Source organism: Artibeus jamaicensis, unplaced genomic scaffold (assembly GCF_021234435.1).
Source record: "Artibeus jamaicensis isolate MK-2021 breed Jamaican fruit bat unplaced genomic scaffold, CSHL_Jam_final scaffold_474, whole genome shotgun sequence".
In the NCBI taxonomy this organism is placed as follows: Eukaryota; Metazoa; Chordata; class Mammalia; order Chiroptera; family Phyllostomidae; genus Artibeus; species Artibeus jamaicensis.
The window spans coordinates 20,461,502-20,533,590 of record NW_026522046.1 but is presented as its reverse complement, the minus strand read 5'-3'; positions in this window follow the sequence as shown (position 1 = coordinate 20,533,590).

Sequence of the window (72,089 nt, the reverse complement as noted above, 5' to 3'; positions counted from 1 at the left end):
TTGTCATAATGTAGGCTGTGTCCTTTTGTAGAGCTTACCATTTTCATATGTGAAATTTTGATGGAGATTGTTAGCAGCTGACACATCAGTGATGATTTTATATTTTGTATAAATGCCATAGGTAATTTGTTTATTTCCATGTTCTATGAACACCATGATGAGCAAGTCAAATTCCCCTGAACTGATAAAAGAAGGGTTGGTTTTTCTATTATTTGTATATGTGCATATATATATATATATATATGTGTGTGTGTGTGTGTGTGTGTATATATATACATATATAATTTTAAAATTCATTTTGTTTGCTTTAGACACATTTTTAATTAGGCAAGGTAAGCTTTTCATTGGTCTGTATTCATTATTGCTGACTAGTAAAGAACTTTAAGTTTCAATGCATGAATTTTAGTTAATTCTATTTGAACAGATTTCTGTCATTAATTTTAAAGTTATTCCAGAGAGCTCATTTCCCATTAGATATACCTATTTACATAGCACAGTTGACGTTTATGTTTTTGAATCAAATTATTTTTTTCTAAATATATTGAATATTGGACTTCCGCCAAGATGGGGGCATAGGTGGAGACACCGTGCTTTCTCACACAACCAAATTTAGAGACAACAAAATATTAGCAACAGAAAACACAGCCAGAACACAGAAAATTGAACTTTTCGGAAGTCTGATAACAAAAAATTCTTCAGCCTGATCGGTAAGAGGGGCGAAACCAGCAGCTGGCGGAGTGGCGTTGCACAGGAAAACTCGGTCAGATGAACTCAGGCACACGGATCCCAGATGTGGGGTTGCAAAGGGCTGACCCAGTGAGCGACCCAGTGAATGACCCAGTGAGCGACCCAGTGAATGACCCAGTGAGCAACTGGTGTACCCAGCGTGGGTGCAGGGCGCCGGGTTGACTGTGGTCCCGCATTCATGCACAGATAGACCAGCGAGGGAGTGGGTGGTAAGATGGGACCCAGCAGGCCCCAGCAGTGGGAAGCAGCGGAGGGGGCCGCCAGTTCCCCCCTCTGACCCCGCCCCCACATACAGCGTCACAACCCAGTAACTTGGGTAGCCCTGCCCTGGTAAACACCTAAGGCTCTGCTCCTCATAATTAACGGGCGTGAACAGACCAAAAATGGCTCAAGAAAATCTCAAAGCCCCAGAGCCCATAAATCTAAGTGATGAAGAAATAGCAAAACTTTCAGATGCACAGTTCAAAACACTGGTGATCAGGATGCTCACAGACCTGGTTGACTATAGTCACAAATTAGAAGAACATATGAAGGCTAAACTAATTGAAATGAAGGGAATTGCACAGGAAAACCAATAGTGATGAAGAGGAAACTGGGACTCAAATCAAGGGAGTGAACCAGAAGGAAGAAAATAATGGCCAAACAGGAAAATATGAAGACACAAGAATTCAAAAAAATGAGAAGAGACTTAGGAACATCCAGGGCATCTTTAAACATTCCAACATCCAAATTATAGGGGTACCAGAAGGGGGAAAGGAACAGCCACCAGTGGAAAACTTATTTGAACAAATAATAAAGGAGAATTTCCCCAATCTAGCAAAGGAAATAGACTTCCAGGAAATCCAGGAAGCTCAGAGAATCCCAAAGAAGTTGGACCCAAGAAGAAACACACCAAGGCACATCATCATTACATTAGCCAAGATTAAAATGAAGGAGAGAATTCTAGAAGCATCAAGAGCTAAGGGGACAGTTACCTACAAAGGAGTTCCCATCAGACTGTCAGTGGATTTCTCAAAAGAGACCCTACAGGCAAGAAGGGGCTGGAAAGAGGTATTCCAAGTCATGAAATCCAAATACCTACAACCAAGATTACTCTATCCAGCAAATCTTTCATTTAGAATGGAAAAACAGATAAAATGCTTCTCAGATAAGATCAAATTCAAGAAGTTCATCATCACCAAGCCCTTATTATAAGAAATGTTAAAGGGACTTATCTAAGAAAAAGAAGATAAAAAACATGAACAGTGAAAGGACAGCAAACTCACAGTTATTAACAACCACACCTAAAACAAAAGCAAACTAAGAGGACAGCTAAATCAGTACAGAAACATAGAAATGAAGATTACATGGAGGGTTAGCAAGAGGGGAGTGGGAGGAGGAGAAGGGGGGAGAAGGTACAGAAAATAAGTAGCATAGACAATAGGTAGATAATAGATAGAGGGCAAGAATAGTAGGGGAAATATAGAATCTAAAGAACTTGAGACACATGGTCATGAACTAAAGGGGGGGAATCGTGGGGGTGCAGGGGTGCAGGGTGGAGGGGAATGAAGGGGGAGGAATAGAACAACTGTAATGGCGTAATCAATAAAATTTAAAAAGAAGTTGGAAACTTAAAAATAATAATAAGTAAATAAATATATTGAATATTCATTCCTAAGGTTACATTTGACTAGAGTCATTTTCGTATTAATCCATGAATTCTGTTTCCCTATTTTTTATGTACACCTAACCTGATTCTTGTAATCTTGTCTAATTAATTTATCTAAAATGTTTGACATTAAAAAACCTGTGGTATAGCCGGATAACATATCAGTAGTCAGTATGGAAGATAATCACTATTTAAGAATAATTTATTGATACCCATTGTTTTCTCTTTTTGCTTAATTTTGATTCATTTCCCAGATCCATGGTTAACTTAATGTAAATAAATAACAAAATTTATAAAATTGACCTATTTATAACATTGAGTGAAGAATTAGGAAGGCAGCAGAAAGGGAGAAAGGCTTGAGCTGTCTGCATTAAAGCTCCGCCTTCTTGTGAAAGTGTTGCGTATTCCCTGCATGATCTTGAGTTAATGTCTGCAGTAGCCTGACCCTCAATTTTGTTGACATAATGAAATGTGGGACTAGATAGTGACCTGGATTCCTTCCAGATCTATTATTTTGTATTATAGGAAAATTGCCATTATAGGAAAAAATAATAGAGCTTAAATTTAGTGCACTTGTTATTGCATTGCATTTCTGCTGACATGTTTCAGAAAGCGTTACATAAGTGACATGATGCCAAACTGCCGCCTTCTCAGTGGTTCTTTGAAAAATATTTGCAGATATCCTACAGTAGTAATTAATGTGAAGTAGTCTATTAACAGTATTTTTAAGTGTTGCTGTTTTCCAGCTCCCTAGTCCCTTTCATTAGCCAACAAAACAAAGCACTAAAAAAAAGGGTGTGAGAGAATAATTGCAAATGTAAAAAAGTGCCATTGATAAAGTACTATTTTGTGTTCTCAATTTATTTAGAATCATACTAAATAAATATGCAACAATGTAGAATACATGCATGTAAACTTTGCATGAATTGTTTTCCAGTTCTGATTGGCAGAGAATAACTCCTACAGAACTGAATCTGAAGTTTGGGACTCATCTTGTCTCTCTCTCTCTGTCTGTCTCTCTCACAAATACATACACACTCATGTGTGTGAACAGACATTAGAAACATTTAAGTACTTATGATATATTCACATCAAAATTCTGTGGCTTAATACAAATCTAATATAAATACTCTTGTTTTAAAAACCTGTTCTTGCAAATTGGAATCACTTGAGAAAAAAAGTGTATTGGTGGGCATAACTATGAAGCATATGTAATTGAAAGGCTTACTTATTTGTACTCTTAGCTTCATAATTTGAAGGAAACATTGGAAAGAAAAAGTGTTCTTGAGTAATGCAACATTACCTATAAAATTAAAATAAATGACTCTTGCATGTCTTAAAGAAAAAACAAATGATGCACTTATAATCATTACTAGTAAACTTTGTTAACATTTTTATATTTTCCTGAATTTGGAGCTTCTGATGAAGAAGAGCTTTCTTAATTTGATAAACTGGAAGAATTTAATGGAGGTTGGTTGCCTTTGCTTCTGCTCTTGGCAAAGGAAAAAATGAAAGCAATGTAGCAATGTGCAGATGAACTGGGGGCTTTTAGGGAGTTGCTTTAGCTCGACTTTCTCCAGCTTCAGTTCCCAATTCGCATTGTGTAAATTATTTAATTTGCAAACTGTCCCACATAAATACATGGAATGTCTGCAAAGAGAAATGAAATGTAATTTCACTCTGGTAGAGTAAAATAAAATGTAATAAACTATAAATACCATTTGTTTCACTGCCTTTATTTTATCATAAAATAAAATATGTTTCAGTATAATTTGGCCTTTTGTTTGCACAGTAGTATTTAATACCATGGTCCTTTTTTCATTTATTATGCATTTGATGCAAAAGTATTTACAATATTTCAACTTTGAAGATTCATTGAGTATACACATTTAGAAACAAGCTTTTTTGACAGAATGAGACATTTAAATTAGTTGACAAAAGTTGACATTTTTGTTCATTATGAAGATATAGGTTCTAAAAATAATTTCATTCATATTCCAAAGGAGGACATTGATACGGTGCTAGTGCAAACAGAAGAGGGTGAGACATTCATCTAATTCAACAGAGAAGTGAAGATATAGGTACATTCTTAGGGGCAGTGATATTTTTTGGTTGTACTTAAAATAAGCATGATGATAAATTTCAGAGACATTGTGACCCATATCACTTACTTGAGACCAATATGCTCTGGAGAGAGAATATGCTGAGGACCTCTCTGTAAAATAGAAAAAATGGTTTTTATTTTGCATATCCTTTTAATTAAACTGGGAACAAATATATATATGTATATATATATGCATATATATATATATAAAATCACCATGAGCATTCTGAACAAAAATAACTTTGACATATAAGTAATTAAAGGAATAGAAAATACTGTTTGCTCAGAATCCCTAACAAATGATAAACAAATGATGATGAAGAACAAAATAAGTAAGCCTACATGTATTCTTTGCTTTGTGAAAGCAAAAATATATACAATTTTATTTTTACTCACCCTTGCCCTGATTACATCTTTCCTTCAAGAGAAATGCATTATATACCTTAAACTCTTATGTCATAACCATTTTTAGAACATAATTATTAACCAAAGCATTTTTAAAATTCTGACAAAATTTATAATTTGTTCTTTTTAACTTAGACATTAATAATATTGAAATATTGTCTCCAAGAAAAAAAAAACTAGTGATTCATGGAGTGCTTAATTATTTTACTAAGTACATTACATTTGAGGTTTTTTCCAGCATTTGAAAAACAGCTACCAGTATATTGTTTGAGGTTAATTAAAGGACCACTTTTTTAAACCGGTTTTAGATGGAAACCAAGTATATATCATAAAATTTAAATGGCTTAGTCATTAGTCAATTTAAAGTACTCTTAAAACGGAATCTTATTTCTGGAGACATTAACCTTCAACCTATCAAGAGCCCCTCACCCCCTATATTGTAAAATAGGCCCTGTCTTACTGGATCAGAGCTAACATGAAACACTGTGTGTGCTTATAAACTGCTAACAATGGGATGGCAATGAACTCTTAGGTTTCCTCACCTGTGCTATCATTGCCCCGACCTGGAAATAATATGTGCTTCAGAGAATTATCACTGATATTAAGAGAAATGTATGTGAAACTGCCCATTTCATTACCTGGCATATAGTGGGCACTCAGTTTTAAGTTAAATGCATATATGACAGACAAGTCTTGCTATAGAGGAAAAAGTTGCTTTTTTGTTGCAGAGGGAGCATTAAGAAGATATTTGGGGGCAAACATAATAAAGATTCAAAAAATGGCATGGAAAGGGAAAAAATTCATACATTAAAGTGATGTTCCCCTAAAGCAGGAAAGAGAAAAGAAAAGATGGATTTTTATCTATTATTTTACATTGTGATTACATATACATCACTATTTATACACACATGTTTATATGTTATGTTCCCACTATGTTGTATATATATATAGTTCAGCAAAGAACTTCTGGACATTAATAGTTTTAAAATCATCAATAACAAGTAAAATTTGGATAAAATGAAGTTCACTGATTTTAATTTTACAGTTAAATGAGTTCTCAAAAATGTGCACTGTCTCTAAGTACTACCACAACCATGAAACAGAACATTACTGTCACTCCGTATGTTCCTTCAGGCCTCCTCCCAATCTCCCAACCTGGGCTCTCTTCCCGAGTAGCAATATGATTTCTGTCACTAGAATTTTGCCTCTTTTTGAAATATTCATAGTAATGGAGCCAGACAGTATGTGGGGTTTTTTTTTAAGATTTAATTTATTTTATTTTTAGATAGAGGGGAAGGGAGGGAGAAAGAAAGAGAGGCAGAGAAACGTTAATGTGTGGTTGCCTTTCATGCACCGCCTACCTGGCCCACAATGCAGGCATGTGCCCTGACTAGAAATCGAGCCAGTGACCTTTTTTTTTTTTTTTTAAATTTTATTTAGTTATTTTTCAAGTACAGTTTTTTGTCTATTTTTCCCATCCCAGCCTCCCCTGCCCCTTGCTCCCCACCTCCCTCCCATTTCCTCCCCCCCCTTAGTTCTCGTCCCTGTGTCCTTCCTATTTGTTCCTCCAAATCCCTCCCCCCTTTTTCCCCTTAACTTCCCTTCCTTCTCCCCTCTGGTCACTATCCCCTTGTTCTCTATTTCAGTGTCTTTGTTTTTTGGGTTTTTTTTTTTTTCTGCTTACTTGTTTGTTTTGTTGTTTAGCTTCCTGTTAAAGGTGAGATCATATGGTATTTGTCTTTCAGCACCTGGCCTATTTCACTCAGCATAATGCTTTCCAGTTCCATCCATGTTGTTGCAAAGGGTAGTAGCTCCTTCTTTCTCTCTGCAGCATAGAATTCCATTGTGTATATGTACCACAATTTTTGGATCCATTCATTTACTGATGGGCACCTAGGTTGCTTCCAACTCTTGGCTATTGTAAATTGTGCTGCTATGAACATTGTGGTGCATAGGTTCTTTGATATTGATGTTTTAGGATTCTTAGGATATAATCCTGGCAGTGGAATTGCTGGGTCAAAAGGCAGGTCGATTTTTATTTTTCTGAGAAAAATCCATACTGTTTTCCATAATGGTTGTACCAGTCTGCACTCCCACCAACAGTGAACTAAGGACCCCGTTTCCCCACAACCCCTCCAACATTTGTTGTTTGTTGCTTTGTTTATGATAGCCATCCTGACTGGTGTAAAGTGGTATCTCATTGTGGTTTTAATTTGCATCTCTCTGATAGCTAATGATATTGAGCATCTCTTCATGTGTCTCTGAATGTTCTTTATGTCCTCCTTGGAGAAGTGTTTGTTCAAGTCCTTTTCCCATTTTCTAATTGGGTTGGGTGTCTTCTTAGAGTGGAGTCGTGTAAGTTCTTTGTATATTTTAGAGATTAAACCTTTGTCTGAGGTATCATCTGGCAAATATGTTTTCCCATACAGTTGGTTGTCTTGCTAATTTAATACTGTTTTCTTTAGCCATGCAGAAGCTTTTTATTTTGATGAGATCCCATTTGTTTATTCTTTCCTTTACATTCCTTGCTCTAGGGGACATATCAGTAAAGAAGTTGCTGCGTGAAATATCTGAGATTTTCTTGCCAATGTTCTCCTCTAGGACTTTAATGGTGTTATGACTTACATTTAAGTCTTTTATCCACCTTGAATTTATTTTGGTGTATGGTGTAAGTCTGTGCTCAAGTTTCATTTTTTTGCATGTAGCTGTCCAGTTCTCCCAACACCATTTGTTGAAGAGGCTATCTTTACTCCATTTTATGTTACTGCCCCCTTTGTCGAATATTAATTGACTGTAGAGAGTTGGGTTGATTTCTGGGCTCTCTGTTCTGTTCCATTGGTCTATGTGCCTGTTTTTATGCCAGTACCAGGCTGTTTTGATTACAGTGGCCTTGTAATACAGTTTGATATCAGGTATTGTGATCCCCCCTACTTTGTTCTTCTTTCTCAAAAGAGCAGCTGCTATTCGAGCTCGTTTATGGTTCCATATAAATTTTCGAAGTGTTTGTTCTATGTCTGTGAAATATGCCATTGGTACTTTAATAGGTATTGCATTGAATCTGTATATTGCTTTGGGTAGTATGGACATTTTGATAATGTTAATTCTTCCAATCCATGAACAAGGTATATGTTTCCATTTGTTTGTGTCTTCCTTGATTTCGTTCTTCAGGGCTGTGTAGTTTTCTGCATACAGGTTTTTTACCTCCTTGGTTAGGTTTATTCCCAGATATTTTATTTTTCTTTTTGCTATATCAAATGGGATTTTTCTCTTTATTTCTGCTTCTGCTGATTCACTGTTGGTATACAAAAATGCCTTTGATTTTTGGATATTGACTTTATAACCAGCTGTTTTGCCAAACTCATCAATTAGTTTGAGGAGTTTTTGGGTAGAGTCTATAGGATTTTCCATGTACACTATCATGTCATCTGCAAACAGTGACAGTTTTGTTTCCTCCTTTCCTATTTGGATGCCTTTTATTTCCTTTTCTTGCCTGATCGCTGTGGCTAAAACTTCCAATACTATATTGAATAGAAGTGGTGAAAGTGGACACCCTTGTCTTGTTCCTGATCTTAGTGGAAAAGCTTTTAGTTTTTTCCCGTTGAGTATGATATTGGCTGTAGGTCTCTCATATATGGCCTTTATTATTTTGAGAAATGCTCCTTGTATTCCCACTTTGCTGAGTGTTTTTATCATAAATGGGTGTTGTACCTTATCGAAAGCTTTTTCTGCATCTATTGATATGATCATGTGATTTTTGTCTTTGCTTTTGTTTATATGATGTATTACATTTACTGATTTGCGAATATTGAACCATCCTTGCATTCCTGGGATGAATCCTACTTGATCATGGTGTATGATCTTTTTGATATGTTGTTGGATGCGATTTGCCAATATTTTGTTGAGGATTTTAGCATCTATGTTCATCAGCGATATTGGCCTGAAGTTTTCTTTCTTTGTTGTGTCTCTATCTGGTTTTGGAATTAAGATGATGCTGGCTTCATAAAAAGAATTTGGGAGTTTTCCATCCTTCTGAATTTTTTGAAATAGTCTGTGGAGAATAGGGGTTAGCTCTTCCTTAAATGCTTTGTAGAATTCTCCTGTGAAACCATCTGGTCCGGGGCTTTTGTGTGATGGGAGTTTTTTGATTACTGCTTCAATTTCTTTTGCTGTTATTGGTGAATTTAGATTTTCTGCTTCTTTTTCACTGAGTTTTGGAAGATTGTATTTTTCTAGAAATGTGTCCATTTCCCCTAGGTTTTCAAATTTCTTGGCATACAGTTCTTCATAGTAATTTCTTACAATCTCTTCTATTTCTGTGGTATCAGTTGTAATCTCTCCTTTTTCATTTCTGATTGTGTTTATTTGTGTCCTCTCTCTTCTTTTCTTGATGAGCCTACTTAAAGGCTTGTCTATTTTGTTTATCTTCTCAAAGAACCAACTCCTGGATTCATTGATCCTTACAATTGTGCTTTTAGTTTCTATGTCATTTAATTCTGCTCTAATCTTGGTTATTTCCTTCCTTCTGCTTGCTCTGGGCTGTCTTTGTTGTTGTTCCTCAAGTTCTTGCAGGCGTATGGTTAGGTTGTTTGTTTGAAATGTTTCTATATTCTTTAGGTAGGCCTGTATTGCTATAAACTTCCCTCTCAGGACTGCCTTCGCTGTGTCCCATAAGTTTTGGGTTGTTGTGCGATCATTTTCATTTGTTTCCAGAAATGTTTTGATTTCTTCCCTAATTTCATTCTTGACCCATTCATTGTTTAATAGCATACCATTCAGTCTCCATGTTTTTGGGTGCTTTGGGTTTTTTCTTTGGGGTTGGTTTCTAATTTCAGTGCCTTGTGGTCAGAGAAGATGCTTGGTATGATTTCAATTTTCTTGAATTTGTTGAGGCTCCTTTTGTGTCCTATCATGTGGTCTATCTTTGAGAATGTTCCATGTACATTTGAAAAGAATGTGTATTTAGCTTCTTTGGGATGAAGGGCTCTATATATATCAGTTAAGTCCATTTCATCTAGGGTGTTGTTTAATGCCACAATATCTTTTTTGATAATTTGTTTGGAAGATCTGTCCATTTTTGATAGTGGGGTGTTCAAATCCCCTACTATGATTGTGTTGCTGTCAATATCTTTCTTGAAGTCCTCTAAGATTTTCTTGATATATTTGGGTGCCCCTATGTTTGGTGCATATATGTTTACAATGTTAATGTCTTCTTGGTGGATTCTTCCCTTGAGTATAATGAAATGACCTTCTGGGTCTCTCTTTACAGCCTTTTTTTGGAAGTCTATTTTGTCTGATATGAGAATTGCTACCCCAGCTTTTTTTTCTTGACCGTTTGCTTGGAAAACTTGTTTCCAGCCTTTCACTTTTAGTCTGTGATGGTCTTTTGTCCTGAGGTGAGTCTCTTGTAGGCAGCATATGTGTGGGTCATGCTTTCTTATCCATTGAGCTATTCTGTGTCTTTTGATTGGAGAATTTAATCCATTTACGTTTAAGGTTATTATTGATAGGTACTTATTCATTGCCATTTTTGTACCTGTGTTCCTCTCTGTCTCCCTCTTATCCTTCCTTCCCTTAAAGCAGTCCTTTTAGTATTTCTTGTAGAGCTGGTTTGGTGGAGGCATATTCTTTTAGACTTCCTTTGTCTTGGAAGCTCTTTATTTGGCCTTCTATCTTGATTGAGAGCCTTGCTGGGTAAAGTAGCCTTGGTTGTAGGCCTCTGGTTCTCATTACTTGAAATATTTCTTGCCATTCTCTTCTTGCTTGAAGTGTTTCCATTGAGAAGTCGGTAGCTAACCTCATTGGGGCTCCCTTGTATGTTATTTCTTTTTTTCTCCCTTGCTGCCTTTAAGATTCTCTCTTTGTCTTGGAATTTTGCCATTTTGATGATGATGTGTCTTGAGGTGGGCCTCCTTGGGTTCCTCTTGATTGGGACTCTCTGTGATTCCTGGATTTGTGAGACTTTTTCTCTAATCAAATTAGGAAAATTTTCTCTCATTACTCGTTCAAATACGTTTTCTATCCCTTGTTCTTCTTCTTCTCCTTCTGGTATTCCTATTATTCGTATATATAGCTTAATATATAACTTATTGTAACAATATGGCATCTTCCATCCCATAAACACACTTAGATCTCCACTTATTATGATCTTCATTAATTTTTCTCAGCAGTATCTTCCAGTGTTCAGGGTACAGGTCTTAAACATGCTTTGTTAAATGTATCTTTAGATATTTCATATTTGGTCCTGAACAGGTAGTTCAGTTGGTTAGAGCATAATCTCATGCACCAAAAATTTTCAGGTCAATTCCAGGTCAGGGGGCATATTCCAGTTAGTTGCTCTTTTATCTCCAGTCAAGCTATGGATGGGGAGGCAACTGATTGATGTTTCTCTCTCTCTCTCCCCGCTCACATCCTCTCTCATCAAAATCAATAAACATATCCTTAGATGAGGATTAAAAAAGGAATGAATGCAGGGAAAGGTGATTGGCATATTAAAAAAGAACACTGAACATTACATGAAAATTGAAGTGAAGAGTATTTTGCAATGTGCAGATTATATGTATCACAAAGCCAAACTGCTTTTAAACATATTCATAGGCATTTTATTTTGCTATTATTGGTTGTTTCTTTATGGAGAAAACATGATATATTTAAGAGATGATTAATCTATATTTAAATACAAGCAAATATATAAATGTAAATGGGTGTAAATATACATAAATAGAAGTATATGTACATGCATATAATATGCCTTTATATGTGTGTATCTGGATATATGGCATGGTAATATTAAAACTTCCTGGACACTAAATGTAAATATCTTAATTAGGTAATTAAGATATTATATCTCTTCAACATAATCAGGTACTTCGGACTAGGTGTCTGAAGGTATAAATCTCCCAGCTCACCTAAATGTGTAGTGTGGGGACTATTTAATTAATAGCTTTCATCTGTCTTTCATGTGAAGGAAATTCATGAAAATCTTGCTTTATTTTTCAATGAAAGAAAGAACACAGCATGAGTGTCATCTAAAAAAAATAAAAGCTCAATATTGATAGTACTTTCAATTCTAATGAAAGACAGTGGTAGCTGGAATATTGCCTTTATTTTTGTCAAGACAAAGAGCAAAGACATTCCAAATAGAAAAGATTATTAATCTAGTACATTTGTTCTAAATGAAGAGATTATACATTTTTTTGTTTTACAGATTCCAGTTCATAAAAGTTTAGTTACTTTAATGCAAACTTTTCTCAGTGTTCTAAGCTTTCTGTCTATACAAAAGTAGCTTTGAATATAACTAACAAACTAGCATTTATTCAGCATTTATCTTGTACTAAGAATATTGGTTAAATGACTAGCTTCTTATGAAATAGACAATAGGAAGATTAGTGAGAGAAAAACTTTAAAGTCAGATTGCTTGATTCCCTTCTTTTGTCCATTTTCTTTATGTAATAAGCTCATTAGGCTGTTCACTCAAGCCTAGAGGAAAAAAGTAGCCCAGAGTCTGAGGTAATCATGTTAACTTGGTAATGATTGTGTAAATAGTGTTTATTAGGGTTTTTTCTGGTATTTCAACTAAATTTTATTACAATACATTTTTCTCTTTTATTTTTACAAATACAAAAATTACAGAAATTAACTAATGTTCAAAGAAATCATCGAAACACTAAAATTATATTGTTAAATAACCACTCATCTTCTCATTTTCTCATCTTTGTATTACTACACTTCAAACACAAATCTAATCAAATAAAAGATCCTGGTGTATTGTGTATAAATTAGTCTATAAGGTCATCTAAAAATTAAAAACAGAATCATGTGACTTGTATTTAACTATGAGATATTTATAGCCATGAGATAAAAACATGAATACAAACACATTCACACACACACAAATGTAGATCTTGTTTCAAGGTGTAAAAATTATGATTACTTTAAAAGTGTACCTTAATATTTTATAATTTATTTCAAATATGTATGCACTTTCTCATTAAATCTATACAAAATCTTATAAGACATAAAGAGATGCCATCTGTTATCCAAGACCATAAAATAAGTGAAGGAATGGAAACAAGGGCCCAAGTTTCTTGCTACACCCTGGATATTCTCAGAAGAATGTGTAATATCTGACTAGTTTTTCAAGCTTTTTTTTCTAAATTGCCACTGCGATATTTTTATGGTAATGTGCTTACTAGTGTTGTAGTGTTAAACCTATGACATGTTCTACTATTAATTGGAAAATGTCTATCATTAGCATGCAATTACAGAAACTGCAAAGTTTAATGTTAAACAAAGAACACAATACTAACACCAAGATTATTCATAAATCAAAAATGTTATATTATAAATAATACTGAATTTTGGAATCTATTACATAAACCTGTAAGTTCCTAGACCATCATCCTATGAAAAGATCAGTGTGGAGAAAACCATGCAGTATGTCTTTGAAAGATACAACAATTAATTTATTAGATTGAGGAGAGATCCTCAAAGACCATGCATAAAGACATAATCATTATTAAAGCTACATCTCAGAAAGGTGGAGTTCTCTATGCAAAGGGCTTTAGTTTTGCTCTGTGGAGAACTTGCTCAGAGCAAAAGAAAGGCCTCAGAATATCTTTAACGGTGATGCTATTGTTATGTTCTTTATCCAGCATTATTCGTGATTAAAATATTTTAAAATACAGTTTTGAAGAGCCTACACATTTAATCTGGGGTGGCATGGCCTTGCCTGAGAATTTAGAGGTCTGCACTGTGACATCTCTATTGACTCTTGCCAGGAACCTTGCAAAGCATCTTTATATACCACTGAGATACTACTCGGACCTGCTCCAGATCTTCCTCAAAAGTGACAACCATTTAAGTCACCTGGCAAATTAGATCAAATTAGGAGTATCAGCAAACAGTACTATACATGCTGTTTCCAAAACTGAAAAGAAGTTGATCAAACATTGTACTTCGTTTAATTGTTGGAAGTTCAAGATGAACTATACTGATTGTCCTTTTTTTTTTTCAAGGAAGTTTCCCAGCATGCTCAAGAACTTCCTATTTCCAACTATCTCACAGATCATGAAAGACCTTTGAAGAGTTTATCTTCTGACCATTGGTATGCAATGTATTTGAGATATATGCAGATCATCCAGCCTTATTTAACATGGTGTCACTAAATTAAGTGCATCAGTAGATGTTCTGTGAAGTGCAAGTATGAGAATAATTGGTTTGCACTATGTAATGACAGAATGCAGGAGATTTAACTCTGACCCAGGGCCAGACAAATAATGACTACTACAGTCTGATGTTATTTCTTTATGGGACTGAAAAGAAGGGACTTGTCAAGTTAATAGCTGGATAACAAGTGCCAAAGGCTGTGATAATATGTCCTAGAAAATATACTACAGCAAGTAAGAGTGCAAATTAGGGTTACAAATCCTTTTTAAGTTTTAGTTAGTTTATCATGTTCTGCCATTATCTGTTTTCTGCAGCTGCCGCTGTGATACAGTAAATGTGAATATGATGGACACCATCAGTGCTGCATTCTTTGAGTCTGTGTGAGTGGCTCTGATGTCCATCATTGCACCTATGATACAATATTGCTTCTGTTTTATTACTTTGGTCAAAGGAGGGAAGTTTTAAGGACATTTATCTTGCCTTTTCCTCAGTAAGGGATCTACTTCATGGGTCTTACTGCCAATGTTAGTGTCCCTGTTAACTATATCAGTCCCAGTTACACACTCAGGGATAAGTGACTTAGCCACAGATTGAATCTGTAAACTCACAGACATCCTGTGAAATAACCCTGGACCCAAATCAAGTCTTTATCACAGTGCTTTGGTACAATTCCACAGTAGAGGACAACTGTGACTTTATTTTGGATCTCTCGATGGTGTGTCTCCTTAGACACTATATCCAACAGCCTTTGAAAGGTGTCTTTCTTCACTACATAGTTACTTGATGAGTAGCCATGAATCACTTGAGGGGAAATCCAAGGTTTATATTTGCTTTAGCATTACAAGATCCTTCCAAAAGAGGACACAGCCACTTCTTTTGAGGTTTTTTATTACTTTTAAGTTCATCCTTCTTGTAAACCTCTTTATTATATAAAGTAGATTGGCCATCATTGAAAACATATGCTTTGCTACTCAGAGTATGAACAGCATAGACTGTTATACTTGGCTTGTGTGACCATGATTAGGCACCAAATACCTTTCGCATCCTCTGGAAGACTTCTTAGATCACTTAGATTTCTGAATCGGAAATCTGCACGTCATCAATAGCTTTAGATAAACCCTAATATCAATTTCGCGCAAATATATTGCCATTTTATTAAATAATATTTTAAGTTCCACCTTTTTATCTCGAAATCAAGATATGCAGTTGGTTGAGAATAAGAGCTTTGAAAATTATTTTTTTATCTTGGAAAACAGTCAAAAGGTCATAAGCTCCTAAACTAAGAACTGAAATGATAAGTTTCAGCTGTTTGTCTATTCATTATAGTGACCATTTATACTGGAGGTTTAGTTCATAAATTATGTATTTTTTGCACCTGTTGTCTCTTTTGTATGCATGTTATTGTTAAACATTTCACAGAAATCAGGACTTTCTGATGCCTGTACTCTTATGGGTTCAACACTAGCAATTTTGCTCATAAGGTGTTCTGTTAATAGAAGAAATACCACCGTAAAGAGAGAAATATAATTACTGTTTTATTTCTAAGAATATTTGAAGTAAAAGATCTGTTGCTCAAAAGGTAATGACTAAAGTACATGCTGAATCACAATGTAAAACTATACTTTATATAAGATAATACAGTATTTTTCTACTGAATGAAATGGTAAATTAGACCGGAATTCTTGTGTCCCTTGAGTTTAATTAAATCAAATGGTTTGTTTAATGTTTTTAAATTTTAAAGTAATTTTTGTTTAATAGCATAAGAGCACATTTTTCAAATAAACTATTGAGCATTTATTTCAGGACTCTGAGTTGTAAATTGAAATTTCTTTATTCATTATAATCTTTAAAATAGTTTGACTCGAAAATAAATTTGTGCATCATGTTCCACAAATAAAATTACAGAAAAAAATTTGCTATATACTACCCTTTGCAACAACATGGATGGAACTGGAAAGCATTATGCTGAGTGAAATAGGCCAGGTGCTGAAAGACAAATACCATATGATCTCACCTTTAACAGGAAGCTAAACAACAAAACAAACAAGTAAGCAGAAAAAAAAACCCCAAAAAACAAAGACACTGAAATAGAGAACAAGGGGATAGTGACCAGAGGGGAGAAGGAAGGGAAGTTAAGGGGAAAAAGGGGGGAGGGATTTGGAGGAACAAATAGGAAGGACACAGGGACGAGAACTAAGGGGGGGAAATGGGAGGGAGGTGGGGAGCAAGGGGCAGGGGAGGCTGGGATGGGAAAAATAGACAAAAAACTGTACTTGAAAAATAACTAAATAAAATTTAAAAAAAAAAAAAAGAATAGTATGGGAAATGAAGAAATCAAAGAGCTTATATGTATGACCCATGGACATGAAATAAGATTGACAAATGATGGTGGGAGGGGGTTCCATTGTATATGGTGGAGAGAAATAAAAGAGAGAAAAAGTGGGACAACTGTAATAGCTTAATCAATAAAATATATTTAAAAAAGAAAAAAAAAAGAAAACAGAAAAAAAAAGATAGAAAACTGTACTTGAATAATAAATAAATAAATAATAAAAAATAATTTATAAAAAAAAAAAAGAACTCTTAAACTGTATCACCTTTGGTAGACAACATCTATATGTTGTCTATATGTACATACGGAAAAACATGTGATAGGAAAATTAATACAGCTAGCTATAATAAAGGCATAGGTATAAACATTTAGACAATAAATGTATTTAATACCTATCACAAAATTTATAATTTGGTAATTATCATAAAAGTTACAAGTCAGTTATCTTTGACTCACAGAAACACTAAGGCTCATTGTGGTGAACTACCTCTTAAAAAAGCACTTAGCCAGCAGCAGAGTAAAGCCTCAAATCAGGCTTCCTGACTCCTGGCACCGTAATCTCTTCTGGGGTTTCCTTGTAGTTAGTGACTTCCTGTTATGGCTCTTCACAGTGCCTATGAACATGCATTTTAGAAGTCTGAAAAAGACAAGTAGGTGCTACCAATAAAACATATGCTCATTTTAATGTCAAATAATCCAGTACTTTACGCAGTGTTCTTCTTCTTTAACAGCCCAGTGGGATTCATTTTGCCACTTTACTGTTCACAAGTAATAAGTGTCCTGATTGCATGTGAAATGTTACACTGATCAGCATGAAGTTATAATCAATAAATGGCCAGTTTATTCAGTATTTTGAAAACTTTGCAGAGTGGAAGGTCATGCCTGATGAGAATACAACAGCAAAAGGGTCACCAAGTGATTATAGTGATGCAACAGTAATTAGAGTATTACCTAAAGTGAAATTTAATATTGAGCCCTGTCTGGCATAGTTCAGTGGATTGAGCGTGGACCTGAGAACCAAAGCACCACAGTTTGATTACCAGTCAGAGCACATACCTGGGTTGCAGGCTGGCTCCCTGCAGGCCAGTTCCCAGGAGGGGACACACGAGAGGCAACCATACATTGATGTTTCTCTCCCTATCTCCTTCCCTTCCCCTCTAAAGATCAATAAATAAATAAAATATCTTAAAAATTTAATATTGAGCTCTCCTTGTGTTATATATTTTATCAGCATCCTGATTACTAACAGAAATGTAAGATCAGTATCTAAATATAAATATCCTTGAAGTATACTCCATCTTTATGTGTGTACTAGATCAGTAAGTATACACCTTTCAGAAAGTAATGTTGTAAAGCATACCTAAAGACACATATACTCAAATTTAAAATAATTTTTTCAAAACATATTTATTGTGTACTTGAGCACAGTACTTACATTTAGTACAGCAATAAGAGGAAACAAATACTATGACTATCATTTATAAAGATAATAGTAATAACGATATAAACAATAACATTTAATTGCTCTGATAAGCCTTTCCTTAGACATTATGATATCATTTTAGAAATGTGCAAACTTAGACAAAGAGTAGTTAAATAATCTGTTTAGCATCATAGAACTATATGAATGTTCATGTTTTTTATATTTATTTGCAAGGAAACCATTCTATACTTGTCACATTGAAAAAACCACTGGTTCCTGCTCTCAAAGAGGTCATTATCCAGAGATACACAGAAAAAAACACAGAATTAACAACACAACTAAGCACATTTTGGTGAATATATTAAAGGTTAAACAAAATGATACAAAGTCTCTATAGAGTTAAAGTTTAAATTTGACTTTGGCAAATGTAGAATGATTCCCACATAGGGTAATATTTGACTGTGAATTTAGAGTAACTTTTGACAGACAATACAAAAAGGGTTTAGACTGTTTCAGCATTGCGGAAGGGTGTGAACAAAGGCAGTGAGTCCTGGAAGACCCGGGCATGCCAGGTGTTAACAAGCAGTTTGCTATCTGTGAAACACAAACACATACACCATAGCAGAAGAGAGTATAGTAGCTAAAGATGAGATTATATCAAGTTTTAAGGAGAAACCATGTGAAGAATTCAACTTTCCATGCTGAGATAGTTTCTCTATTGACAATACAAAAGACATAGGAAAATGATCCGGAAGTTTAATCTGGCAATGTTCTTAAAGTAAAATGGTATGCAGAGTGCCTAAAATCAGTGGTGTTGTTGGGGAGAATTTTGTAAGGACTTCATTGTAGTTCGATACAATTCTCCATATATCTAACTATGTATACAAAATCATTCTCCAAAGTGTTTGGTAATATTAATTATGATAATGACACGCATTTGGTAGCACTCTAAAGCCTCGATTTGTTTCACATATGACCATATGCAATCCTGAAGGTGAGAGACATTTATATGTTTGCTTATTTAAATTTAGAACATCAAACTAATAATGAATTCAGAACTTTTTATTGCTAGGACAAATAAATCTCTGAGAAGAAAAGAAACACTACCTATTCCTTAATAAAATATAAAACCTCGTAGAGAAGAAAAATCTATCTAAATTTACTTTTACTCATTACTTAATTATAAAAATAACAGTAATTTGCATCTTCGATTTCTACACTTGCACCCATAATGGAACTCAATGCATACATTGAGGCAAAATGTCATTGTTTTAAATTTTATAAACTATACAAAATGCTGTCATTAGAATGAGTCCAGTTCTCATCATTTATTTCAAATGCAGTCTGGTTGCAAGACATTTAGATATGCACTTCAGAAGTTCTGACATCGAAATTTTACCGGGAAGTAGATATGGCTTATGAAAGAATGAGAAGATGAAGGATTTATAGTTCAGCTTCCCCATATAACCACACAAAATAAAATCAAGGACATTTTTCTGTCAAAGGAAATAGATGGGGTTCAATCATGGTGAAGTTTTAAAATGTATCTGTAAATACATCTAGATCAGAATGGCACATGGCTGCTGAGCATCCACCAGAATAGGGTCCCCAAATTGTTATGTGTGGATATATAGAAAAGTGAAACACTCAGTAAGTTGGAAAAAGAAGGACTGGCAAACTGATAGAATATGCGGGCATTTTCCCACTAATAATCCTAAAGCATCTGCAGCTAAATTACAAAAAAACACGTTAGACTTAAAACACATGCCAAAATTGTTTCATGAAAGAACATGAAGAAAAAAGTTAGGAAGGTGTTTAATTTTTATGTGCATCATTCGCCATCCACTGACTCAGAAACTCTGGGCATGGACTGTTCAGAGAAGACAGTCATTTATTTCCTCACTTAGGGAACAGATTTGTAAGTTAAGATCACCCCTTCTTCAACTTCTAAAATTCCATTTTCTCAAGTATATTTTAAAAGTAAGGCAGGTAGTTGTCAATACTATAAGTCAAAGCTGAAATGAGAGGCTGACTGGTCATGGCATTATACATTTGGAGATGTCTGGTCATGAAGTGAAAGTGAATTATTACTTTTCATGTATCATAAAAGTTTTAAACTTTTGAAAGCCAGCAAAAAGAAATAAAAAACACCTGTAGAAAAGCAAAAAGATTAAAGTACTAAAATCGAGGAATTGTGCCAACAATTCAGAATTTCTTGAGTTTATCTCTAGCTTGAGAATTGAAAACCAGAACTGAAAAACCTTGCTAGGAGACTGAAACGATGACTATGAGTACTCCTAATTTTTGGAAAATCTTGGTGTCTTTTTTTCAAAATAGCAAGAATATGTGATTTCATTGTATGACACCTAAAATCATAAGAAGAAAAATGTCTAATGTTAAATAGTAAGACAATATCAAATATTTACCAAAAATAACTGAGAATCATAGAAGTGAAAAATTTATTCAAATCTATACTAAAAAAGTAGAGGAAAATTAATCCAGCTAATACAACAAAAAGAACAGGGAAGCAAAATATGCAGTAATTCAGTAGAACTTAAAAGTTTTGACCAAGTTTGCAGAAAAGCTCTTCAAATGAAAAAACAAAAGAACAAAGACATGAACACTATGAGATGCAGAAGATAACAGTTATAAAGAATTGGGAACAAGACCCAGCATTTCAATATTGAAAAACCAGATCATATTACACAGAAACCAAATTCTTCTATATGGGAGGGATTCATAGAGTGCCAAGTTAAAACAATAACAATGGTGTAGGCAATTTTAGATATTAATACAGGTGAGTTTGCCTATAGCAATGCAATTAGAAAAAATGCCTGGTTTTAAGCCAAAATTATTGGCTTAAAAAACTTCTCCCTTGCAACTAATTAGATGAACACATGCTGAAAACCTAATGAACAACATAGTAAGTATAGTCAACAGTACTATATTATAAATTTAAAAGTTGCTAATAAACTCGATCTTAAAATCTTCACCACCAAAAACGATAATCATGTAATATGATAAAGGGGTTAGCTAACACTGTAGTGCTAATCATATTGCAATATATAAATTTATTAAATCAATATAATATGCACCTTAAAATGAATACAATATGTCAATTGTATTTCAATTAAAATAATAAAAAATGCACCAAAGTTAGCAGACATGCAAAGAAACAGATAAGCATGCCCCACCTTCAATGGGGAAAAATAGTAAATAAAAACTTGATTTTAAGAAGGCTTAGATTTTTAATTTAGCATAAAAAGACTTCAAAGGCACTAATAAAAATGTGTTATAATGACACTGAGTAAGGCAAGAAAAAGAAATAGAAACTGTATTTATCACAAAAGAAGGCATTTTAAATTTTATTTTTAAAATACATTAGTGTATATGAAGAAAAAAATTTTAAGTACATGTCTTTTTTTAAAGATGTATCAATGTGTGGTTGTCTTTCACATGCCCCATCTAGGGACCTGGCCCACAACCCAGGCCTGTGCCTTAACTGGGAATTGAACCAGCAACCCTTCAGTTCACAGGCCTGTGCTAAATCCACTGAGCTACACCAGCCAGGACTATGAAGAAAATATTTTAAAAATTTAAAAAATGTAACTAGGATTAATTAAGTAGATTTAATAAGCTTGGAGAATACAGTATCACTTGCAACAATTTATTTTGTTTATATTAGAAGTGAGTAGTATAACATTAACTTTTTTAACTCCATTTGTAATATCAAAAATACTTACAAATAATTTAATAAGATTTGCAAATCATATACACTAAAAACTACAAAACATTACTGAAATAAATAAAGAAGACCTAAGCAAATGCAACATATGCTTTCTGAGACTTTATTTTGTTTAAGGTAATAATTCTCCTCAAAGTAATTTATATATTCAACCTTATCCCAAACAAAATATCAGCAGACTTTTTATTGAACTTGACTAGTTTATTCTATAATCTATATACATAATTGACATAAAAGCTCAACATAAATTTTAAAATTAAAAAAATTAGAGGACTCACAGTATACTTAACTATATCATAAAGCTACAATAATAAGGACAGTATGGAAATGTCATAAACATAAATATGTCAGTGGAACAGTAATGAGTATCCACATGTTGACTGAAACATATCTGAATTCAATTTACTTCTATTTGTGTACCAAGGTAATGTATGAAGAAAATATAGTCTTTGCAACAAAAGATACTAAAATAAATTGATAATCTTTTGAAAAAAACAATCCACTCCTACACGTGTCATATATAAAAATTAATTGCCAATGAATTTTGCTTATATACAGAACTGTATATGAGCAAACTGAAAGTTTGAGAAAACATAAGAGTTTTGGATGTTTACTAAGAGGTTATGTGGAGTGGAGTGTTTGCACGACTTGCATATACTCAACAGTCCAGGTGGTGGTGACGCAATCAGGATCTCCACAGTCTAACTGGGATCTGGAATCACATCCAAGCTCAACTTTCCTGCAAATGCATCCATCCCACACCCCTGCCTCATTTGGTTCCCTGCATGGAGGATTATCTGTGGCTACCTCACTGGGAGACTGTGACTTGAGCAGTCTGCATTCCCAAGAACCAGAGCCTTGCTGATTCTTGGAAGGTAGGACCAGCCTCACTTGTACCCCTGAAGCCAGAATATTCAGTGGAACATATTCCTGGCCAGGATTTGGGTAGGACTCAGTTGCTCCACCTGCTACTGCTGCTCAGTACACTCCAGCTTCCTCTTGACATTCATCTGAGTGACCTTGAATGCAAAGGGCTTTAGTTCAACTGCACCAAAATCAGCATCATTGTGATCTGCCTGAACAGACAGGGAAGCTGAGGTATGTTCAAGAGACTGTGCCCCCAATAATGGCTCGGACTGTGTGCTGGGACTACCAAGCACCAAGAAGTAGGCAATTGCTTCAGCTGCTCTTCCTTACCCTTGCTTAGAACCCCACCAGGGAGTGAGCCCAGACCCCATGAAACAGGAGTGGGGGCATATCTGCCCCATTGGTAGACCATCTGTCTACCATTGTTTTGTGACAGCCCCTCTATGAGCTGTGACAGAGACATGCCCAGAATGGTAGATGCCACTTGTTGACTGATGCAGCCTCAGGGGTAGCTAGGGGAGGATGTGAACCCACCAAGACCCCAGAAAGGCTAGAACTAGGGTAAGGTGCCTTTTCTCTCTGATGTTTGGTAGCCTTCTGTGTCCCAACCCAAGGTCAACTTCTTGCAGGTAACTGCTGTCATCTCCTACCAAGGTGGCTAAAGGTTGGACGCCTCCTAACTTCCATAAGGGTTTGAGGACAAGGATAGCACCCAGAAATTCCATTATTTGATCATAGGCTTCATGTTTAGTGGATCCTGCCAGCTGGTACTCCTCCCGTATCTTGGGAGACATCAGTCACGTGACCAAACTGCTGCACTAAATTCTTCTTTGACCACAATATGTTGGTTTGTTTTTCAGTATTTGTAACCAACAGCTTCCATTTCTTATCCTGAGAGTGGGTAGCACTCTCTGAACATGGCTTGCTCTTCTCATTGGGCAATGGCTTGGGGAAGCTGTGTCTGGCTAGAAACCTAAAGGCCCATGGGCTAGGTCTGGGCAGACCTGAGAGCTTTTTTTGGAGCAGAGGCCTCTGTCCCCCAGCTCGTGTGGTCTGGTTTCTCCATACCAGTGTCAGCACCATTATTATTTCCTCTGTGACCTAACTCCCAGTTTCTGGGTGTGTAACAGCAGTGTGGAACCCCAGCCACTTCCTCTCGATGTTTCCCAGCATGCACTTTCCCTCTACATGCTCCTTTATAAGTGTTCTTGCCTTTCTGGAATTTCCAAAGAAGCAAGATCTCAGTATCCATTGGAATCCCATCTGGATTTGGAAAGAGAGCTTCAGTTACTACAAGGAGGCACTCTGTGAGGTCAGCCTGGCCAAGAACTCAGCCAGTCCCGGAGACTCTGGCCCACTTGGGAAAGAGCTCAGCAAGTAGAAGGTATCTGTGAGGTCAGCACTTGGAATAATCAGTCACTCAGGACAATGGGTGGCAGAGCTCTGTACCCTGCACTTTCCTCCTGCAGAACTTCTTTCCTGCAGCACTGTACAGTCACTAGACTGACCCCCACACCTTTGCTCAGCACAGTTGTGCACAGACTTATACTGTGTCAGTGCCAGGGACAACTTACCCATCCTCTTAGGTCTCTTCCTCAGCCCTCACCCACTTGCCACCCACCTTGGCCACAATTTTGTGAATATGGCAAATCACGCAATCTCTGAAGGCCTCCAAGCCCCAGTTTTTTCATATTTAAATGGATAAATATAAAGAAAGCGTTCAGGTTGGACCCTGGCACTCATCACTGCTGTTGCAATCATCATGCTTACTTCAGAAGCTACAGTGTATGGAGGAAAAGCCACTGAAATGCCCAGTACAAAGTTTAACACATAATAGGTCCTGATGAAATCCTCAGCCCAACTTGTTAAAACACACTGCCACATAACTTTAGGAAACATCCAAAACTCTACACAAAAGGTAATAAGAAATGAATCAAAATAGAATAATACAAAATGTCAACCTGAAAGCAGGAATGAAGAAAATGAGAGACAAAAAAGGCATAAGACATAGAAAAAGTAAATAGCAAAAAAGCAGAAGCGCTTTTTATTTGTAATTACTTTCAAAGACGATTACTGAATCTATCCAATCAAAAAAGCATAGATTGGCAACATAAATAAAAAGACATTCATCTATACACTGATTATAAGAGATTCACTTTACACTCAAATAAGTTGAAAGTGAAAGGATGGAAAAAATATTCCACACATGTAGTAACCTAAAGAGAGCTGAGGTAGCTATACTAATATCAAACAAAATGATTTTAAACAAAATACTTATTAAAGACAAAGAAGGACATTATATATTGATAAAAGAGATAATTCATCCAGATCTATCAATTATAAACATGTATGCACTAAACAACAGAGCCTCAAAATGTACAAAGCAAATGTTCATAAAATTGAAGGGAAGAAAAGAGAACAGTTCTATAATAACAGTTGGAGATTTCAATACTCCACTTTCAATAATAAAATATCTATACAGAAGATCAGTAAGCAAATAGAGAACTTCAAACAGATGTGTATAGAACACTTCCTCCAACCAGAGCAGAATGTCAGAACCAGGGCAGAAGACCATCCTGTCAAATGCACATAGGATGTTTTCCAGCACAGGCCATATGTTATGTCATAAAACAGGTCAATACATTTAAAATACCAGTAACTTCTTCAACCACCATGAAATGAAGCTAGAAATCACAAATTTAAAAAAAAATTAGAAATTTCACACATACTATGAAAATTAAACAAGACAATTTTAATCAACCCAAAGGTCCAAAGTGAAATCACAAAGAAAATTAGGAAATACTTAAGTAGGTATAAAAATAAAAATACATGAATACAACATATCAAAATATATGGGATTCAGCAAAAGCAGTGTTCAGAGAATATTTTATAACTATAAATGTCTGAATTGTTATTGATTTGAAAACTAAAATTGATAATCTAACCTTATAACAAAGGAAGTAGAAAAAAAGTAAAACAAAACAAGACCAAAGTTAGCATAAAGGAAGGAAATAAGGATCAGAATGGAAATAGGTGATTCATCCGGGACACTGTTTTTTTCATGTCTTGACCACCATTAATAATGCTGCAATGAACATAGGGGTGTGTACAGCTTTTTGAAGAAATGTTTTTCAGTTTTTCATGTAGATACCCAAATGAGGATTTGCAGAGTCATATGGTAACTCCTTTCTTAATGTCTTGAGGAGCTCCTGTACACTTTTCCATAGATGATTGGTTAAGGAAGGTATGGTACATATATACCATGGAATATTACTCAGGCACAAGAAAACCTAAAACACTTCCATTTTCAACATCATGGATAGATTTTGAGAATATCATGCTAAGTGAAATAAGTAAGACAGAAAAAGATGAGAGCCAAACGATTTCACCCACATGTGGGATATAAAACTGAGTGCAACAAATGAACAAAAAAGAAAAACAAAACTTATATAGACACAGAAAATGCATGATATATTACAGAACTGTACACTTGAATTTTATATAATTTTATTAACTAATGTCACCCCAATTAATTTAAGTGAAAAAATAATGAAAATAAATGAAATAGAGAACAGAAAAACAATAAGAGAAAAAACAATAAAACCTAGAGTTGTCTCTTTCAAAATATAAAATTGACAAATTTACAACAAATCTTACAAAGAAGAAGACGGAAAAATACCTAAAATCAAAAATGAAAGTAGAGACATCACTACTGATTATACAAAATTCTAAGAATAATATTATGAACAAAATGTGACAACTTAAATGGCAGACAAATTCCTAGAAACACAAATTATCAAAATTCACACAAGAATAGCAAGTCTATATAGCCCTATAATAACTAAGGAAATTGAATCAGTAATCAAAAACTTCTCAAGAAAGAAAATAATAAGGTTAGATAGCTGCACTCGTAAATTCTATCAAATTCTTAAACTCTTCCAAAAAATAGCAGAAAAGGGAACACTTTCTAACTCATTTTATAAGAGCAGAATTTCTTTGGTACCGAAACCAAAAACATTGAAACTATAGACTACTATAAGGAAACTATAGACTAATATCTTTTATAAACTTAGATATAAATATTCTCAACAAAGTGTTAGCAAATCAAAATAAGCATTATATTAAAAGGGTGATACACTATGACCAAGAGGATTTACCCCAACGATCCAGGGGGATATTCCATGGATTGAATGTTTGTTTCCCCCCAAAATTCATGCATTGAAACCCAAATCTCCAATGCAATGGTATTGAGAAATGGGGTATTTGGGAAGTATTTCAGTCATGAAAGAGGAGCCAGTGTAATGAAATCAGTGCCCTTTATAACAAGAGACATGAGAGGACTTGCTCCCTCTCTCTACATTCTACCATGGGAGGCTCTGACAAGATGTCCATCTTCCTCTTGTGAATGAGGGAGAGGGCCTTCACCAGTAACTGGACGGACCATGCTAGCACCTTGATCTTGGACTTCCCACACTTCCAGAAGTATGAATGGTAAATATTTGTTGTTGAAGCCAAAAAAAAAATTGAAGGGAAACTCCAGTTTGAGACAAAGTAAATTTTGCAATGCTTATGTCTAATTTGAAACATATACCAGACTATATAAAGGTCACATAGGAAGATATTTGTAAATTTAAAAAGGCAAACAAAATAGGCACTATACAAAATAAGATATATGAATGCTAAAAAGCATATGAAAATATCAAAAACATTATTTGTCATTAAGTAAATTGAAATTTAAAACATAGTGAAAAACCACTACGAATTTACTGAAATCTAAAGTTAAAAAGACTGACAACATCAAGTATTAGCGAAGATGTAGAACTGAATTTTTTACACATTAAAAATTAATATAGTCATATTTAAAAACAATTTGGGAATAACTTTAAAAATTCAGACTCACAGTATCATTCTGAAATTTTACTCATAGTTTTTTACAGGAGAAATGAAAACCACATTCACACATATTAAGACTTCAATGCAAATGTTAATAGTAGCTCCCCCTCTCTGTCTCTCTGTCTCTCTCTCTCTCTCTTTTTTTTCTCTTTCTCTCCCATGTGAGGACAAAGCAAGAAGGAAGCTATTTGTAAGCTAGAGAGAACTCTCACCAGATACTATGTGTGCTATCATTCCTGCCTTGAAATTCTCAGCTCCAGAATGATAACAAATACATTTCTTTTATTTAAGCCATTCAATCTATAATATGTTTTAAAGATTTTATTTATTTATTTTGAGAGAGAGAGAGGAAAAAGGAGGAAGAAAGAGAGGAAGAGAAACATAAATGTGTGGTTGTCTGTCATGCACCCCCTACTGGGGACCTGGACTGCAACCCAGGCCTGTGCTCTGACTGGGAATTGAACCAGTGACCCCTTGGTTCACAGGCCAGCACTCAATCTACAGAGCCACACCCGCCAGGACAATCTATGATACTTTGTTATAGCAGCCCTAAAAGAGTAATATACTTATATGAATCTCTTTTTATAAATATTTCAATATTTATTCATTTGTGTCTATATTAAGCTAGAAATGAGTTCATATACATGTCTGCAACTGCAACCCAGTACCACAGGGATCATTCTAAGTTTTTCACCTTGCTTGTCTATAATTTTCCAATTCCACCATGAGAAACCTGGCTCTCACTATCTGCTATATAATTTTTCAATTTCAGTTTATATGTATAATGGTTTTAAATTGTTAACAGATACCTTCATGGGAAATAATTTATCAGCTATAGTTGAGTGTTTATTTACAATTTCTTTTCCCTGTTTATTCCATATGTTTAGAACAGAGATTTTTTGCACAGAATGCATTCCATCCTGTCATCTCTTGACTTTCTAAATGACTTCTTTTAGATTAAGATTCACTGTTTGTGCTGTAAAGTTCTGTGGGTTTTGACAAACACACAAGGTCAAATATTCATCACTACAGTATCATTCGGAATGGTGCCATGGCTCTAAAAAGTAAAATATGCTTGTACTGCGTTACATACAGAACAATTTCACATTTCTAAAAACCCCTTTTTCTTAACCTATTCAACCTTCTCTTCTCCCCCGAAACTGTAATCCCTTTATTGTGTTTACAGTTTTTCCTTTTCAATAATGTGTCTTATAATTGGAAACCAAAAATACTGCATTCCTTTTATATCTCCTCCCATTTCATAGGCTTTCTTAAATCTCTCATTTTGTTTTCTATCTTTATGCACTCTTTGCCTCTCTCTCATCTTTATATTCACTCTACCACAATTTCCTCTAAAGATTTTTCATTTTCTCCTTGGTAAACATGTTTCCAGGATTGTTCTTCAGATGGTTTCCAAAGTAACTCTTTCAGTTCAAATTTACACTTAAATTTTCCCTAATTTTTTTACTTTTTATTTAACATTTCAATTTGTATGCCTGAATATAATGTAAAGCAAATTAGAAGTAAATATTTATTTTCTGGCCATAGCCCCCAAGTCCTATGGTAGCGTTTCTTTTGACTTTCTTACTGATTAATTTCTCTATTAACAGATTAATAGTATTAATCTATTAAGCATATAAACAGGGATACTAAACTGGTTAGTGGGAGAAGAAAAATGTTTAAAGGATTTATATACTGTCTAAAATGGCATTAAATTTTTCATAAGAGTGTATTTGTATTTTAATAGTATTTTTAACTGGTTGAGAATTACTATTTGAGTGGTAGTTTTGAATATTTTCCTCTAACTCATGACAGGATTGTAAGAGGAAGAATAACTCAGAGTCATGTGTGTTTGGATGATTGCTTTGCTTGGTGTGAAAAAAAAAAGGAAAAATAACATGAAGTGGGGTTGACAAGGACCTGTGTGTATGCCCTACTCTATATTTGCACTGTTCACAGTTATTCTGTGCCTTAGAGGTGTATTCCTTGTACTGTGTAGCAAGAGAATGTGCATTAGTGTCATGACATCTGATTATATGGCAGTGAGTCAAACTGAGTCCTGGAAAAATACCTATATTAATGGACTATAGGGTTCCTCAATTTGAGTCATTCCTTGACTGCATAGAAGGTAGCTCCCACAGTCTCACATGGGTATTAATGTTGATAATTTTATTAAGGTTGGGTTTGTAAAAAATTATTTATGCCTATGTATTCTTCTTCTAGATGATGATGGTTTTATTTTCTGTGTATTCTTCATGATATGCCAAGACTTTGTTGACTCACTAGCATGCCTCAGTAGTTTTATTAGCCCTAAAATAACTTCATTATTTTGTTTCAATGATTTTAAACAATTATTTTCTCTCTAATGATGGATAGTCTGCTTTTTTCTATATTTCTGCACTACCTTTGCAAGCATTTAGTGAATCACATAGTGTTATGATTCATAAATTATTGAATAAATATTCTGAAATGGGTGTATATTGATTTCAGTAATGTCATTTATTATATCTCCTTTTTAAGATGCAATAGAAATCTATTTTCTCATAGTTCTGGAGAATAGAAGTCCAAGATCAGGGTTGGGTGAGGGCTATCTCTCCCCCTTGCAGATTCTTTCCCTGTGCTCACATGGAAGAGAGAAGAAAGAGTCATCTCACTGGTGTCTTTTTATAAGGGTCTCATGCTTACAACCTCTTTAATTTCATTATATTCCTAAAGCCTCATCTCCTAATATCATCATATTAGGGATTAGAATTTCAACCTACATATTTGGGGAGCACAAATATTTGGTCTGTAACATTCCTTCTCTGCTTCCCCAAATTCATGTCCTCCTCACAAGCAAATATATTCACTTAATCTCAACAGTCCCAAGAGTCTCAATTTATTTCAATATCAACTCTAATATATAAATTTCAGTTGTATTCTAAATCTGTAAATCAGGTATAGTGAGACTATGACTTACTCTGAGGCAAAATTTCTCAGTATTAGAAAACTGTGAAACCAGCCATGTTCAGTTCTTCCAAAATACAGTGGCAGGACAGGCATAGAATAGACATTCCCATTCAAACAGGGAGAAATCATAAGGAAGGAAGGAGTGGTGAGTCCTAAGCAAGCTTAAAATGCAGCGAGAACGTTCCCTTAGATCTTACTTGAGAATAATCTTCATTGGCTCAATATCCTACCTTTGAAGTTAACTGGGATGGCAAGGTCACCACTATGGATGGGGTCTTTGGAGGAGGTACTGCCCCCAAGGCTCACCCAGTAATTCCAACACCAAGGTGGTGGTGGGAGGAGGGTGTCCCACTTCCAGAAACTGAAGCAGTGGCCATGGTGATCTCCTGATCACCTTCAGGGTCAGTTTTCCCTCCTGTTGGTAAGAGGGCACATTTGTAGAAGATTAGCTCTACCATTCTGTCAAGCCATATCTAAGTCCAACATCCTTCCTTTATTTCATCTTCTCTCTGCCCCCTTCAGTTGAGTCTGGCAGTGTTTCTGCTCGCGTAAACTCCAGAACTCTTTTGTTCTCTTCAGAACAAGCTTTCTCATTTAATATAATAGGACATAAGTTAAGAATGTTTCAGTCTTCAAGTTCTAGTTTATATTTGCTATTTCATCTTCAACTTATCACTGCCTTTTTTCATTTTACTGTAAGTAGTTAAGAGGAACCGAGCAATTCCTTCAAAACCTAGCTTAGAAATGTGTTGAGTTAAATGTTCCCAGGTTCTGCCATCCATAAAACATTAGAATGCAGTCTAACCAAGTTCTGTACTACTTTATAATGTAATTGCTTTCCTCCAGTTTCCAGCAACATAACATATTTCTCATTTCTATCTGAGACCTTATCAGAATTGCCCTTAATGTCTTTATTTCCAGCATGAATACTTCAATGTATTTATGTGCAACTCCAGTAACTGTTCTACTATCAGCTTTGTAATATGCACCAAAAAGAATCAAAGGCAATGGCTGTAACACATGTTAAAAGTTTTGGAATAGTTTCATCTTATTTCTTCTACACTAATGATTTTTATGTGAGTGTGGGTTTAATGTTTTACATTTATGGCAGCATTATGAAGCTTATTCCATAGACATGTTGATCATCAAAATATTAGTAGTGTGTTTCCTATCTGACAATATCTTGATAAATTCAAGTTCCAATGTCCCCTGACCCTAGATAATTTTTTTCAATGGGGCTCATTTTATAAAGGACTTCACAGTCCTTGAACACTAGGCCATTCACAAATTATTGCTGGATAAGTCATTGAAAATCTTAAAATCTAACAGAACTGAATAGCTGTGGGTAATGCTAAGAAAGAAGAGCTAGTGTTTTAAATATGAAATGTCTAACCAGATCTTCAGTACAGCTAGGTGGGGCAATACATTTACAAAATAATCTTGTGAGTTTAAGTTAATGTCTCAAACCTTTTTTTTTAACCCACACTCAAAGGCATGCTTATTAATTTTAGAGAGTTTGGAAGGAGGAAGAAACTGAGGAAGAGAAAATTTGATGTGAGAGAGAAACATTTATTGATTGTCTTTCATACCTGCCTAGACCAAGTACCAAACCTGCGGTATGGTGTCTGAACCCGCAACCTAGGCATGTGCTCTGACTAGGAATCAAACCCATGACACTTTGATTTGCAGAACAATGTCCAAGCAACTGAGCGACACTGAGAAGGGTTGTCTCAAACTTTTTAAATGCTAAAATCTATAATTTTGTTTCATTCTTAAAATGAAAATGTGTTCAGCATGATCATTTGTTCTGCATTGTACAATTGTATGCTAAACAATTCACATTTCATTTATTTTTTTAAGTTTACAAAGAGGACAGAAGTTTTTATTATCATTTCAAAATGAATTCTTAACTACATAGTAATATTTCACATGCAAATAGTAAACTTGAACTGTCTATGAGATTTTTTTCTTAGCCTAATCCCTTCCTCTTTTTCTCCCAAAGGGAGAGGGAAATAGAAGAGTAAAGGTGGGATAAAAGGAAATGGGAGGAGGCTTAACTTGATGTAGTGAACACATATAAAATATAAGTGATATAGTATAGAATAACACACCTGAAACCTGTATAATTTTACTAGTATCACACCAAAAAAAACCAGTATTTAAAAAAAAATGAAATTCTTCTGCCTTGATATAGCAAATATCTTAAACTTAGTTTATTATTTTAAATACAAATAGATTTTAAACACTTAAAATAATCTTATTCCTATGTCACTATAAGTGAATTTAAGGCAAGAGTGTGTGATAATTTGTACATTTTAATCTTGGCTTATTTAATTAATGTAAGCTACATCAAAGGTTAAAAAATAGTAACAACTGAAGATAAAAAATTTTGTTTTTTATTCCTCTGACATTTTAATTTTTAGTGAAATCACCATATATTTAAATATTTTGCAGCTGCACCTTATTTTGAATAGCAAATATGTTCCAGAAAGTGGTGATGCACACACAATTTTTAAAAATTAGATCACATTTTCAATATACTTATTGGAAATTCTAGTTAAAATAATTAAAAAGTTCTTTATAAACTCTTAATTATTAGTCATTCATATTTATTATTATTAATAGATCATTATTAATTGTTCTAATTAATTCTTAATTATTTGGAACTCTTTATAAAATTTCAAATACTTAGGAATTATGAATAATTCTTTAACTCTAAATTTATAAATACAACCCTGGCTAGTATAGCTCAGTGGATTGAGCATGGGCTGCAAACCAAAGGGTCACTGGTTCAGTTCCCAGTCAGGGCACATGCCTGGGTTGTGGGCTGGATCTCTAATGAGGGCCACACGAAAGGCAACCCCACATTGATGTTTCTCTCCCTCTCTTTCTACTTGCCTTCCTGTCTCTCTAGAAATAAATAAATATTTAAAAACATAAAAATAAATTTATAAATACGTCCTGAGTTATCAGGTGCGTTTCTGGCTCCAACACCGATCTCCATGGCTCTATTGATGGTAATTGAGGTTGTATGTATAAGTCACTTCAGATTTACTAAAATAGTTTTGGAACAGGTGCAGGAGAAACATTTTAAATAGTATATAACTATTTTCAGATACTTCTAAGTTATTAATTACAATTGTATGAGTACCTAATATTTGAAGGTATAGACATGGAGAAGACCATGACATTTTTTGCTTGTGTGAGGCCAGTGTACAGGGTCTGGTGCAAGTAACACCTGCTCGGGTGCAGTCGATGGGGTAATAACATGGGTGTCGTAATTTATAGTTTTAATGTGAATATTTCACCTAAAATGTCATATGGTGTGCTTGAATGTGATATTGTTATGTTACTGAATTACATGCTTTGATTTTGTAATAATAAGAGGTGTTATTTGTGCCAGACACTGTGTATTTTGTTTTGTTTAAAGTAGAAGTAAAGAATTTCATTACATCAACTGACCAAATTTAAGTTTTTCAAGGAGTCCCTTGATTATGAAAATTTTATTACACTTCAGTATTGTTCAAAGGACAAGAGAGAGTTTTCAGAAGCTTCCTACAAATTTTAACACAGATTATCCTTTTAGGATATGAGCTGTTAAATACTTTGAGAAAAGCCTCTGAGAAAAAGTCAACAGCCATATGTAGAAGCATCTAGTTAGCACATGGTTGCTGATAGGGACAAGGTGGAATCTTATTCCCAGATGACTGTTGTTGGTGGGAAGAGTAATTTGTTACTTTGAACCATATTGAACTGGGTGTTTTTAACAATGTCAGGTTCAATGACAAGAAAAATGCATAAGAAGTTTTCTGTTTTGAAGAGCTCATGGGATTTCGGGGATACACATTAGTAATTTTGCAGTTACATGGCAGTATGATAAGTAGCACCTGGGTTCGTCCAGCCCACTTTAAGTGGTTGGGTTAGAGCCCTAATAGCTTCCAAGGTCTTTGGCAACTTAAAACTCAGAGCAGTTCAAAGGTCAGTCCAATAAATAGGCTGCAGAATAAAGAACCAAGATTTGCTTTTCTCAAATTCTGTTCTACATAGAAAGAAGGCATATTAAGGATAAAGGTAGGCATAGAGGCATAAAATCTACAGTAGCCCCCCTGAATTGTTACAGGAACAAATCATGAGACCCAGGGAACTTGTATCACAGCACATAATTTTTGAAGTCAAGTGAAACTGGGTCCTGAATCGGAGTTGGGATGCCTGAGAATCTAGGAAAACCTCCTACTAATCTGGTTTGGGAGGTGGGGAAAGTAAAGGATGGCCATTAAGAGTTACTTTACGTTACTATGGTAACTTGGCTGACTTCAAAGTTATGTTAAATAGCAGTGACTGCTGCCTAGGTACAGGGAGACGGGTGTGACATTAACCTTTGATGTATCCAGGGGCTTCCAGTACCTGTGTGAGAGCTTGGAGGCGGTTCTCTCCCCATCACGGAAACACACAGGTCCAGACTGGTAACTGCAGCCAGGACGATTTAACTAGACGCAAGACTGGCAGGGTGTGGCCCATGTGGGAGGAGTCAGAAATGGGATCATGCTGGAAGCGCCAGATAGGGATTTAAAACTAGGCACAGCAGGGATTCGCTTTCTTGGCCGTTCAGGTTGAAAGAGTGCATTTTCTACTAAGAGCTAGAGAACACAGCGGCAAGGATGATGGTGATGCTGGGAATTATGGAAACTGCTTAGCCGAACACAGATTACTGGGAGAAGCCCGAAATGTTCAGCCACTGTCATCTGTCTGTTTTAAAGACAGTATATTCTGAAACTGGGTGTGACTTGACAAAAAGGAGGCAGGAGTGTACGTGTGTGGGGAGGGAGAGTTTTAAAGGAAGTGGGACTTGATGACAGAATTCTGCCACTATTCTAAATTGTATAACTTTTAAATAAACAGATCCTTTCCTTTTCACCACACTCTGGCATTCTTGACAGCAGGCAATCAGGCCCACACATCTGTTTCAGAACTGCATAGGCTAGGGTTCTGTAACCAAAGTGATGTTCTGCAACATTTTATTTAAATGTAAAATGAGCAAATGTTTTAAAAGAATCACTCTAAGAAAGACAAGTTCAGGCATCGCTTTTCTAGCTGACAGCTACATTTTTGTCTGTCCTCTATGATTTTGTAGCTTCCCTGACAATTCTCACTTATATTTTGAAATGACCTGACTACACATTTTCTCATTATATTATCAACTTGATGAGGAATAGAGCAGTCTTATTTACCTTGTGACATTTATCATTATAGGAATATCATAATACATAGAATTATAGCAGTCACCTATACTTGGAATTGAATCAAATTGCCTGTTAGAGTAAAAAAAGACAAAGTATTCATAGTAAACATACCCTATTTTATGTCTGAGGCAAAATTATATAGACAAAAATGTACAATAAATACTATCACTAATTTTTCTTCAAAGTAAGTAGATTGTTATCTAATAGTTTCTATTATATATAAACACTTGTTCGGTGATTACAGGAAGCCATGTTTTAAATTATTTCAAAGATTCTGCATAAAGAAATAATAATGCACTGACTTTATATTCTTTGAATTAAAGAAGCTTCACTGGCCACAGTTAATTCTTCTAGACTCAATTAAACACTACAGATTCTAGTATTATGTTTGAGATACTTTTAAATTGTTTATTACACCATAAATATAATATGTGCTCTTCTGTTTTAATTATAACTTTCCAACTCATAAGTTGTAATAGAGTTATCTGATTATATTTATAGATGTTAGTTTTCGGAGATATAGCAATATTTGCATTCAAGTCTTAGATCTGTCGATTACTCTCAGACTAATGGCAAGTCATTTTATCATTTTGAAACTCAATTATCCATTCTACAAAGGTTGAACAAAATTACATGATATAGAAAAGTGCTTTGTAATTGAAAATTATTGCTTGAAATGAAGTATATAAAGATGTTATTCATGGTCTTCAAATTTCTCAATAATTATTATTATGCTGAAAGAAGGAGACATGTTTTCTTCAGAATGTATTTTGTGCAGAATCTAGCGCCATGTAATTATAAAAAATAAAGCTACATTCATGTATAATTGTTGAAATCAAATCTCTGGTAAAACTGACAGTCACCACCAGCCACAAAAATCAAATATATAAATATAATAAAAGGAAGAGAATGTGGGTTAACAGCAAAAGTAAAATATAAAATAACATAAAATTATTGAATAATGGAATAAAAGTTGCCTGTATAACAGAATTAACTTCGATATTTTTAATTGTTTTGTTTTATTTTGTTTTTTGTTTGTACAGTCAACCACATAGATTCAGCACGCTCTTCTAGATCCAACTTTCCCCAAGAGTGACCTTATCCATTTATACGTCTCAAGAGAGTAAACAAGTAATCCGTCTGTAATCATAAAGAACAGCAATTCTAAATTATCTTATGAATAATAGAAAAATTTGAAAGCATACTGAGTCTACAAAAAATAAAAGCTATAAAATGCTCTAGTAACAAAATGATATTTATCACCAAGAAATATTATTGATATAAAAAAGAGCAAGGTGTTTAAATTTGGAGGGAGGGCATTTACTACCTAGAATTAAATCAGTTTTATAACTTGCAAGCTGCTTTAATCTGTCACAGGAGGGAAGAATGATGGTTATATATTATAGGTAGTTAAAGGTATGGTTTTTAACAACAATTATTTGAATCAGGATGAGTCCAAGAATATAAAATAGTCTCATGAGCCGTCCCATTTATTAGGCTTGGATAACAATGACTGTTATATGACATAATAATAAATAGTCTCTTAAGTTAACAAATTTAAAAGTGTATTTTTCATTATCAAGGTTTCTAACTAGCAGTTATTGGTCATTTAGTTGAATCTCAATTCTAATGGGTATTGACCCTGAAAGAATAAAATTAAATACAAAATGCATTCCCATAAGACAGACATCGTAGTCAGTCACGTCAAAAGGAGTGATTTTGTTTCACACAGTTGCTCTGTATAAAATCAGAAAACTGAGTTTTAATTCTTAATCATTTTGTATATGATGGATATACCTGGGACAAAATGGACTACAGAATTACATATGTTCATTATAATATACCCAAGAACACAGGAACTAGATGTTTATAAAGCTGTAAGCTACAAAATATTAAAATAAAAATGACTAAATTGCCAGAGATCCAAACCACATATCTAGGCATTCACATCATGAACTGGACACCTTTCTCCTAGACATTGAAAACACAGCTGCATCCAACAGGATGACAGAATTCCCTTTTAATGGATGTTAGCGACAGGACACATATTCAGGCCCCCTCTTGCTGTACCTGAATCTTGACCATACTGTGCATCTGAAAGAAAGCTCCATAGTAAAGAAACTCTCATTCTCTGTTTCAGCTGCCCTATGATCATAGTGATGTCCTCAACCAAATTTGTTGCCCATGCCACACCCTGCATGGCCTGCACACTCACCAGTACTACATTGAAGGTTAAATACATATTGGTGACATCTATTGAGTACTGGGTGCCAAGGTTTTCATTTATATTAGTGGATTCAATAATGAAAATAAATGTATAGATTATATAACATCGTTATACCCATTTTACAGATGAATGAAGTTTAAGTGCAGTATATGAAGTTTAAGATTATTGCTAGAAGAAATAAAAGGGTAAAAGCTATAATTCAGAATTAAATCAAAACAGTTTTTTTCTTGATCCAGCAATGATACGGCCTCATAAACTTTCACCCAACCACACAGTTACTTGAAGTGGCAGGGTCTCTGAATTTTATCCTTCGTGCACCAAATCCCCAGGCAATTGTTATATTTCTGCATTGGGCATTTCAGTAGAATATCATATTTTATAATAAAACTGAGACTTTCTCTTGGATATAAAAATACATGCAAATGTTCTCAAGTACACTTTTTAAATAACATGTCAACAATGATAACCTTTATTTTTTGGTATTATTTTTTGTTGTTGTTGTAACAGAGCTCTTCATTTTTCAATAAAAATACAATTGTTTCCTACTCGACAAATAAACTTAGCTGAACTTATGAATCAAGGAAAGAAAACCATTCTTTCTGAAACTTTTCAGGTCAAAAGAAAAAGAACAGAAAAGTTTATTCCCTTCTCTCTATGAAGGATGGACTCCCTTGTTTATTCTTCCCTTGCTGTCCCACTGTCCTGGTTTGTAAGGGATGGCAATTTTTGTTGCTGAGAGGGAAGAAGAAAAGGAAAAAGTGTAACCTCTTCTAGAGAAGAAGGTTTCAAACCTGCTTAAAAGAATATTGCATAGAGATCTGTGTCATTGTGGCAGTCAGGACTCAGTAACAGTATCCAGAGAAGCAGCATCCTGAATGAAAATGCAGAAGTGTGTATGTTTGACTTTTAGACACTCCTTCCTTTATTTAAGTCACAAAAATGTTTTGGAAGAAGTAAAGCTTCTGCACAGCAAAATAAACCATAAAAAAACAGAAAGACAACACACTGAATGAGAGAAGATATTTGCAAACAACACTTCTAATAAGGTGTTAGTATCCAAAATATATAAAGAACATACAACTCAATAACAACAACGACAACAACAAAACAATCCGAATTAAAAAAATCAGTGGAGGACCTGAACAGACACTTCTCCCAAGATGACATACAAGTAAGCTGTTACCTGGTGAATGTATATTTTGCTTCTTTGGGTTGAAAAGTAACACACACACACACATATCACTTAAGTCCATTTGATCTAAGGCATCTTTCAGTGCTGCAATATCCTTGTTGATATTTTGTTTAGCAGATCTATTTTTCACAATGGGGTGTTAAAGTCCCCTACTATAAGAGTGTTGCTATTTTTACCTTTCTTGAAGTCCTCTAAGATTTTCCATATATATATTGGATGTTCTCATGTTGGGTGCATACATGTTTATAGTATTTATGTCTTCTTGATGGATTCTTCCCTTGAGTATTATGAAGTGTCCTCCTGGGTCTCTTTTATGGTCTTTGTTTTAAAGTCTATTTTACCTGATATAAGTATTGCTATCCTGGCATGCTTTTCCTGTCCCTTCGCTTAGACTGTTTTTTTCTCAACCCTTCACTTTCAGTCTATGTATGTTTCTTTTTCTGAGGTGAGTCTCTTCTAGGCAGCATATGCCTGGGTCATGTTTTCTTATCCATTCAGCTATTCTGTCTTTTGACTGGAGCACTTGATCCATTTACATTTAAGGTTATTATTAATAACCTTATTGACTTTTTACACTTTGTACCTTTTTCCTCTCTCTCTCACTCTTTTTCTTCTTCTTCTTAAAGCAGTCTCTTTAGCATCTCTTGCATGTTTGGTGGAGGTGTATTCTTTCAGCTTTCTTTTGTCTGGGAAAATTCTTATTTCACCTTCCATTTTAATTGAGAGGCTTGCTGGAAAGAGTAGTCTTGGTTACAGGCCTTTGCTTTTCATTACTTGGAATATCTTTTGCCATTCTTTCCTGGACTGGAGTGTTTCTGTTGAGAAATCAGCTACTAGCCTTATTGGAGTTCTTTTGTATTTTACTTCCTCTTTCCCCCTTGTTGCCTTTAAGATTCTCTCTGTGTCTTTAAAATTTGGCATTTTAATTATGATGTGTCTTGGAGTAGGCCTCTTTGGGTTCATCTTCACTGGGACCTTCTGTGCTTCTTGAACTTGAATGACTTTTCTCCTTTCCAGGTTTAGAAAGTTTTCTGTCATTATTTTTTTCAAACAGGGTTTCTGTCCCTTGCTCCTTTTCTTCTCCTTTTGGTATCCCTATAATTTGAATGTTGTTGCGTTTCAAGTTATCTTACACTTCCTTTACGCTACCTTCATATTTTTAAATTTTTTTCTGCAGCTGCTATACCTGCATGTTTCTTTCTGTCTTTCATTATAGCTCACTAATTTGGTCCTCTGCTTCATTCATCCTGCTTGTAAGTCCTTCTTGTTATTTTTTTATTTCAGATATTGTATTCTTTATTTCTTCCTTGTTCTTGTTTATAATTTCTATTTCCTCTTTCATACTGTTGTGTTTCCACTCAGTTCCCTGTAGTTTTCAGTGAGTTCCTTGAGCCTCCTTATAACCATTCTTTTGAATTCTATATCTGATAGTTTGCTTGCCCCCATTTCATTTAGCTCCTTTATGGCGGAGTCTTCCATTCCTTTCGATTGCAGGTTCTTTCTTTGTCTCTTCATTTTAGGTGACTCTTTTTGTTTGTTTCTTCAATTTCCGATGTTCTGCTTTGCCAGCTGTCTTCTCGGAGTGAACTTCTGTGGTATGAGTTCTTTGGGACTCCGTGGTGTGGTCTCTTTGATATCCTTGTCTGGGTGCTCTAGAGTTGCCCTTTCTTTTGTTTGTGTGGACTCTGTTGTTGTTCTTAGGCTTTATCTGTTGGTGGTTCTTTTGTTGGTAGATTCTTCCCTCCACCAAGTTTACTGGTATTCTCAACTCCCACTTTGTCTTATATGCTGTTGTACAAGTGTTGGTTAACAAAGCAGTATTACCAGACCACCAAACCTACACCAGCAAAAAGAACCCCCTACCACATCAGCAGTCTCAACTGAAATAGAACTAAGATGAATAAAGGTGAATAGGAGTGAGGATATTACGTAATATGACAAAGGAACTATGATATCACTAAAAGAGGGGAAGATGTGTTATATGATAAGAGGGGGGAGAATTGATAAGAGTTGGGATAGAATCAAGGTGAAGAAAAGCAGAGAGCAAAATTTACAATGTACGTAAAACACAAACGGGCAATGGGAACAATGGGGCAAGAAGAAGGAAGAGTATACCATGAGGTTTGAAGTAAAACTGAAAAAGTACTGGATCAATGGGGGTAAAATTGCAGGAAACCCACAGAGGAGTCAATAGCAATGACAGCTGAGAGAAGTTTAATAAAGGTGGACAGGGAATAAGGATATTTTAGAAAAGCAAAAAGTGAATATGAACTGTCTACAGTAAAGAAAAATAATTTTCAGAGGATATGGGAAGCAAACTAACAAGAGTAAAGCCCAGGTTGGGGGGGAGGGAGAGAGAGAAAATAATAATAAAAAAGGGGAGAGAGAAAACAATGAGATAAAATTTCTTACTTAACTGATCAGGGGTAGGGCAAAGGTGAAATGAAGTAAGACAGCAATAGAGTATTCTATGGGATTTACAGTATAACACATACTGAACAAATAGGAGATTCTTTGGAAAAGTGCAACAATTACCTTGATAGTTCACCCAACTAGCCACTTTTTATAAAAAGTGAAAAAGAGACAAAACTCTTATTAGACGGGGAAAAATGTGAGCTGCCTTTAGAAAGCAGTGCATTTACGTGAGATTAGGTGGAGGAGAAATAGTGAGAGTAAGGGATGGAAACTTGGCATAATGTGAGAGAAAATAAAGTTAAGCACAATAGTCATAAAGCTCAGGAATTAAGCTTTATGGACTAAGTAAAATGAATTAAGAGCAGGGAAGGATGCTGGAACAACAGTAGTATGATAATAAATATGTAATCTGAATAAAAAGAATACAAAAATAAAAGACCAAGAGTAGTGTGTTATTGGAATACTGGCGAAGTGAAAGAAAAATTAAAAAGCAATGTTAGAGGAAGAATAAAAACAAATCAAACAATTAAATTAAACAAACAATTTTAACAGAAAGAAGAGAAATAAAAAGAATGCAAGTTCTGAAGGATAGCAATGTGAAATTTATCTCGGCTGTTGGTGTTCACCTTCTGACTTCTTTCTGGATCCGTCTCTGTTTTTCTCACAGCTCCAGGTCTTGTCTGTCTTACTCTTGAAAAAACAAAAAACCTCCTGCTGACTTTAAACCTGCCAGCTGTTCCTGGATCGTACAGGCTGAGGGGCAGTGGGCTCATTTTCTCCTTTCCTGTGGTCCCGAGAGCATGCGGACTCAGTCTGGGCTGCGACAATCACAAGTGCCGTTTCCAGGCCACACCCTCAGAGCACTGCGTGGCCTGACCTGTCCGATCTGTGCATGTGTGCCAGCCCAGCGCCCACAATCCACCTGCAACCCTTTGATCACTCCTTGAGGTACAGAGTGGTGGCAAATTGCGACCTCTCCTCCCACTTTGTTCCTCTGGGTGATGCTAGGGCACAAAAGTCCCTATTGAAAGAAGTCTCTCTGGCCGTTGCAACCTCCCTGAGCCCCTGCTGCCCCATTTGATCAATCTGTGAGGCACCTTGAGTGGGAGCAAACTGTAGCCCCCACCTCTCCTCTGGCCTGTCCACTGCATGGGAGGACCCTGTGCACACAAGGACTCTGTGCATGAGGGTTCTGTGCATGCTATGTCTCCCACAGCGACTGAAATCCTCTTTGGAGAGAAGTCCCCTTGGGTGTGGCCTGCCATTCCTATTAATCACTGGGCTTTCCACACAGACCGACTCTAACCAGTCCCGAGACTCTCTGGGCCATGGCCAGTCGTGGCCCATCTCTTCTCCCAGCTTCAGGTGTCACCCGGATCCCGGATTTCTCTGGTTCTGTCCCAGCCTTCGACCACTACCCCAGCCGGGGTAGACCACTGGGCTGTGTGTCTCGTACTGCCTCTTTATCCCCACATTCACTTTAAGTGTCCAGGTCTCTCCTGACACAGGTCCCTGACTCCCCGGCCTGGTAGCGGGGGGAGCTACTAGCACTGACCGGCTCTCCTCCAATGCTCCAGCAGCAGCAAAGGCCCAGGGACCTTCCCCACACCCTACAAATCTCTTTACTGTCCATTTTTAAGTGTCCTCTACATCCTCTGGCCTCCAAACTTTATATCAGCTGATTTTTATGTTGGCTGTTCACTCTGTTCTTTGGGAGATTAGCCTGGTGTCCCGGTTGGATGCAGGACCAAGTGGGTTCAAGCTCCAACTCCCACCTACCCCACCACCATCTTCTGCACTCACTGTCTTAAGTCCACTGATTATATCTGTTGACTATTCTTCTGCAGTTTTCTGTTTGCCTGGACAGAATATGTACACATTTTGATGGTGTTTCTTTAATGTAGACTAACAGTCATTTGCAAACCATTTGATTCCCAAGCAATACTCATATTATTCTTTTGAAAATTAACCTCTTTCCCATAGTTTAGCTATTTCCCTACTCCTGTATCACAGGGGGCTCATATCTGATTTCCATCAAATATTAGTTCTGAGGCCATTAATTCTAAACTACCCAATTCAAATATACTAATTCCCTCAAATATTTTTTGTTGAGTAGCAGTAATGTAATTTATTCTTACAGTAGTTTCTGCTTGCTTCTAGAAGAGTTCAGGTTTAAAATTTTTTTTATGTTTTATTACTCATATTCAGATCTTACACATAATCTCTATGAAATGGTTGGGTTAACATATACTTAAAAACCATCCTACTAATCAAGAATTAGAAGCCAAGAAATATGTATTGCACAGATGGGCACTTCGTTTCTTTCCCATTGAGTTTGCAGTGTGCTCCATGACGTTGCAGCAGCTGTGATGAGAATGGTGGATGTCCCCAATCTATGCTTCATTTAACTTCAGAAACTCTAAAAATATTGCATCATGTGGAAAATAAAAATCTTTTAAAGCAATGGAGCTTGGTGTCCTGAAGCAGCATTTCATTTTTAACAACTGAAGTTTTAGTACAAATATTGAAACGTATATATTTCTTTATTTTGACAGCTTTACCATCAACCGAAATTGTATTTCATCACCAAACACTCACTGCTGACCTAGTTCTAGACACCCTATGAAAACCAATGGGATCTTGAAGCAGGGAAGGAAAGAACTGTATGGCAAATATTTGGATTCAACTGTATACAATTAATTTGTTGTTAATAGACACTGATAATACTGCATTGGATTTGTATAGCTTTTTTTATATTCAAAAGCATCCTCCTATCAAATGAGAATAAAAATGCTTTTTTTACCTTATTCACAGAGCTGATGATGTGATTACCTGATATAAAAGAAATAAAAACACTTTCTAAAGTAAAGAGCACCGTAAGAGATATGGGATTATCACTTTCATTACCCCTGAAGGGAATGTTAATCAGTAAAAAAAAGTATAGAGGCTTTTAGGTAAATTCTGAATTTTAGTTCCAGTATAATTACTTATAATTATATATATATAACTCAGTAATGTCCTTACTTTTGCTTCAAACTTTAGTTTTAAAACATTTAAAATGTTTTAATAATTATAAACTAATATGTAAAAAAGTATGGTTCTGGGGGTATCAGTACATGCCTGAAAATTATAGTAGTTTATACAGAGAAAATATGTAGTTCAGTGTTGCATTAATACATGACAGTCATTAACTTTCCAGACATCATAAAGTCCATCATTTAAAAGTATTAGCTGTGGATAGACTGGTGCAAATCACATAATCACAACAGGTATTAAAGGGCCACATTAAATTCAAGAAGAGGGAATACAATTACAGTAGCTGAAGGGAACCATCTTCACTTTTCCTCTATTTAGTATGCATGCCTAAGGGCTACAGTATTTCAGCTTGGACAAAGCCATTCACTGATTTTATGTCTGGTGAATCTGTAATTACTAAATTATGTATAATGGATTGTAATCCTTTTAGAAAACAATCCCTGTTACACATCTAGAGAGAACTCAAGAATCCTGACCTCATCATCTTCCAATCTTCAAGAACTGGTCAAGTCACTGTATCTCCATGGAGTAAAAGGTTAACAGATTTTGAGATGACGAAGTATTTGAACTACCAGGACAATGGATGACGCTGAAATGCTGATTAAAATTTGGAATGTATACAATTATAATCTTCTTGGAGGCATCCTTCAACATAACCAGAGTAGTAAAAAGTTGTGGCTGCCTTCTTTGATTTCCTTTATTTGACGATCACTTTACTTTTGCCTCCTCTCACCCCCATGAGGGAAAAGAAAGATTGCAGCATTCATTTTCCCATGGAATATACTCATTGATATCTGTGTTTCCTTATTTGGAATCAATTCTTTTTATTGCTTTTTCACTTTCCCGTCTCAAAGGGGCATCGACTTAGACATTTTCTTAGAAAGAAAGTCCTTCTATCTTGTCTTTCATCTCATCTGATTCTCCAGGTTCAAAGGTCTAGGGTTGGTGAGCTAAACAAGTCCCTCTCTACTCTGGCAGGAAGGATATTCTCGCATCGATCATTGCATCCTCTCCCTCTTCTCAGTTTTCTATTTGGCATTCAACGTTTGCACTTTATTACTTTGTAACAGGCTTCTCTTTTATTTGTTTACATTTTTTAATCCTCTCCCTTTTGCCCTGCTGGAATATAAACTCCATGCAGAAGATTTTTTTATACTGTTATTCCTATAAAGAAGAGGGTTGGAAAATGGCAGGAGCAAAATGTGTAATTGATAAATCAGTAAATCAATGCACAACTTGTATTTGTATTTAAAGACATATTTCCAGACTTTGGTCAGCCCAGTGTAGAAGAAAGGTGCTGTTTTTGTGTTCCAGCTAATCACACTGGAGCTCAATTACACAGCTAAGCCAAATCTCAGTGAACAGTAAATCATTGCTTGGAATTCGTTACTGTCTCTCTCAGGACCCATGGAGCTTATGCTGATTCAGAATGGGCAAATAACCAAGATCACACCTCATTGATACATTGACATTAATTACTATCTAATAGTACATCAATCCAATGTTTACAAAGATGACATAGTTTTCCTGATGGCAAAAGAAATTAAAATCATTTTATAAAACAAAAAGTTAAAAAGCATAAGAAAATTCCACATACTCTAAAACAAGGGACAAAACACGGCACACATAGAGCACTTTTTATTTTAGGCATTTTTCCTGGGAGTATTTATATTTTCAATATTAAGTGAGGTTCACGATTTTTGTTTATGTGATTTTACATTCTATAATATCAATGTTGTGTCCCTTATCATCTGATTTATATTAACATGAATTCTAAAGTTTGCATAGGGCAACAGATTAACAACCATGTTGTATCCAGCCTTTCACAATGTCGGAAAGTTGTTATTTTTTTTTCTGTTTGTGCTCTCCTTTCCATAGTTTTCTGTCCATGTTTGACTAGAAATTATATGGAAAAAAATCCTTTGTCTTTACAGTGGAAAACAAAAAACAAACAAACAAAAACAAAGGTCCACAAATGCATGAAGGTTCAAGTTACTTACCCAAGAATTATATTTTAGGAAACAGAATTTGAGCTCAAGCTTTCATATTCTTATGTCAATATTCTTAAATAAGTCATGAAAAATAAGTTCTTATTGTCAGCATTAAATTGAATTATTATCTGGATTTCTGATGTTAAGGAAACCAGCTAAGGTAATACTAGAAACCTTGTATAACTATTAGGGGAATTTTGAGTCATAAATTTTTTTCACATCAAGATCTTTGTTTTTAATGAAATAATAATAAAACAGGTACTTATAAAATTGAGTGTGTCTAAAATAAGTCAATAATAAGAGACTACTCAGAGATAGTGAAGGGGATGGATTCTACATAATCAGCTGCCTGAGGATAATGTAAGAGACCACTCTGAATACAAGGCTGTGGAACATGTATTCACCCTTTATTGATTCCTTAGCCTGTTATTTCACCTCGTAATGTGATCTGTGTAGTGTCTGCCTTCTAAGTGGAATGGATAAAAACACAAGGATCAAGGATGGGTAAAAATAGTAAACACACATATACCACAATGGTATGCACTATATTTATACATTTTCCCTGAGACTACTTTCCAAGTTTTAAAAATGCTGATTTAGAGTAAATAAAAAATGCATTTTATTTTAATAGCATTGAAGTAGTTTTATTCTACTAAAAGTTAATAATGCTAAAAGGGAAATAAGAATGAATGAGATTCTAGAAAATCAATTATAAAGAACAATTAGAGAGTACTAAACACCAGATCTTCTTGTTTTCACTGTGTTCACAGCCAGTTTCTCAACCCACTTATGATTACGATTTAAACTAACTGTTATTCTACTTAATTGTAAACTATAATAAAATATCATATATTGGTACATGTATATTAATATCAAGTGTGTTTCTTTAGATGGATATTTTAACAATAGTCACCAAAAGAACGGATGGTGATAGGTCTTGATTTTTAAATGTTACCGGTATATTTCAAACTTTTAGCTGTATTTAAATGTGGAGAAGGTCTGAAACTAAATATTGAAAGTAGTCTTTAAAGCTAAACAGGTGTTCTGGTCAATAGCTTAACTTTGCTGAAATTCACTGAATGTCTTGAAAACTAATTAAGCAGTTGAAAAAGAAATGCTCCGCTATGAGAGCTTCACTTTTGCTGCGAAGCCTTTCTGGGGCTGCCACAATCAGAGCTGGAATAACTAAACACCTGCTTTGGAGGGACTCATGAATGTTTAATCCTGATGAATGTATCACTCCCGTGGGAGCCAGGCAAACAGAACAGACCAAGTAAACACGAAAACAAAACACTCGCTGCTTCAGAGACTTTTCCTCCTGTTACCTTCCTTCAATCATTCTATTTTCTTCCTATTAATACTTGCTTTTTTATTGTTCACAATTACAAGTATATATGCATATTCTTGCAAAGTATCAAAGATATTTCAGCCTTAAATAAGAATATGTAAAAGATTTTTATCACTTTCTTAATCTGTTAATAATTTACATATAATGCATTAATTAAAATTGAATTCGAAGTTATTCTAAAATTATTTTAATAATGGGTTAATCGTATGGAAATCATTTTCCTCAGTATAAAATAGAATACTTTCTTTGAAAAACAAATTCTTGGATAGTATCTTAAGTATTCCTAAGTAGCCTTTGCAAAAGTGAAACCATATACTCAGTGGGTTTTGTTTAGGTATATATAAGCCACAGATGCCATCTAAGTTAGACAGAATTAACATGTATCATGCAGAAATTGTAAAATGTTAAGGTAACTTGCAGATGTAAAGCATAAGGAAGTCCCATATGAAATATTAGCTATATAGATAGAAAATAGGTAGATAATAAATAGATATAAACTGCAATTTCAGCCAGATTATTGTGTGTCTATTTTACAGCCAGTTACTCAGTCTTTTTATTCTTTATGTTTCTAAGTTAGAGAGTGTAAATAAAAATAACAAAAATATATTTGACTAAATACTCAATTCTTCAACAGTTTGGTACAATAGTTGGTGTCAGTGATTCCGTGTGGACTTTCTGCCAGACTTTTAATACTGTACCAGTTCTACTGTAATTGAGTATTTTAGCAGATTTTAAGTTCTTTGTTGGCAAAGATATAACAAAGACATTTAACATCACTTTTTGACACCTTAAATATAATGTTTTATTTGGTATGTGTCACTTAACTGTATATTCCAAATATATATTTGCTCTGCTCACTCAGAAGAAAACTAAAGTTAGCAAAAGTGAATCAAGGTTGGAATAAGGTGGTACAGAGGTATCTAAATCTGCAGAAAGGTCGAAGCCAATAAGAATTAACAAAACACAAGAATGATTCTTTTTCCCCTTATACCTCAAATCCTATCATATCATCTTTCAAATATAAGTAATATTTGTTCCTTTATTTCCACATCTACCGTGCATACCTCTGCAGGTAGGTCACTATCTCTTACATCTGCTTAGCCCGCTGTAGACTCCTAAACTGTTCTTTCTTTCTACCTTGTTTCACTCTTGCCTATATTCTATTTTCCACAGAAGAGCTAGAGTGAACTGGAAAATATATTTCAGATCACATCAAATCTCTGATAAAATGACTTGACTTGACAATCGGAAATAAACCAAACTACTTATCCTGGGTTCTGTGATCTTGCCCTGAAATATAATGTAATCCAACTCAACACTAGAAATGAAAAAGCAATTGATAGATGTGGCAACATGAATGAATTTCAAAGGTATTATACTGAGTGGCAAAAGTTACTTTCAAAGATTATATATTATATGATTCTATCTTATGGTATTCTAGAAAAACCAGAACTACAATGACAAAATTATTCAGTGTTTGCCAGAGGTTAAAGGTAGAAAGAAAGTGTGATTTAAAAAGAATAGCACAAGGGAGTTTGGGGAGGTAATGGGATCATTTTATGTTCCGAATGTGTGGTGGTTACACAGCTCTGCACAGCTCTGCAAAGCTAACACCAAAAAAAGATTCAGTTTCTATTGGTTAACTTAAAAAAATAAAATTAATTATACAATAATTGTTTTCAGTTTTTCAGTTGGCCAGACACCATTTTTTATTCTTGAATAAATTTTTCAACTTATCTACTTAGAGATTCCTCACAAATAAAATAAGAGCAGTGTTATTATTTTTAAAGGACTGCCACCTCTAAAATGTAAAGTGCTGTCTCCCTGTCTTACCCACCTGTCTTCTTTGTTTAGTCTTATTTACTCACTTAGTATAAATAATAAATGCATTTCTCAGTAGAGTTTCAATTGATCTACTTACTCGTTTCTGTCAACGCAGTCTATGTACCTACCTTGTTTTTGTCAGGGAACCAATTTTGTTGGAATTACCATGGTTTTATATAGCAAAGAGGGTGCTTTATAAATGATATGTACAAATTAAAAGTTACCATAACTGCTAAATATTTTTCTATAAAAATATGCTAACAGACTAAAATATTCTGATTTATTTTTCACTACAAAGTGAATATTATTAAATAAATGCTTAAAAGATAAGTCAAGGAGTGCTCCTAAAATTCAATAAGCTGTATTGAATTATATGTTTCTAATTCAAGCATAATAAAATGTTTATTTTTATTATTATTATTGACATTGTAGACATTAAATCTCTTTAAAACAATGAACCTCGGGTGCTATACATCTGTATTTATTTATTTCATTAAAAAATTATACTTCATTGATTATGCTACCAAAGTTGTCCCAATTTTTCCCCTGTGTTCCCCTCTATCCACCACCCTCCACTCTCTTAGGCAATCCTCACACCTCTGTTCATGTCCGCGGGTCATGTGTGTAAGTTCTGTGGCTGCTCCATTTCCTATTCTGCCTTCATATCCCCATGGCTATTCTGTGACTACCTATTTGCACTTCTTAATCCCTTCACCTCTTCACCCACTTTTCCACCTCTCCTCCCATCAGGTAACCATCAAAATACTCTCCGTATCCATGATTCTGTCTCTGTTCTTCATGTTTGCTTAGTTTGTTTATTAGATTAATTTATTGATAGGTATGTATTTATTGCCATTTTAAGTTCATAGGTTTGATCTTCTTTTTCCTAACTAAATCCCTTTAGCATTTCATATCTGTATTTGGATGGATACCCAACATGTTTATTAAGTCTTTTTGAAATCACAAGGACCTTTGTGCTTCTTACTGATTTAATATGAGGGGTATAGAGTATTTCTGCAGGGAAAGGTGATTATTATATTTCTTATGTGTATGAAAGTCTTATAACTCACAGACATCACAAAGTGCCCACAGAGTTTGTACGTTATTAAGGTCAGCCATGGGGAAAAATAAGATAATATAAGGTAATCACTTTTTATTGATGAACTATTCAATTTATTTTATGAGGAAACTTTTTTGTTAATTACCACTTTAAGGATGGCAGAAATTGACAAAGCATCCAGGAGATTTTTGTTCCATCTGTCCATCCTTTTAGGTTGTGTCAGTCTATGCCTCTGATTGTTTAATGATGGCTACACACTCACATGATAGCAAAGAAGAAATAAAGTTTTATTTTATTTAAACTTGTGATTAAAAAGTATTTGAATATTGAATAACTGTTCTGTACTCAGTGATTTATTTTCAGGAAGTTGGTGGGAGGAGTGGGGCAGGAACCTGGCTAGTACGACCTCAGTCCATGTGAAATAGAGATGTAGTTACTGGGATTTCCAAATTGGGCTCTTTGAAAACCAAATCAGTAAACAAATAAAAGTTAAAGCCTGCCAAGCAATTTTTTTGCCTTAACATGTGAAGTGCATTTTTAAAAATGTGATATTTATTTTGCTAAGGTTATGCTTATATAATCACCAAAAAAGATAAGCCTGTGGCTCCTGGTGAAAAAAATATTGAGCAGGATGAGTGAATCTTAAATTTCCTAAATAACAAATGATGTAGTAGGTGTGACTATGTGTATGCATGTGCATCTGTCCTCCACCCACTTATAATGTGAAGCCTGAAATTTATGACAGGAAGGCATGATATGGGGAAATAGTCACTTAATCTCAGAAATCAATTCCCTTAATATCTCCTTTCCACCAGTAACCAGTACAAGCACTTGTTACTTATCAGGATGCCTATTTTGTTTTTCTTGTACTACAAATTAACTTTTGGTTCACTCAATATTTTTTCATTCATTTCTTAGAGAGATTTTAATTTTATTGAGAAAAAGTCCTCTCCTGGAGGTTTTTGTTCCCTAGAAATATGTCCATTCTTTATTCATATTTCAACTGTAAAAGATTATTGAATTTATTTGAGTGAAAATGGTTAATAAACTTATATAGGTTTCAAGTGTATAATTCTGTAATGCATCATCTATATGTTGTATTGTACACCCATCATCCAAGAGAATATATGCAACCTATCTTTATTGAGGTTTATTTACAATACCCAATATATTTTTTAAAGATTTTATTTATTTATCTTTAGAGGGAGAGGGAAAGAGAAAGGGAGAGAAATATCAATGTATGGTTGCCTCTCATGTGTCCCCTGCTGGGAACTAGCTTGCAACCCAGGCATGTGCCCTGACCGGGAATCAAAACAATACCCAATATTTGAAAGCAGCCCAAGTGCTCATCAGTGGATGAATGGATTAAAAAAACGTGGAACATTTATACAAAGAAAATCTACTCAGACTCAGCCATGAAAAAGAAGGAACTCTCACTTTTTGCAACAGTATGGATGGACTAAGATGGTGTCATTTGAAGTGAAATACGCCAGTCAGAGAAAGAATAGTAACATATGATTTCTTTTACATGGAGCATTTCCTCAAATTTATCTTTTTCATGGTAAAAAAATGAGAAGGTCCAGATTTTTAAGACTTATTTTGAAGTTTTCCCATTATTCAACTTATGTATTTTTTCTCTTTTCATTTTTTTTCTTGCAGTATTATTTAAAATTGAAATTTCTGTGTGGCATGGACATACATGTGGAATTCGAAAGTCAAATGCAATATGCTGATTGTCAAGAGAAATTAAATAGAACTTGCCCCATGGCTCTTGAGGATGCTCACACACCTTTCTTTACCTGAAGAGTAAAACCTCTGGAGAGTGGAGTAAGGGAAATCTGTGAAGACATTTATTTGCTGAGAATAAGTGGGTTTGTTTTAGGTTTGCATACTGCTGCCACCTGGAGGGCGAAGAGAGGTCAGCAGACGAGGCTTTCGTTGAGCCAAGGGAAGTCCCGGAGTTTCACAGTGTGCACACCCAGTGAAGCGAGGGCTCGTTCTTTCAGGTAAAAAGAACTGTTGTTAACAACCACACCTAAAACGAAAGCAAACTAAAAGAACAGCTAGATCAGGAGTGGAAACATAGAAATGAAGATCTCAAGGAGGGTTAGCAACAGGGGAGTGGGAGGAGGAGAAGGGGGGAGAAGGTACAGAAAATAAGTAGCATAGACAGTAGATAGAAAATATATGGGGGGGGGGCAAGAATAGCATGGGAAATATAGAACCTAAAGGACTTGAGACACATGGACATAAACTAAAGGGGGGTAATGGTGGGGATGGGGGGGCAGGGTGGAGGGGAATGAAGGGGGGAATAGAACAACTGTAACAGCATAATCGATTTTAAAAAATAAATTAAAAAAAATAAAATTAAAAAAAAAAAAAGAACTGTTGACGGGAAAAAGCCAATCCTGAGAATCTCCATCTCAAGAAATCCTTGAAAACACTATGAAAGGAAAATTAGCTTTAAACACCGGAGCCAGATTTAGAGAATACAGGTATACCTCATTTTATCGTGCTTCATGTTATTGTACTTTGCAGACATTGCTTTTATTTTTTTTTATTTTTACTTTCTTACACATTAAAAGTATGTGGCCACCTTACACCCTGCAATCTATTGGCTCCATTTTTCTGCCGACATTTGCTCATTTCATGTCCCTGTGTCATATTTTGGTAATTCTCATAGTATTTCAAATTTTATTATTATTGTATTTATTATCACAGTCTCTTGTCACTATTGTAATCGGTTTGGGGTGCCAATAACTACTCATATACGACTGATGACTAAATCGATAAACTGTGTGTGTGTTCTGACTGTGCTAGGGATTCGCCGTCCCCGCATCTCTCTCCTTTTCCTCCGGCCGCCCTAAGCCCTGAGTCACGACGCTATTGAAGTTAGGCCAGTAAATAACCCAGCAGATGCCAGTGGGGTGAGACCATTGCAACCAAAAAACTTACACGTGCATCCTTCGAGTAGGTTACTGCTTATGCTTCAGATCATAGGACCCACGGTGGGATGAAGAGACCTGTTTAAGATAAATGAAAAGTTACATTTGTTACACCTGAGGTTCTAGCCTGGGCTTGATAGCCGTTTAAAAGATTGACCTTTCTCCCCAAGTCACACAAGTGTTTATAAATTAACAATTTCAAGACAATCTTAACCGATAAGCCATATTTAATGAATATATGGTAGGAAATGAATAATATTAAGAATGAAATTTAGAAGCCTGTTGAAAATAACTTCATACTAAGATAATCACAAATAAATTTACAGTGTATCAGTTAAATCTTTTTTATTATATCATGAATATCTTATTTATTTTAAAATCATTTTTATTGTTATTCTATTACAATTGTCCCCATTGCTCCCCCTTTGTCCTCCTCCGTCCATCCCACGCCCGGCTCCCACCCGCTGTGGATTCCTGCACTGTTGTTCATGTCAGTGGGTCATGCACACGGGTTCTTTGTCTTGTGAGTTATAAATATATGAACATGGTCCTAGGAATCTATCTACATCTAGTTTTAGCATTAGTCAGGCATAGCAATGCAGGAGTGGGCCAATGAAGGTGTCTCTGCTGAAAAAATATTTGTGTTAAAATGTGAAAGATCAAAAGGAGATAAATAGGCAAGTTTGAATACAGACAGGCTGGGGGCGGATGTGAGGAGGAAGAAAGCAGGATGAATATTCAGTTAAAGAAGAGTGTTACCAACTATTACTGAAAAGAAATCCCCAGACTATTTCACCTGCTGCCGAGAACCTCTTCGCCAAGAACCTCTTCTCCGAGTCTTGTGCTTCCATATGTGTGCAGAGCAGTTTCAAAAACAGCTGCAATAATAACCAAATATATTAAATAGAGCAAAAGAGGCTTATTTTTGTTGTTAAGATTCAGATTTAGCTAAAAATCATAAACTCAACTTGCTCTATAGTCAAAAAAGATAACTGAAATAATACTAGAAAGTTGTAAACAAAAAAACTCATGCTCTTCTAGAGCGGGCTGTTACAGATACTAATAATAGTATTATTGAGCACCCATCCCAAGGACTAAGGACCCTACCAAGGATTATGTGCTATTACTAATGGTGCTAGAAAACTACAACCACACATGGAGACAGGTCATGATACTGTTTCTTTTTTACTGATGGAAGAAATAATGGAATCTAATAATGTTACCTCTTTAATATTCATCCAGATTTCAAAAAAATGATCTTCCATAGTGAAACTTGTGCTATTACTCTATCTATAGGTGATTAGATAAGTAGATACATATTTTTATATTTATTGTAACATGAGAGCTCTGAGATAAGACAATGAATTTACTTTCGCTGAATAGGGTAATTAGTTGTTTCCTACCAATGTGCAAATGCCACCTCCTCCTTTTGTGAGAAAAACCTAATTCATGAAGGACTTCCTCATAATCTCAACCAATGTGCCTCCAGGGGAATTGATTGATGGGCTCTGCACAATCTAATCTAATCCTGATAAATCCATTCCCCCTTGCCAGTAACTGACTGGCTGAAAAGGGCAACCTAAGCAAATGTTACTTCATCTGAGAACAATTTAATATGTGCTTCCTGGAAAAAAAACTTATTTACTATTAAAGCGCAGCCTGAAGAAAACAGGCTTCCTTGCTTACATCTACGAGTGGCATAGCCTAACCTCATGCTGCAGCTAAAAGTCTAGTTTCAGGTGGTAGCATGTTGGGGGCAGAACAAACCAGGGGATTCACTGCATTCTTTGGGCAAAATAAACTTGTCCTGGATAGATCATCTACCTTCCTCGGCGTCTGCTTTCGTTCTGTAAATTTGTGTATGTGTGCGTGTGTGTTAGGACAACTAAAGTTTTATTTCACTTAATTAATTTACTACTAATATGTTCAACTTCAGATGATAAAGAGGTAGTGTCTTAAGGAGACTGCCTTTCAAAGTGCACGGGAAATTTAAGGGAGTAGGGGAAGGTTAGAAAACTGAAAAGAATGGGAAGGAAAGGAGAGCATGACCACTGGTCTCAAACCAAAGATATTTCAGTGAGCAGAAGTTGAAATTAGTCTGGAGATAATTTAAAACCTTGGAAAAAATGATACATTGCAATCAATTGCTTAGTTAGCAAACCATTAAACAATTAATGTATTTATAAATGTAAATATATATGTTTAAATAACTATGATATTATAACATGGAGTTTAAGAAAAATAATAAAATCCAAGGAGTCATAGTAGTCATAAAATAAAAATGAAAATATGCATGAAATCCTATAAACAAACACAGCACAAAATATTTTCTGAGACTGTGTGTATGTGTATATATATCCAATGACATTAGATTTCAAATATTAGGGTATGTATATTTGGTGAGAGAAGAAAATGGTACCAGAGATCACAGATACTGTTAAAAAAATACAATAATGTTGGTGTCCATGAATTTATATTGATGGTATACAATAAATTAAGAAATTATGGACCTTTACTTAAGGTCTAAAAAAACCCCACCTTTGTGTATACGAGTATGTATGGCATATTAATATTAATCAAATTAAATAATGTAGTAAAATTACAACCTCTCAGTCTTTGTCAGAAAAAGTAGATAGTCACTAGATAGATAGATAGATAGATAGATAGATAGATAGATAGAAAAAGTAATAAGTTTTGTTACAGAGCAAAAATATCATGCAATAATAAGCCTGGCTAAAGGTTTTCATTTTGTTTTTCCAAATTCAGTGGTAGATGCAAACAAAATGCTCTCTGTACTAGAAACAAACAGAATTCAAAATGCTTTGAGTATCAGGGTGAGATATGAAGTGTGAAAATTCCAGGTGCTCTAGAAAGCTGGTCCCAATAGGGCAAAATCAGAGGCACTGTGCTGATTCTTCAACCCTCCTGCACCAGACACAAAAAAGAATTGAGTTATAATACCTGTTGGCTATTTGTATATTTGTTTTGATAAAATCTCTTGGTTCATGCTCATTTCTTAAAGTTTTGTTTTTCTATTTAGTTGTATGAGTGCCCTATATTTTGGAGGCTAACTTCTTATTGGATATATAGTTTGCAAATATTGTCATTGATTATATAGGTGTCTTTTCATTTCACTGATTGTTTCCTTTGCTGTGTAGAATCTTTTCAGTTTTATATTGTTCCACTTATCTGTCTGTGCTTTTGTTGCTTGTGCTTTTGGTGTAAAATTCAAATAAATGGCTAAAGTCAAAGAGATTATCCCCTATGTATTCTTCTAGAAGTTTTATGGTTTCAGGTCTTACATTTAAGTCTTTAACCCATTTTAAGTTTATTTTTTGTTTTTAGTGTAAGATAAGGGTATCATGTCATTTCCTTTGCATGTGGATATTCAGTTTTCCTGACATTATTTACTAAAGATACCATTTTTCCCCACTGGGTATTTTTGGCATTTTTGTGGAAGATTAGTCGACTGCTATAGGAGACCATTCTGTGTGGTGTTGGCCCAGACAGGACCCACACCAACAGATGTGTTCTCCTGAGGGGAATCAGGCCTGCAATGTACCTACACCACTTTGAAACTTGCTTTTTCTAAAACTCCCTCACACTGAATTGAGGCAGAAGTGTCTACTGTAACTTCCTCAAGTCTGTGTTAAACTCCCCAGTATGGAGTGTAACCAGTTCAACCACTTTTCCCTTTGAATTTACAATTATCCTTCTTCGGTGATGTGATTAATGGCTTCGTCTCCTTTGTTTTCTGTAAAAGATAACCACCTAAAACAAACCTGCGCCTAGTAAATGAGGACCATCATGGAATATGCCGAGAAAAGCAATAAAGGCCAGTCAAGGCAAGGGCCGAGGCTTTTTCTCCTCTTGAGAGACAAACCATGCCATCTCTTTTCCTCCACAGGACTTAGTAGTCGGTATGAATTTCTCCTGCCTCATCCAGAATGTGGCAGACCCCACGAGATGGGGTCCGAATCAGACTGCATTGTATATATTTATTTCTGGGCTCTCTATTCTGTTTCATAGATGTATATGTCTGTTTTTAAGCCAGTGCCATACTGTTTTGATTACTATAGCTTCCTTTGTAATTCAGTTTGAACTCAGCTAGTGTGATGCCTTCAGCTTTCTTCATTGGCTATCCGAGGTCCTTTGTTGTTGTTATCCCATATCAGTTTTAAGATTCCTTTTCTATTTCTGTGAATAATGTCTTTGAAATTTTGATAATGATTGCTAGGTATCTATACATTACTTTGGATAATGTGGGTAATTTAAAATAATTTATTTTTGAGTATGATTATTATGTTTTCTGCTTGTTCAGGCCTACTGACATTCTGCATTGCATTTTTATTTAATTTATTGTATTCTTCAGCTCCTAATTTTTGTTTGGTGCTTTTTTATGACTTTATTTATATTTCTTTTTAACCATTATAAATAACTTATGTCTATTCCTCTTTAAAATAGAATTTTCTCAATTTTTCTTAGACATTTACCCATATGATTTATGTATGTTTAATGCATTACTATATATCCAAGTGTCATTTTGAGAAATTTCTGAGCTTTCTTAAAATACAAATAAGGTGATGTTCATAAAATATTCATTTGGTTCAGAAATATACTTATGTAGATTCCCTTTCTGTAGGAAATAGGGCAACACTTGTCCTTCAAAGTTTATTGTCTGAGTTTAACATGACATTATCAAATATATGTCAATTTTACTCTTCTTTCAAAAGATGAAACCATGATAAAATATTTTCTCATTTTAATCTACAGAAAGGAAGGATACAGAATTACATTCAGAGAAGACAGTGTTTTTGGAGAGCAACAAACATGTAAAATGAATAATTAGAATGAAGTTCTCTAAATAATACATCAAAACCAGGTAAAAATGCTGAGAGGTCATATAAGAGATAGCAGTTAATAAATATGCTCATGTATTTATTCATTCTTCTATAGAATTAATTTCTTGAGAAGTTTAATTTTTTTCTTAGAGTGTAGGAGTTATAATATTAAATCAAATTATTTTTAGTGTCCAAACAGTTTTACTCATAACAACACTCAATAAGTGATGAAAGTAATTTTAAAATGTAGAATTGGGTTAATATTTTATTATAACCATAACCTAAAGTATGTACAAAAATGGGTTATCTATTATAGAATATGTAACTTAGTAAATTAGAATATGTAGTCATCAACTTCAGTACTTTCAGAAGGCAGAGGACAAGAATAAAGATGAGGTTGCCGTGGTGGTATGGTATTATCTTTGTATCCTCAAACAAGCGTATATCCTAAAGATGCTATTTCTGGAAAGCACAAGTATGCTCTGTCCATCACTGGAGTAGCTTCATCAGATGTTTTGTTGTTGGCACTGGAGTAATGGAAACTTTAAAATATGTAATTACAGCTGATATGAAAATGTATGCTATTGTTGCTTTTATTTAATAGAGCTAAAATACTGAATTATTTTGGAAGTATAGCAATGTTGCTTTCTATAAATATAAATGCAATTTAATAACTATCCCAGATATCAAAGACATGAGTATATGTTGAGTTCTACCTTATTTAGAAAAACATGTTGTATATCTTTCTGACTAATGTGTGCATGTGTGCATGTGAAAAGGGAGATAGAGAGAAAGATAGGAAAGTAGAAGCAATTTTTTTTATTTTAATTGAATTTATTGGACTGATATTAGTTAATAAAATTGTATAGATTTCAAGTGTGCAATTGTATAATACATTATCAATATACTATTTTATATTGTGTATTAACCTACCAAGATTAAATTTCCTTCCATCACCAACTTACCCCCCCTTTACTTTCTCTACCTCCCCCCATCTTTGTTTCCCTCTGGTTATCACCACACTGTTGTCCATGAGTTCTTCTTTACTCAGTCCACTCACTTCTTTCACCAAACCCCCCAAATCCATCCCCTCTAACAGCTGTCGGTCTGTTCTCCATATCTATGAGTCTGTTTCTATTTTGTTAGCTAGCTTATTTTATTCATTAGATTGCACATGTAAGTGAGATCATATGGTATTTTCCTTTCTGTTACTGGCTTATTTTACTTAACATAATACTCTCCAGGTACATCCATTCTGTGACTCACACAAAAAAGGGTTCCTTCTTTTTTACAGCTGGGTAATATTTCACTGTGTAAATTTACCACAACATTTTTACCCACTAAAATTCTTGTATAGCAAAAGAATCCATTAACAAAATGAAAAGGCAACCCACTCCAGGGGAGAACATATTCTCCAATGATATATCTGATAAGGGTTAATGCCCAAAATTTATAAACAACTCATAAAAATCAATGCAGAAAAAAAACCAAACAATTCAATTCAAAAATGGTCAAAGGACCAGAATAGACACTTCTCCAAAGAGGACATACATATGTCAATTGATATATGCAAAGATGCTTAACATCACTGATCATCAGAAAAATAGAAATTAAAACCACAATCAGGTATTACTTCATACCCGTCATAAAGGTTAGCATCAATAAATCGACAAACAAGTGTTTGCAAGGATGTGGAGAAAAGGGAACCCTTTTGCACTGTTGGTGGGAATACATTTTGCTGCAGCCATTGTGGAAAGGAGTATGGAGAAACCTCAAAATATTAAAAGTGGAGCTGCCTTGTAGCTCTGCAATTCTACTTCTGAGAATAAATCTGAAGAAACTTGGAACACTGATTCAAAAGAATATAGGTACCCTGTGTTCACGCAGCCCAAGTGCTTATCAGTAGATATGAGTAGGTAAAAATACCTGCTGTCCATTCACACAATGGGACACTGCTCAGTCTCACAAAAGAAGGAAATCTTACCCTTCTCAAGAGCTTGGATGGAGCTAGAGAGCCTTATGCTATGTGAAATGATCCATTCAAAGTAAGAGAAGTATCATATTATTTCACTTACATATGGATGCTAATGAACTAACAAGCAAAGCAGTTACAGACTCATAGCAGGCTGACAGCTGTCTGGAGTGGGGCTGGATGAAGCAGGTGGAGGAATTGAGAGAAAAAAGAAAAAAGAGAGAGACAAAACTCATGGACCCAGACAATACGGTGGTGATTGCCTAGGAAAGAGGATGGTGATTGCTTAGGAAAGGGGTGATGAGAGGAGGTGGAAGAGGGTGTAGCCAGGGATAAATGGTGATGGACAGAAAATTAACTTGGTTTGATGAACACACAATACATTGTACAGATAATGTGTTGCAGAATTGTGCACCTGAAATGTGTTTAGTTTTATTAACCAGTGTCACCCCAATTAATTCAATAAAAAGGGAAAAATTGAAAATGGATCTTTCTTTTCACCAAGCATTGACACTTCTGAGAATACAACCAAAGAAAATCAAAACACTGACTCAGAGGGATATATGTATCTCTATTTTCATAGAAGTGTTTTTTAATGATGAAATAAAGAAATTACAGAGAATACATCAAAAGTATATCACTAGGAAATACAGAGTCTGGCAGAAGCAAGGCCTGCTTGAGTGTGATTGGTAGGGTGATAATATGGGTATAATAACTTATAGTTTTAATTTGAACATTTCAGCTGAAATGTCACATGGTGTGCTTGATTGTGATATTGTTATGTTACAGAATTATATGTTTATGATTTTCTAATAAAATATTTTGTAATAAAAAGGGGATGCTATTTGTTCTAGACCCTGTAGTATCATACAAATATAATATTGACACAAAATACTGTTGTTCTTACCTAAATTTTATATTTTGAGTGGAATTTTTAACATATTATTCCCATAATGATAATAATCAAGACATGCAGTAAACTTACATTTAAAAAACAACTACTGAGGTTTCAGAACTCCTTTTTAAACTAATAATTTTATAAGAACTCTGTGCCATTACAATGGAGTTAGCATTCACACTCTTACTTTCTTTTCCTCAGAAGCACAAATCCAAGGGGATCCTAAAAATAGTCACTGGACAATAAGGATTAATCAGACTCTGCTCATGTTATCAGTTATTTATATACCATTTTCCCAACTGAGCATCCCTACAACCATAATGACCTGAATGCATGCAGTGCTAGCTGCCAAGGCAAAGTTTACAAGAGGATTTTATTGCTTTAGACACATTGAACAACAGAAGAGCCCAACGGCACAGAAACATAGGATGCCAGAAGTATGTTCCAACTGTGTGCAATAGGAAATCACTCTAGAGTATGAATAGTGTATATATATATATATATATATATAGTATATGTAGACATGCACATGTACATGCACATATACGTATATATCAAACCTTGTGTCTTCTTTTTCTAAAAAGTCTGTTACTCTCAGTAGACTATATTGTAGCAACAGTGATAAATTCATTTTTATAATTGAATTGCAAATGATATCTTAATTTGGTATTTAAGTTAAGTAATCACCACCCCTCACTAATGGTTTTATAGTTAACTTCTTCGCATTACTGGCCCTACTGAAATTTGGGGGCATAATTAATTATGAATTATTTTCTACTGACAAAGAAAAATAATCTTTATATTTGAGATACAGAATGAATGGTATTTTTATTTTTGGGTTGCATCCCAGACCTTTCTAGAGAATTTCTATTTTTATACCACAGTAATTGAATTTGTGCTCCCTGTGAGTCATTGAGTTAGACATTTATATCTTATTTATCTGTCCTTGAAACATAAAAGGGCTTTAACACACATATGTGTGTAATATATCCATTCCCAAAGCCAAAATAAAGATGAAATAATTGTTTGCAGATTTCTGTGTATGGCTTTTTCCCCTTAGAATTTCACATTTGACAACTTATAGTCATTATGGTTAATTATTTTATATCGTGACATCTTTCCTTATGCATAATAGAACATGTGCCAAATGCCATACCATAGTAGCAAGTCGACAATTGGAAATTGTCATCAAAAGTATCCCTCTAAGCACTTAGTTTGATATCACAATTTATTTTCTTGCAATGTAAAAATTTTTGATTGGTAAAAACCTCTAAGATGCTAATTCTTTGTCACAGTTTCATCGTAGAATATAACAATAGAACAAAATTTTAGCTATTTCAATTCAAATAAAATACCTATTGTATTTAGTTTTATGTTGACATTTCATCAATAATCAAAGCTTTCAAATATTTGACAAGCAATTGAGGTGTAGATATATCAAAAGTAACTTTTTGAAATGTTACCATTCTTCCATTTTTATATTCTGTCATAATAGTAAATGTATCTATATATTTAATTCATGAAATTTATAATTTTCAGAAATATTTCTTAAGATAATGTTTAAGTGTTTTATGTGACTATATCACAACTTGATTAATTTACCAATATGAATGTCAATGGAATCTTTTTTCTATATTAATTATTTAATACTAGCTTAAAGGAAAAAAAAACTGATAGCTCAGTTAGTTAGAGCATTCTCCTGACATGCCACGGTTTCGGGTGCCATCTCTGGTCAGAGCACATACAAGAATCACCCAAAGCATGCATAATAAGTGCAACAGCAAATTGATTTCTCTTTATCGAGCAAAGTGAATTATGGGTGGAGGGTGGAGAAATCAGCATAATTAAAGGGCCAAAGAATAAAACTGATTGTCAACTCCAATGTTCAATTGATTTTAATATATGGCTCAGATGTTATAACCACATATGGATGCAATTTAAATATATGAGGTCTGTACGATAAAAGCCCAGCCATTGATAATATAATGAAAATGATTTGTGCAACATTGATGTAATCTAGTAGCCAAGGAGACTTTACTGGAATGCACATACGTGAACAGTGACAACTTCACTGTTCAGTGGGGGGGTGTAGACGCCATTGAGTGAGCATCTGTACTTTGTGGTCATCCCATTCAAAATGACTGAGCAAGTGAAGCAATGAATCTGCATTAAATTTTGCATTAAGCTTGAACATTCCTCCACAGAAACAATTCGCATGACTCAGAAAGCCACAGCTATGGGCAACTGGTGACTGGCAGCTTCATCACAACAACACACCTGTTCATGCAGCTCATCTTGCGTAGAGATTTTTTTGAAAAACATCATATCATGCAGGTGACTCAGCCTCCCCACAGCCCATATTTGGTGCCCTGTGATTTCTGGCTTTTCCAAAAATTAAAATCACCCTTGAAAGGGAAAAGATTTCAGACCATGGATGAGATTCAGGAAAACATGATGAGGCAGCACTGATGCTGACTGCCGACTGGGAGAGCTGTGTGAGGTACTGATGTGCCAACTTTGGAGGGGACTGAGGCATCATGGTCTTATTATATACGATGTTCCTTGTATCTTCTTCAGTAAATGTCTCTATTTTTCATATTGTGTAGCCGGATACTTTCTGGACAGACCTCATAACAATCCAAGTGGATGCGACATGATTTGAACCTTGTTTTCCAATTTGTATACCAATAAACATATTTGCCAGATCAATAGCTGAGGCCTTGTTAACCTATAGCAACAATAAATATGGCCAGTAGGGCAACTGAAATTGTGGCTACTACTTGTTTGAGTTTCAGTGGTAACCAAGGTCCATCAGATTATGGCAGAGGACCTAATGGCAAATTGATGAAGTTATAATTGGAACCACCAAGCTTGAATCCTTTAGAACTTCAAGGATTACTCCATTTTTTAATCATTATTCAATCTCTGCTCCCAGTCCTTCTTGACATGCGTTATTATTTTAATTTACTCTCTTGGGTGAGAGTGGACAATTTCAGAAGTTTTTATTTGGTGTTTTCCTTTATTATAGCTCAACTTCTAGACAAAGGTCCCAGTGTACTCATTATTCTCATTGCTAAGGATGCCAGTTATGACACTCGGGGGTAGCGGATGTAACCATGGAAATTTAGCTAGTTTATTTAATACCTGAACCCTGCACACCTCCATTTAAAGATGAGGCCTTGATTATACTTCAGGTTTCTAGGCAAAAATATCAATTATGACCATATGTCTAATGATCCTCAAACATCTGGTTGTTTGCCTTCACATGTTATATAGCCATCTGGCTCAGTGTCCACAGGCCCACTGAGGGAACAGCTGAAGGTAACATATCTGCTTAAGTCATGGTTTCTAGATCTGAAAATTGTGCCTATCTGGGGACTAAGAAAGTGATCATTAGTTTTTTTACTGGGGAAACCACCTTTACATTCCTGCTCCTTCATTCATGCTTTCTTCTGATTATAGATAGCAAACCGCATTTTCATTTGCTATCAATTTTGCTCCAGCAAAGTCATGTTCTATTGGCTAACTCATTAACTCCCTCTCAGCAATACTCCATTTAGCATTCTCTGACCTTGCTGATCTTTACAGAAATTTGTCACTCTCTGGCTTCAGGTGGTTATGCAATAACACCTGGCCTCTGTTTCACTAGAGACCTGTCAATTCCTTTCTACCAAACAAGTTCTGTTACTATGTCTTTTACCTTCAGCCCCAGATTGTGTAGGAGAGCATCCTCTTAATGATGCTTATGTCCCTCTTGCCATGGCCTAAGGGTGAGTCTTCTGGGCCTTCTCATAGAACAATGTCCATTTGTGTATCTTTTGGTCTCACATTATATAATCATTTTGTGACCATGACCCTGAGCCTTTTTATTCCTTTGTCTGCCATCAGCCAAGGCAACTCAGGCACTTCAACATCACCCAGTATGAGCCATCCCTTTCTTCAGGTTTTAATGGGTCACCCAAGCAGCTACTTTGCATAATTTTCAGGGTCCTTGCTGAAAAGTTAAATTTTGTGTTCCATAGCAGGGCCCCTAAATGGATGAATTCTTGCTTATTTAGTTTATATTCCAGATCCCTGGAACTACAACAGCAGAGACCTAGTGGAGCTGCCTAACCATTGTAAAACTCAGCAAAGTCAGAGGAGTAGCCAGAGCTTACTGGCAGAAAGCTGATATGCTAGTTAATAAACCACGGTGTTGCTGGGGACAAAATCCAGTATCAGCGGTACTCCCTCAGATCCTGCTGTTACATGCTAACTAAATTCTGTAGCTCCTTTGGGTGATAATCTCTTTCCTCCTCTCTCAGATTTAGCATATTTCCAGCCTGGTTATGCTGAGATTTAACTATAATTAGCCTAAGGCATCATCTGGGGGTGATGACTATTACCTTGCAGCGTCTCCCCAAACAAGGGAAAGGCTAGCTCTTAATACGTGAGACGGGCCACCTCTGCAGATTCCAAGTGTTCAGACATGTCTGTGGAGCCCCAGTGATAGGGGAACTTGCCTCGATGTCTTTCCCTGTCTTAAGGAAGAGATATTCATTAGCTAGGAATTTGGTTCTCTGGATCTCTACAGAGGCAATTAAAATCTGAGTAGGACACCTCCACCGGTACTGTACTGGATTTTATTACAATAAAAGATTTTTTGTCTTGGTTGAGGTGCAATTAAACTTCAGAAACTAATATCCTTCACTTTAAAAGTTCACATATTCATGAAAATTGCACTGACCCACATTTTTAGGATTTATACAAAAAAAATCAGAATTAATAAGCATTGGTGAATTTAAAATTGTCAAGTATTTGCCCCAGTAATTTTTTTCTCTTCTTTTCAAAGAAGGCCATGATTCCCCAAGACATATTTTTAATATAACTACTACTGACTTTTGATCGGAGGAAAAATAGAATTTAGACTTTTAATTATCCAGAAGAGTTTCTAAGGTTAGATTAATAGATTAATTGAAATAAAACCTTTTTTCATAGTGTTTTAAAATATTGGTTTGTTTTCATCCTCTAATAACATAAGTTTAATTTATCAGAAGTGATTTATTTGAACTAGATAATCACTGCTTGGTAGAAATTAGGAGTACTTTGAGAGTTGAAACATGAAATACCTACTAATATCTTCTATTCCAAACTTTTGGAGGGATTACAGTTTCTGTAACATTTTTTCTTTGTCATAATATGTTTTCTATTATTGGAGAATATTTATTAATAGCATATAATATTGATTAATACATTATATAAATTTTTAATAAAACAGCACATTTAAAGATATAAATAAATAAATTTGCAATACTATAACAGAGAAAATTATATTTTAAATGAATTATTTAATGTTTACCATGATATAAGCATAATTACATTTTATACATTCTAAAACAAAATATTTCTTAAATAAGAAGACATAAAATGAAAAAATGGAAACTAACTGTAAAAAAAAGAAAGAATAGAAAAGAAACTGCAAAACCTGAATGAACTGGTCTCCACTGACCCATCAGTTTCATAGCTTCCTCTGGGAACCCTGGATTTTATTCTCTTATTCTGTCACACTAGAAATGGCCATTCAGATGTTAGCAGAGAAAACCTATACCTCATTTATTATAAAACAAATATACATAATGTGCTATTCATAAAAATATTCATTTAAAATGATTCTGTCTAGTATAAAATGTGACATCATGGAAAAACCAGAAGTTTGCAAATTAAACCATTGCACTTTCCTCAAATAATATAAAATGTCAAATAATAATTTATTTATTTAATGATAAATAAAATCAAATCTTCTCATCTCATCCTCATGTAGTTAGCAGTATTTTTTTGTGTGTGAGTGAAATGATTTCTTATAATAGCAGTCACATTCTAGCTAAAGTAAAAAGGAAAATATTTAAATAGATAAAACAAGAACATTATATAAATTCATGTATAGAATAGTTTTGTGGTCATGTATCATAGTGTCTATTTTGTTCTATATTGTAATTCTTCTATAATTTAAATTTAGGATAATAATAGGTTAAAATCAAAACAACATATCCAGTTGCACTTTTGAAATGTTAAGTTAATTTTCATGTGGATAACACAGATGATATAGAATTTGGTTTATATCATTATATGGTTCAGCTAGTAGCAACCTCTGACTTAAAAAATATCATGAGGAATAATAAGTTTTGTCACAAAAATTTCAAATGCATGTGAGATAACTTAATATTTGGAACCTTCTGAATTATTTGAAGACTTTTTCATTTACAAGCTAATTTGTATCTATATATAGATTTTTTTCTCTTCATGGTAATATAAGCTGATGGCAGCTTATTATAAAAGTCATAGAAATTTAATTTTGAAGCAAAAATTAGAAAATCATAGTCAAAGAAGAAAATAGCAAATGTACCAAATAGTCATCTCAAAGTCCTTCTTATGCAGATTTTCAGATGTTTGTGAGCATTTCATAGACAATAAGGCACAAAAAAAGAAAGTAGTTATCTAGTTCTCACTGTTGGAAAAGATAGCGAATCTTTAAGAGGAAGCCTCTGTATCACTAAAATTCTGAAAGATGTTTATCATCTGTATCATTACAAAAAGGAAGACTTATATAGGAATATGATACATCCTTAACATTTCCAAATATTTTAAGTCATTTGCATGTAGCACTTTTTGTCCTCCAGCACTATGAGATAAATGTGGGGGAGATGACGTCAGTATGCGAACACGTAAGGATGTGCTTCCAGTTATCCCTTGTAGATCTGTTGTTGGGACTTAAACTCAAGCTCTGGAACATTTTATTTTCATAAATAAAGCTTTATAAGTTTTCAGCTTTCATACATTTTACAAGGTTCATAAGTTTTATTAAGTGAAAAACACAGAATACTATGAAGATTTATTTACTTATTTCAAGAAGCGGGAAAACAAGGATAGAGCATAATGACTGTTAGAAAGACACATATGACTTTAAGTATTCATCTGGTTTTGCTGAGTTATGCATCCTGCTAACCCCAGACTTGTAGGTGATTTACTTGATTCACTTTGAACATTTTATGTTGTGTCCTTAAATCACAGGTGCAGACAGTAGAAAGGATGGGCTGGTTCAAATGCAGAGACAGGTAAAGCATGAGGAAGGAGAAGAAGGGAAGGAGTCAAGTGGTAAGGAAAAAAATAGTCAATAAAATTAAGGAAAGGTCAAAATGAGTAAGGGCTAAGAAAAAATATATAGATATTAATATTGAAATTTTAAAAAAGCATAGTAAAACAAAAGTGCAAAATGATCCAGATTTTATTCACTGCTTCACTTTTAGCACATTGGACAAACACTGAGTAAGTTTGATATTGCAGGCTTTCTAAGGTAACTAACTCACTGAAATAACACAAACAGATCCAAAAAAACTTCAAATATTGCAATTATCAGACAGAATTATACAGTAAATATGTTTAGCACACTTGATGCATTAGAAGATAAGATTAGAATCATGAGGTTAAGACAAGGCTCTTTGAAACGAGGCATAATAAAGTAAAAATATATACTATTGTAGTTTAAACTTAAAATTCAGTGATAGATTATCTATCTGATTAAATACACCTAAATAATTAATAAACTGTAATACAGGTAAATGATATAGATTGTACTTTAAGGATACAAAATATTAAAGAAATTTAAATAGCATGAGATGCTTATAAATATATCAAATCAAAGTTAAACAGGGCTATAGACAGAATGAAAAAGATGCTCAGAAAGGTGATTGCTGAAAATTTTCAATTTTAGATAGAAAACAAAAATCCCAGGATCCAGAAGCATTCCAAGAATCTATGGTGTACCATGCTGGCATCTAGGGAGAAAAGGAAGCCTATATATCCTCATGGTGGAGTGACAGGTAATTTGTATAGTCTTTTTTGCTACCTGGTCACTCCATTGGGAAGCAGGAAACTCCTCTTTCCTACACTTAAGCCAATGCTTTCTTTTCATCACTTTTTCCAACAAAGACTTTTTGCAGCTAGTTTATGGTCCCCCTATCTGCATGTAGTCATGACCCACTGATCTTCTCATCTGTCCCTAGCACTTCCAATTCCTCAAATACCACATTCTTAGCTAAGTCCTTTATTTGTATTTTGGCTAACCTATGCAGTCCACAGGTGTTAATTCCCCATTCTCCGGTCAGCTGTCACTGCCAAATCTTATCTATCTTTAGTCTTCTCCATAAGAGCCTATGGGGTCACTTACATGCCACACAGGACCTTAAGAAAGGTGATCTGCCACAATCTCAGAACCAATCTGTGCCTATCCGTGGCCTGTTTCCACCTTTATAATGCCAACATTATACCATGTTGTTGTGGGTTTGTGGGATTCCAACAGGAAATAGAGCTCAAGTCTCCTCTGCTTTGGCTTTGTGCTCATTTTATGTGACTTATACTTCCTCATACCTCTCCTTTCTACATAGGTCTAAGTTGAGAGTGGCAAAGAATCTGCATACATGAGGTAATGGGTTAAACATAGTTTTGACCTATTATTGAGGGCTGCAAAAAAAAAGGAAAAAGAAGCTGACTTCCAAAACAGGAAACATAGGAGGAATATGACAAATACTTTACCTGTGATAACAAAGAAAGACATTAATGGTCTCACACATTTTTGTTTTTTTATTTAAATGTATTTTTAAAGAGCTTGCTTTTAATTGGAAGCCAATATTAATGTTAAATTATCATATTTTAATAAAAGATATGTACAATAAATTTCCTTATGAATCAGTCATTAGTAGGGTATAAATTAAGACAAACAATTTGGAAATAAAAGAAGATGAAAGATATTTTAATCAATTTAATCTTTTACTATGTAATCATTATACTGTGTTGGGTTTTTAATAAGTAACAAACCAGTATTCATATATTTTTGTCATTTTTACTAATTAATGAAATGGCATCTTATTTATTTCATATAAAATTTAATGATAATTCATTACTCATGTTAAATGAAGAGGACAATAATATTTTATGCTATCTCAAGACTATAATATTTTAATAATTAAAGAATGATAATTTACATGTTATTAAATAAAATATGAGGCTTACCCATTATGACAAAGAATCAAGTTACATTAAATTTTATTCAATGATTTTATTAAGAAACTAAGGCATCATTAGTAGGAAAATCTCATTGAAATGGTTCAAAGATATTAGAAATTAATACATGGAAAAACTATGAGATTTATAATTATTTAAATGCTATCTATCAACCTGCATATGCAGCAACTATTTTGTATGTATAAAAACACCTTCATTTTATATATATGTCAAGGTCATGTTCAGGCAAAGGGCACTTTAAACCCAAAGGAGTTTGTCAATCTCATTAAAGTCACATATTTTTCTTATTTAAACCATAACTCCAGAATGCTGACTTGGTTTTGATATATTCATCATTTTTCCATTTAACATTTTAATTTAATGAAAAATTCTTGTGATCTGAAATATCATACACCAAATTTCAAAAACTATGAGATATGATACAAGTCATAAATATTTAAAATTTATAACAAAAATAAGTTAATTAAATCTGATCCAATTTTTAGCACACTTATGACAATACAAGAGAGTCTTATGATTTTAGATATGATCACATTCCAACAACGGCAAGAAATCTCAACATTCTACTACTATTCAATAAATGGATACTTTACAAAAAAGGTTTGCCTGTTATAATTGGTATGTTTAATTAACAGTGGGCATTATGATAAAGGAAGTTGAAAGGGCAGGGGTGTAGGCAAAGAGAACAAAGTTGGAAGGAAGAGAATAAAATTTTGTGAGTGACATTTTATTGTTAACCTCTCTACAGATCAAAGGTTCTTGATTTTTTCTTTATAGTGATGAAGCAACAAACTAGACTTATTTGTTACAATTTTACAATACTTGTGATTCACAATCTGAGGAGACTCCTGTTTCTATGTAGGAATAGACTTTTGCAATCTGAATAATTACATTAGATGGCTGTAACCTGAGACTGACATCTATAAAAAATAGCCTCAGGTCCCCTCTATCTCTATGCTTAAATTTGCAAAACTCCTGAAGACATTCTACAATAAAATAATAAAAACTTGATTTCTGAATATGTAAAACTAGAGGCCCACATCAATTATTGGATGTATTTAAATATAAAAATGCAAAACATGATGTTTATGGACTTAAATTATCATGCAAGTTTTTATGTGATTTAGTTATGTAATACTGAAGCTATTTATTTTTATTCAGAGATACACAAATAACTATGCTTATCTGTATGCTATGAAAACGGTTGATTTTGATATATGAATATGTATGTAGCTATACTGATATATATTCAGACAGAAGAAATAGTTTGAAAACAAAAGTCTGTTGTTGGTCAAATTTTATATTGAGTTACTAGAATGTAAACATTAAAGTAAACTAAACAGTATACATAATAAATCCACACTGCATGGAGAGCCACGTGGGCAAAATGGTGGCACTGAGAATACTATGCCCAATTTCTGTAATACTATTTCCCTCCTCTTTTTTCTTCCATTTCTTCCCCTCTCCCTCTTTCTCCCCCTTCCCTTTTCCCTCCTTCTTTCTTTGTTCTGATTGGGGCTTAAGAAATATTCAAAAAGTCTAGGGGAAGTATGAAAAACAAGGCTCAGAGAGTTTATGAACCAAGATAATTAATACTTGGTATTGGGTGATTTGGATAAAAAATGAATCTCGATTATTTTCCAATTGGAGTGAAACCATCATTAATACTATTAAAATACTAGTGACTGAATGTTCCCCCATCCTTTTAAAAACCAGAGGAAACAATAATGGAAGCATTGTATTGTTAAGTTACTAAATTTGTCAT